The sequence below is a fragment of the Rhinatrema bivittatum genome, chromosome 19 (assembly GCF_901001135.1).
Source record: "Rhinatrema bivittatum chromosome 19, aRhiBiv1.1, whole genome shotgun sequence".
Classification (NCBI taxonomy): Eukaryota; Metazoa; Chordata; class Amphibia; order Gymnophiona; family Rhinatrematidae; genus Rhinatrema; species Rhinatrema bivittatum.
In genome coordinates this window covers 10964984-11024490 of record NC_042633.1, presented here as the reverse complement: position 1 = coordinate 11024490, position 59507 = coordinate 10964984, and the positions used below count along the sequence as shown (strand labels likewise).

Here is a 59507-nt window from a genome sequence, read left to right as displayed (position 1 = left end):
TGAAGCTTACAGGGCTCCTCCCTGTGCGCGGTACCATCTCTCACCTCAGCCCAGAGCCCACATACCTACAAATCCTACCAAACTGTAACACAAGACTTGCATACACCAAGACAAAAGAGAGAGAATCAGAGTAAAGTACAGAAACATACAACAACAGAATAATAATTTCTATTTTCTTACAATGCTTCAACAGCTAAGACAAGAACATCTGCGAAAATAGGTTCAATCAAAGAATCAGATTCTTAAATTCACTGACTATTGGCATCGTATTGTTATTCACCATCAGTCGAAAGACATGAAAATATTCCTATCTGAGAGGCAGTTTTGCAGAACCAGTTCTGATACAAAGATCCTCTTAAAGAAAAGGAAAGGAAAAAGTTGTAAAAAATTTGATTAGCATCATATTTGTGGAGTTCTATTTACAATTATTTGTCAATAATAATATAGAACTGCATGAATTGAAAATACATCTTAAAGTTTTGATGCTGAACTCTAACGACTTTAATACTCTCTTATTCCTGTTTCTGGGTTCTGCCTTACCTCTCTACCCCTGAAGGATGGGCTGAGGGGGCTCTGGGCCTGCGTTTCCTTGCAGGAGACCCAGCAGAAAGGAGAATTATTTTTCTTGCCATCACTCTGGGATACTACTCAATTAGACAGTAATGTTCAAACAGGCCATGTGCACACATGTGCGTGCATTCGTCAGCCTGCGCCCAGAGCTACAGATACGTTATAACATACACATGTATATGCGGACATGTTATAAAATAACCTGGCAGTTGTGTGTTGAATATTAAGTGGGTGAGCACAACTGCACACAAACCCAACTTCTACCACATAAGTGGGGAAATTTAAAAAGGGACAAGATTTCCAAGGAGGCAATCCCTGTTATCACAAAAGCGTATCATCTGCCACAGCAGGTTATTGGTATTCGTGAAGACCAAGAACAAGTTTCTTCTATAAATTTAATGGATTTTCTTGAGCTATCCCAAGATGCTCTTATATCTAAAAGGGGAACTTTATTTGTTACATTTGCCTTTTTGAATGATAGAAATACCATTCTCAGATGTTTCTTTCGTAACAGATTATTGCCATTCTATGGTCAGAAGATTGCAGGAGGAAATTACTTTCCATCCTGTTTGAGGTATTGTCTTTAGGTGCACAGTTTACATTGAGATAGCCTTGTAAATCTTATGTGAAATATCTTAACGTTAACTATTTATATTTTGAACCTTCTCAAATGACACCGTTCTGGGATTTGCATGCCCAGGAAGCTCCTTAATGTTATGCCCGTTGGGCGCAGACGGTTGTGACCGTGTGTACTTACTTCCTGCTCCACTCTCCTGCATGCCCTAAGTCTGCTCGCGGCACAGTCCAGCCTACACCGCCGCGTTCCCGGGACTCCTCAAGGCGGCTTGGATGCCGCCACCACCCACGAAGACTTCGGTCCTTCCTAGGTGCAGGCGCGTCACTGGCTCCACCTTGGGAACCTCGGGGTGTCCCTGGTTGATGATGTCATTGGACCTGTGTATTTAAGCTCCACCTTTGCGCCCAGCTAGCCGACTTGGCAACAAGTTCCATACGTGTCTACAACTTCTGCCTTCGTGTTTCTGAGTCGACACTGCCTACCTCTTGCTCGTGGACCCTGTATGGCACCCGCTCCTTGGGGTCAGAGTGCGCTCCTACAGGGACTCGTTCTCCTGGCCTACCCTGCTCCTCACACTGGCTCTGTGCCTCCTGGGTTCTATCCTGCAAGACCTTTCACTTCTCGGGACCTTTCCTTGAACACCGCGGCAACCTGTGACTTCTACGACAGGGCTTTTCCGCTCCTCGGGGGTTGTGCCTGCGCTCTACACAAGACTACCTGCTGATCCCCACTCTTCGGGGTCACATCTACGATTGGTTCAAGACACTTTCTGAGCACTCCCGCTCCTTCGGGTAGCTCTCTGTTAGGGTTTTGAGTTGCGGGCACCTGAGAGATGGAGGAGTTAGCAATCTGTTATGGTTCTGACTGCTGGAGTCAGCAGTCTGTAATGATCTACTCCTCAAGAGGGGAGGAGTTAGCAATCTGTTATGGAACTGGTATCTGATGGGAGGATCAATCAGATAGGAGTGCTTGGAGAGGGCACTCAGCAGTAGAGGAATATAGATATGTGAATCCTTGGGCCTATGCCAGATGACTGCGCCCCCAGGAGGATATCCTGAGAGGGACCACTGGCTAGGCTTGAGTATGGAGACAGACACAGATAGATCCTTTATTAGACAGGTTAGTAGAACCACCAGAGGTGGCAGTAGTGAGCTGATATGCCCGGCAGGGCTGAAGTCCCTCAGATACTGGAACAGCGATCCCAGGGTTGCTGAGCTGTACAGAAACTATAGAAAGTGAGTAGACAGGGTATGCTGTGTTCATAGCCAGAACTAGATAACAAAACTCACATAAGGTCTTAAGGAAGCTCAGTAGCTGGAAAGGATTAGGGCCTCAAGGAGCAAGTACCTGGTTCCAGGGAAAGCTTTGAGAAAGCGATGGTAACTCACAAATGTCTGTATCTGCGCTAGCTTCCAGGCAGTAGAGAATCTTCAGAGTGTCCTGGAACATGGGCCCTCAAGGAGCGAGTACAGGTTCCTATCTGCAATCTGAAATAAAGAAAAGAGAGCGAGGCCCCTGAGGAGTGGGTACCCCTGGTAAGTCTGAGGAGGCAGAGTAGCGGAGAGAAGTGAATCCAAATGAATCCCCGCTATCAATCCTTGCTAACTCGATTCGTTAGCAAATACTGAGACCTTTAATATTGGAAGCGGATGACGTCAACTCAGGGAGACACCCCCCAAGGTTGGCGCCCTTGCTGGTCCATCAATCGGAGCGTGTGCCCTATGTCATCAGGCAACATGGTGGATTTGCAGCGTCGACCCGGTCCGGGGATGCCGGAGGGGAGACGGCAAGAAGACGCCGCGACAGCTAACAGTCCATCAGACCCGGAGGGAGTCGCCACAGAGGTAAAGAGGGCAGAGTGAGGGCATCAAGCAGTGATGGATGCAACACTCTCTTATACTTCACTGTGACTGTTAGTGTTCCCCGCTCCTCGGGGTCACGCCTACGTACTGCCGGTATTCCGCTGCTCTCCGGGATACCGCTTACGTCACCAGTAGATCTCTGGCTTGGGCTTCCTCACTTTGCGGGTTGGCCTACATCTCTACATCTATGACCTCTACTCTGCATTAGAGATGTGCATCGTTTTTTGTGTTCGTGTCGTTCTTCGGCCGCACACTAACGGGGAGTTAGCACGCACTGACTTCCTGTCAGAAAAACGAATTTTTTGCAAAAAAACGGGAAAATCTTGATTTTTTTTGGGCTCCCTGAAACATGCCGAATTGGACAAATTTGTTGCAATTTTCCAATTCGGCAAAAACAAATGCACATCTCTACTCTGCATAGCTCCGACCCTCGGGGCTGTCCTCTGGAGAATCTCCTGGCTCTTGGGAACCTTCCATCACTGTGCCCAGACCTCCCCGCTGTGCCAGTACCTCGCCTCCCAATGGTGCGGACCTGTGGGGCTCCTCCCCTCAGGTGGCAACAACTCGCATATCAGGCCAAGGGTCCACACACCCACAAATCATTACACATAAGATGCTATGGTAATATGGAAATGATCATGTTTTGGTCTGCTTCTCTTTTTCCTTTTTCTTATTTCAGTGTGAAATTGCTCTTTTTCTTTTCTTGGTTTCCCCCTTTTCCTATAAATGTTTTGCGAAATGTGTGGAAATTATTACTTTCATTTTTATTATGTTAATATGATGCTAATTAACATATATTATATGGAACATTTCTATTTTTTTCTGGCACAACAATTCTTGTTTGATTTGTAAAATTCATAAATAATTTTTTTTTTTTTTTAAAAAGGGGACATGACCGGACACCATTGCCAGTTTTTCCATTTCCTTTCCAGTTCACGCACTCAAGTAATAGCTCTTCCAAACCCCTTGGTTAAAGAGCCTTCCTTCCCCCCTGTTAGCACCAACCCTTAAAACCCCACGATCTGCCTAGGTTTTTTCGTTTTATCACTTGCACATCATCCATAGCAAAGGTAAAGGGGCACACCAGGGCGCTTAAGTATCTAAACTCAAATTTCAGATTAAAAACACTGAACGCCAAAGTCCTGCCCCGCCCAGACCCCGCCTCTTTTTCAGAAGTTCTGAGATGTGCATGCAGCGGCGTTTATGTGCGTATCCTGGCAGCTTTTAAAATCCCGTAAGCGCACTCCAGCAAACATCGGGCTTTTAAAACTCATCTTTTAGTTTTTCTTCTTGGAAACATTAGAAATCTCATTGTACAACATAATTGCCACCTTAGCTGCCATAAAAAAGAGAGCCACTATTTTCCAGAGGGTGGGATTTAGACCTGCCTAATCCAATATATAAAACTGGGGTAGCTAGCCATTTCTTTGGAGTGGAACTCGCCACCTCGTAGTGACACCGGTTAAGTCCTGCCTTACCAAGCCATTAGATTTCTTTGAAGGTGTAGATAGATAAACGTGGAGAAGGGTGAGCAGGTCAGTATAACACACCTGGATTTTCAAAAGTCATATTAAAAAGTCTCACATTAGAGACTCCTCAGAAAATTAAAAAAAGCAACTTACTAGGAGGCAATGTTGAATTACAGATTTGAAACTGGTTAAAATATCATTTTATTTATTTATTTATTTGCTTTTATATACCGACATTCATTGGCGTACATCACATTGGTTCACAAAACAACAATTGGAATAGTATGACAAGAGGTCGTACTATTTTACATTTAACATAAACTGGTTGGAACTACATATACATAGAAACAAGAAAATAGGAACGAACTTTAATAAACGAGTGGCGGTAAGCCTTGAGGGGGCACATGTATCCAGTATATACAATTAAGCAGGAGAGACGGTGGGTGTTAAAGGGAGGGTGGGTTAGGTGGGGTGTTGGTAGGCGTTTAGGAATAACCAGGTTTTCAATTTCTTTTTGAAAGTGTGGATGGAGAGTTCCAGTCTGAGTTGGGGGGGAAGCTTGTTCCAGAGGGTGGGGCCAGCTACAGAGAAAGTGCGTTGCCTGGTGGAGGAGAGGTGTGCTAGTTTGGGGGGAGGGATGATAAGAAGGCCTGTGTTTTGAGATCGCAGATTTTTCTGGCTGTGGAGTAGTTGGGGAGGGTCGTTGGTCCACTTGATGTTTTGGTTGTTGATGGTTTTATGAATAATAAATAATAAAAATATCTAGATAAAGAGGATGTTTTTTCTAAGTATCAATATGGATTTAGGAGGCACATAGTGAGGAATTACTATTACATTCCTATTAGACATATCGTATGCTATCCTTCATTGTGATGAGGCTGAGGTGTTAGTCCAGTTGGATATATGTTCTTCCTTTGATACTATAGACCAGTGGTTCTCAACCGGTGTGTTGCCAAGAACATGCTGGTGTGTCCCCACAATTCCCGGTCCCCTGCTGACCCAGCTGCTCACTGGTCGTCCACCGCCCGGGCTTAAAATGCTGATAGCCGGGCAGAACGTGGCAGGACAGCTGGAGACAGCGGCACCAGCATGCTCTCTTCTCCTCCCCCCCCCCCCCCCCCATGGCCCGGAAGAGGAAGTGGTGAGCAGCGGGTGCATGTGCGGGAAGAAGAGACCTTCCTAATGTGGGCAGCATCGGCCCAAAGAAAAGAAGCGAGGCGCGGCCTTAAAGGATGAGCAGCGCTGCTCAGAGAAAAACGAGGAACAGCGTCAATCCCCGCAACCGATGGGACTCCTTTCTCCATGAGGGGTGAAAGTGAAGGAGGTTGTTGCTGCCGCTAGTTTGGGTGGGGGGAGGGGCGGGTGGAGTGAGTGAATGAGCAAACGTGTGTGTGAGATAGCTTGTATGTGAATGATTGAGAGCCTGTATATGTGAAAGAGAGTATGTGTGTGACTGAGAGCTGGTTTAGGTGAGAGAGCATGTGAGTATGAGATTGAGAGCCTGTGTGTAAATGAGAGAAAGAGAGAGAGCATGTGTGTCTGTGTGTGATTGAGAGCTGGTTTAGGTGAGGGAGCATGTGAGTATGAGATTGAGAGCCTGTGTGTAAATGAGTGAACAAGAGAGAGCATGTGTGTCTGTGTGTGATTGAGAGCTGGTTTAGGTGAGGGAGCATGTGAGTATGTGATTGAGAGCCTGTGTTTAAATGAGAGAGAGGGAGCATGCTTGAAAGCATGTGAATGAAAGTCTGTGTGTGAGAGAAAAAGACAGCATGTATGTGTGTGATTGAAAGCCTGTGGGTGTAAGCGTGAAAAGATAGAGTATGTGTGTAAATGTGTAATTAAGAGCCTATATAAGTGAGAGAGAAAAAGCATGTGTATATGTGAGTGATTGAGAGCCAGTGTGAGGGAGAGAGAGGAGAAAGTTGCAAGCAAACCATCCCTCCTCCTGCTAATTCAAAACAATTTCAGGTTACCTGGATATCAAACGTTCCCAGGTATGCAGAGAAAAAATGTTTCTGTATCCTTATTATTTTTCATTACTGGGTCTTTGTGTCTGCTGTTTTGAAATATAATATTGGTATCTAGACATTTTTATATGATTTTTTAATTATTGGATATTCTATTCATCAGATGTTTTGAAATAATCTGTTCTTTTTGTTTAGTATGGTTTTACTGCTACTGATTTTATATTTCTTGATTTGTTTTATAAGGACTGGTGATGTTTCTTTTTTTTCCTTTGTTACACTGCATACAGAGACTCTGGCTTGTTGCGGTTTCCAATTCAGTTTTGTCTGCATGTTTCTAGTTAAGCATTTTGATCTCTTTATTTGTTAGGTGAGGGTCAGCACATGTGATTCAGGTGAGGTTTTCTTCTGGCGTGTAGTTTCTGTGTAGGACTCTGTTGCAGCCTGACTTGGTCCGTTTTCCTAAAAGGAGATGTATTGGTGTCTTAAGGCCTGATGTAATATTTTCAGTGTTGCCTTTTCTTAGGTAACGTGGTTACTGTTTAAGTGCTGGAAATTGGTGCTGTTTTGGTGTGGGATGTTCACTATTTATGCAATTTCTGTTCAGACAGCATACGTATCTTTTCCTTGTGTCATTCTTAACAATAAATATAATACTGGACCTTTATTTTTTATTTCTGCCATGAATTGTAATGAGCAGTGTGTCACACATGTGAGCATGGTCTGTCGAGTGTGTCACGATTGGAAAAAGGTTGAGAACCACTGCTATAGACAATGACTTGCTGCTTTTTCACCTTCAGGAAATAGGTTTCTTGGGGACTGTACTATTTAGATAATTTGATTCATTTATGTCTGGGAGATATCAATAAGTATACTCTTCCAGAGTTAAAATTGAGCCCAGCGTACTTTAAGGGTCCACATTATCTGTGGTAATGTTTAATATTAGGGATGTGTAGCAGGGACGGATACGTTCAATTAGGTATTAGTATTCGTTGGGACCCAAATCCTTTAGATCCATTTTTGGGGGACCCCGATTCATCCATTAGTTACGTATGGTATTCGTTTCCCATTAAAAGTTTAAAAAAAAACAAAACAAACCATCCTAACCCTTTACATTTAACTACAACCCCCCCCCCCCCCCCAAGACTTGACAAAAGTCCATGGTGGTCCAGCGGGGGTCCTGGAGCGATCTCTTGCATTCGGGTCGTCGCCTGCCAGTATTCAAAATGGCGCCGATAGCCTTTGCCCTTACTGTGTCACAGGGGCTACCGGTGCCGTTGGTTGGCCCCTGTCACATGGTAGGAGCACAAGATGGTGCCAGCTGTCCATTGCTCCTACCATGTGACAGGGGCCAACCAACGGCACCGGTAGCCCCTGTGACACAGTAAGGGCAAAGGCTATCGGCGCCATTTTGAATACTGGCAACCGACGGCCCGAGTGCAAGAGATCACTCCAGGACCCCTGCTGGACCACCATGGACCTTTTTCAAGTCTTGGGGTGGTCAGGAGGGTGGGAGTTTATTCGTTCAGGATTCGATGCATTCGTGGGGGTTTGCCATACTTTTCGCGAACCCACAAATTCAACAAATAGGGACCTATACGTTGCGGATTGTGCCTTTGTTCACAACAAATGCACATCCCTATTTACTAGAGATGTGAGTGTGGGCCATGGCCGGCCATCCAGTGCTCCTACCATGTGACAGGGGCCGGCCAATGGCACGGATACCCTGTCACATGGTAAGGGCAAAGGGCCATCGGCGCCATTTTTATTAGTGGCAGTCGATGGCCCGAGAGCGGGAGATCACTCCCCACGCCCCCACTGGACCACAAAGTAATTTTAAAATGTTTTGGGGGGGTCGGGAGGGTGGGGGAACCTAAGGGGTCGATTTTTAAAGGGTCGGTTTTTTTTTTATCGGGCCATCGGCACCATTTTTATTAGTGGCATCAAAATGGTGCCGATGGCCCGAGAGCGGGAGATCGGTCCCAGGGCTTCCACTGGACCACCAGGTACTCGTAAAAAGTTTTGGGGGGGTTCGGGAGGGTGGGGGAAGATAAGGGTTTAGTATTTAGGGGTTGTTTTGGTGTGCCGGTTTTTCCGCCTTCCCCCCCCCAAATCCCCGATTTACGATTTTTCACAATAAATCGGAGGAATTTCTATTGTATCGCGCACTCCCTGCTGGGGCTGCACCTTGATTATCCTGAGCATCTCTGAAGGACATTTCCATAAACGTTTAGCCAGAGAGGCTTTGCTGGGGAGAGCAACATGAAACAGGCTTTTCAAATTTGGATTAGCCAGGAACTTCCAGGTGATCTGGACTGGCCAGGGCTGGGAAACAGGATGCAGGGCTTGATGGACCCTGGTTCTGACCCAACATGGCATTTCTTATCTCCTAATTCCTTAACCTGAGGAGAAGGTGCAGGTCTCCTTTGCACCCCCCTCATGCTGATTCCAGACTATGGACACTGGCAGGTCTCCTTTTAACACTGCACACTCATGAAACAGTAATGTCCCTTCAATCTACTTTTCAAAGTTTTGTTCCTTTGTTTATCAATCACATCTTCTCCCCCCAGGACCTGCGACAATCATAAAGCAATTAGCTATTATCCCATGATGGAAATTGTTCATTATGATGGGGAATAAGTGAAAGTTATAAGAGGGTAGTCAGCAGCAGCTGCATCAGACCCTGAGTGTGAGAGCTCTGGCTTTGCTCTGAAGGACGTCAGAAGGCAGTGAGTAAGATTTTAAAATATTTCTTTAAGATAACGTATGAGAATCTGTCACTAAGCTGAAAGATAGCGCAGAACAGAAAACTGCAGGATGGGATTTAAGTATTGGGATTGCAAACAAAAGGCACCAGCGAAAAACCTGGGGCAAAAGGAAACCACTGCAGGCAGAAGAACCCCAAGTTTTCTATAAATTTCATTTTGTAGATTTGTTTTCCTTACAGGCGCCGCAGTCGAGCAGAGCAAATGAAACTGACATTTTCCTGGCTTTCTTTTGCCTGGCACTAAAATTTGCTCCATAGCCTTTCAGGGGATGGGAACAACATTCCTCTTTACCAGAGATTTGAATTGTATTAGAGGTTTTCTTGGAAAATCAGATTTCAGTGTCTATTCTACTTGCTTCCCCTCTTCCTGCCCCTCTCTCCCCCAGCAGCTGCTCCTGTGTCTCCAGGTATTACCCCTGATTTTCCCCTCCTGCCCCATCCATGCGCCTTGCTGCTCCTTTTTCTCTGGTAATTGCCCCTGCTATTCACCTCCCTGCCCATCTCTCACCTCACTGTTCCTATATCTCTGGTTATTGCCCCTGCTTTTCCTCTCCCTGCCTCTCTCTCACTCCTCAGCAGTTCCTGTATCTCTGGATATTGCCCCTGCTTTTCCTCTCCCTGCCTCTCTCTCACTCCTCAGCAGTTCCTGTATCTCTGGATATTGCCCCTGCTTTTCCTCTCCCTGCCTCTCTCTCACTCCTCAGTAGTTCCTGTATCTCTGGTTATTGCCCCTGCTTTTCCTCTCCCTTCCTCTCTCTCACTCCTCAGTAGTTCCTGTATCTCTGGTTATTGCCCCTGCTTTCCCTCTCCCTGCCTCTCTCTCCCCTCAGTAGTTCCTGTATCTCTGGTTATTGCCCCTGCTTTCCCTCTCCCTGCCTCTCTCTCCCCTCAGTAGTTCCTGTATCTCTGGTTATTGCCCCTGCTTTTCCTCTCCCTGCCTCTCTCTCCCCTCAGTAGTTCCTGTATCTCTGGTTATTGCCCCTGCTTTCCCTCTCCCTGCCCGTCTCTCTCTCCCCTCAGTAGTTCCTGTATCTCTGGTTATTGCCCCTGCTTTTCCTCTCCCTGCCTCTCTCTCCCCCCTCAGTAGTTCCTGTATCTCTGGTTATTGCCCCTGCTTTCTCTCTTCCTGCCCCTCACTCCCCCCTCAGTAGTTCCTGTGTCTCTGGTTATTGCCCCTGCTTTTCCTCTTCCTGCCCCTCTCTCCCCCCTCAGTAGTTCCTGTATCTCTGGTTATTGCCCCTGCTTTCCCTCTCCCTGCCTCTCTCTCTCCCCTCAGTAGTTCCTGTATCTCTGGTTATTGCCCCTGCTTTTCCTCTCCTTGCCCCTCTCTCTCCCCTCAGTAGTTCCTGTATCTCTGGTTATTGCCCCTGCATCTCTGGTTATTGCCCCTGCTTTTCCTCTCCCTGCCTCTCTCTCCCCCCTCAGTAGTTCCTGTATCCCTGGTTATTGCCCCTGCTTTTCCTCTCCCTGCCTCTCTCTCCCCCCTCAGTAGTTCCTGTATCCCTGGTTATTGCCCCTGCTTTCCCTCTCCCTGCCTCTCTCTCCCCCCTCAGTAGTTCCTGTATCCCTGGTTATTGCCCCTGCTTTCCCTCTCCCTGCCTCTCTCTCTCTCCCCTCAGTAGTTCCTGTATCCCTGGTTATTGCCCCTGCTTTCCCTCTCCCTGCCTCTCTCTCTCCCCTCAGTAGTTCCTGTATCTCTGGTTATTGCCCCTGCTTTTCCTCTCCTTGCCCCTCTCTCTCCCCTCAGTAGTTCCTGTATCTCTGGTTATTGCCCCTGCATCTGGTTATTGCCCCTGCTTTTCCTCACCCTGCCCCTCTCTCTCCCCTCAGTAATTCCTGTATCTCTGGTTATTGCCCCTGCTTTTCCTCTCCCCCCTCCTCTCTCTCCCCCCTCAGTAGTTCCTGTATCTCTGGTTATTGCCCCTGCTTTTCCTCTCCCTGCCCCTCTCTCCCCTCAGTAGTTCCTGTATCTCTGGTTATTGCCCCTGCTTTCCCTCTCCCTGCCTCTCTCTCCCCTCAGTAGTTCCTGTATCTCTGGTTATTGCCCCTGTGTTTCCTCTCCCTGCCCCTCTCTCCTTTGTTACCTGGCACTTCCCTTTGAAACCTCCTCTCTTGGTGAGGGTCAGATGTAAAACTCTCCACCTTAGGACAAAGTCCTTGCATTCTGTTCCCCCATGGACTTTACCCTGGCTCTCAAAGAGGAAGGATGTGTGTGGGCTTTCATGCTGAACCTCGCCCTGGGTCACTGCTCCTGGGGACATTTGCACTGGCTTTTTGTGATTTATTTTCTGATCCTGCCTGAGACAAACCCCAGGATCTCCTTCTGTAAATGCCAGCAGATGAACAAGTTTACTTTCAGCTGGACTGAGGGAGGGCAGTTTCCAGAAGGCCAGTTTACCTCTAAAAATCTCTAATTACCCATATAAATTGCTTTGAACCCTGACCTTCCCGTGTTTATAGTTTTGGATGGATGGTTTTTGAAAAGCAGCTGTGGGAATGGAGTTTGTTCATTTATTAGATTTTGCATGCAGCTTTTAAGAAATTTCACTCCTGATTTTTAATCAGAGAAAAGCTTTATAAATCAGGCCCTTCAGTAAAGGAATTCTGCACAGTAACAATGACAAACCCTAACCCTAATCCTAGCCCTATCCCAAACCCTGACCCTATCCCTTACACTGTTCCATATCTTAATCCTTAATCCTGACTTTAACCTTCACTCTAACCCTAAATCTAAACCTAAACTTTTCTCGAACCACATTCCAAAATCTAACCCTAACGCTTATGCTGACCCTTAACTTATTCCTAACCTGGATCCTTACAGTAACTCTAACCCTAAACTTCTCTCTAACCCTATCCTATAATCTAACTTTAACCCTAACCCTGATTATGATCCTAACCTATCCCTAGCCTAATGCTAACTTTAACCTCTATCCATAGCCCTTTACATTCACATGTGATAATCTGGTTTATTTTTCACTCCACCCAAGGTAAAAGCTGAAGGAAAGACAGGTTGAGACCAGCACAGCTCGATGCAGGAAATTATGCTGATGTTACTAACTTATTTCCTGATACTGTCAGTCCCTGTTAATAAATCTGCTAAAGTCAACTGTGGATTGAGCAGTGTGAATGTGACAGGATACATAAAGCAGGGAGACATCATTATAGGGGGGATCATCCCTGTTCACAATGCTAAAACCTATCCCCCGATTCCTTACATTGAGGCCCCCAGCATCCAGCATTGCGACACGTAAGTGACAGATTATTTCCCCTGTGCTTTTTATTTCTCATTTCCATGCTGTTCTATATAATTTCATTATAGCATCATTGCAAAGTTACCTCTCTATATTTCTACTCCCTTATTCATAAGAATATAAGACATGCCATGCAGAGGCAGACCAATGGTCCATCAAGCCCAGCATCCTGCCTTCAACAGTGGCCAGTCTAGGTCACCTGGAAAAACCCAACAGATCCTAATAGGAAGCGCCATTGTTGCTTATTCCCAGAAGAATAAAGTGGAGACCCCCAAGTCTATCTGGCTAATATTTTTTTTAAGGATCTGTACTCTAGAAATTTGGTAAGAAATTCCCAGCCTAATCGTTCTTTGAAAGAAAAAAGAAATACCTATTAAAATGTAATTTAAATCTTCTATTTGTTGATTTTGAGGAATGTCCTCTAGAACATAAGAACAGCCGAGCTAGTTCAGACCAAAGGTGCATCGAGCCCAGAATGGCTGTTCCCCAACAAAGGCCAAGCCAGATCTCTAGGAAGTACCCAGCAGATCCCATAGAATAGAACCATTTCTTGTTCCTCACCCCTGAGGGTAACCACTGACTATTCTCAAGTCTACCTGGCTAATAATTGCTAATACTAGGAACTTTTGCAAACCCTTTTTAAAATCCGCTATGCTGAGCTCTGCTTAGACCAATCCCCTCACAACAACTGCCACAGCTTAATTGTGCAGGGGAAGTATCCTGGTGTGGTGTCACCATAGATCTATGTGGTGGCATTATGATGTTCTCATTTTATTCCTCATTCCTTTACAATCAATTCCTAACATTTGATTTTCTTTTTTGAATACCACCATGCAGTAAGCTGAGAATTTGAACATAATGTTGACAATGGCAGAGCAGGATCCTTTTCCTGGTGGTGATTCCTAACACAGAACCCAGCACTGTGTGTCTGTAGATAGAATTATTTTTCCCTAAGTGCTTCATTTTGCATTCAATTTTATCTCCATGTAGATGCCCAGTTCTTGAGTCTGGCAAGATCCTTCTCTATATCCTAAGAGTCGATGCACGAATGTTATAAAATCCGGGGTCAGCTTTCTCCGTTCTCTCTGAATTCGGAGCGGCCTTGGAGGGAACTTTTCTTCCCCCCCCCCCCCCCACCTTTCCCTCCCCCTACCGTGGTGCCGGAGGCCTCGGTCCTGGTGCTGCCCCGCCCCCAAACTGCCCCGCCCTGCCCACTCCCTGCCCCTTTTTCAAGCCCCGGGGCTTGCTCGCATCGCCGGGCTTATGTAAAATAGGCTCAGCGTGCAGGAGCGGGTTTAAAATCTGCCCCATAGTGTATTTGGATTTTCAGAAGGCATTTGACAAAGTCTCCCTTGAGAGGCTTCCAAGGAGGCAATGAACTTTTATGGATTGCAAACTGTTAGAGACAGGAAACCAAGAGTAGGATAAAATGGTCAGTTTTCTCAGTGGATCTGTGCTGAGAAAGGTGCATTTTATTATATTTATAAATGATCTGGAAAGGGGAATGATGAGTGAGGTGATCAAATTTTAAGTTGACACAAAATTATTCAGAGTAGTAAAATCACAAGCAGATAGTAATACATTGCTGGATGACCTCGAGAGGCTGGAAGATTGGGCATCCAAATGACAGATAAAATTTAATGTGGACAATAAGGTGATGCATACAGGGAAAAATAACCCATGCTGTATTCACATGATGTTATATTTCAAGTTAGGTGTTACCACCCAGGAAAAAGATCTAGGCATCCTTGCAGACAATACATTAAAATTGTTGGCTCACTGTTTTGTGAAAGTCAAAAAAGCAAACAGAATGTTAGAAAGTATTAGGAAGGTAATAATGGTGAATAAAACTGAAAATGTTATAATGCCTCTGTTTCACTCCATTTTGAGACTGCAGCTTTTGTATTTTGTTCAATTCTGGTCATTGCATTTCCAAAAAGCTATAGATGCACTGGAAAAGGAATAAAGAAAGGTGACCATAATGGTAAAGGGGATGGAACATCTCCCCTTTGAGTGACGTCTAATGAGCTTAGGGCTGTTCAGCTTGAAGAGGAGATGGCTGAGGGGGATATGATGGAGGTCTACGAAATCATGAGTGGACTAGAATGAGTACATTTGAACCAATTATTTACTTTTTCAGATAATAGAAGGACTAGGGGGCATTCCATAAAGTTAGCAAGTAGTACATTTAAAATAAATCAGAGTAAATTATTTTCCACAATTAAGCTCTGGAATTCATTACCAGAGAATGTGGTTAAGGCAGTTACCTTAGCAGGGTTTAAAAAACCTTGGACAAGTTTCTGGAGGAGAAGTGTATAATCTGCTTTAGGGAAAGGCCATTAGTTATTACTGCCATTTGTATTAGGGATGTGAATCGTTTTAGGACGATTAAAATTATCGTCCGATAATTTTAATATCGTCTTAAACCGTTATGGAACACAATACAATACAGATTCTAACGATTTATCGTTATAAATCGTTAGAATCGTGAGCCGGCACACTAAAACCCCCTAAAACCCACCCCCGACCCTTTAAATTAAATCCCCCACCCTCCCGAACCCCCCCCAAATAACTTAAATAACCTGCGGGTCCAGCGGCGGTCCGGAACGGCAGCGGTCCGGAACGGGCTCCTGCTCTGAATCTTGTCGTCTTCAGCCGGCGCCATTTTCCAAAATGGTGCCGAAAAATGGCGGCGGCCATAGACGAAAAAGATTGGACGGCAGGAGGTCCTTCCGGACCCCCGCTGGACTTTTGGCAAGTCTCGTGGGGGTCAGGAGGCCCCCCACAAGCTGGCCAAAAGTTCCTGGAGGTCCAGCGGGGGTCAGGGAGCGATTTCCCGCCGCGAATCGTTTTCGTACGGAAAATGGCGCCGGCCATACGCGTATGGCCGGCGCCATTTTCCGTACGGCGCCTCGCTGAACGACCTCCTGCAGTCGATCTCCTGCCGGCGCCATTTTCCGTACAAAAACGATTCGCGGCGGGAAATCGCTCCCTGACCCCCGCTGGACCTCCAGGAACTTTTGGCCAGCTTGTGGGGGGCCTCCTGACCCCCACGAGACTTGCCAAAAGTCCAGCGGGGGTCCGGAAGGACCTCCTGCCGTCCAATCTTTTTCGTCTATGGCCGCCGCCATTTTTCGGCGCCATTTTGGAAAATGGCGCCGGCTGAAGACGACAAGATTCAGAGCAGGAGCCCGTTCCGGACCGCCGCTGGACCCGCAGGTTATGTAAGTTATTTGGGGGGGGGGGTTCGGGAGGGTGGGGGATTTAATTTAAAGGGTCGGGGGTGGGTTTTAGGGGGTTTTAATGTGCCGGTTTTTCGATTTTTCGATTTTTTCGATTTTTAACGATTTTTCACGATATTTTACCCCCCCAAACGGCAACAATACGATTCCCTCCCCCTCCCAGCCGAAATCGATCGTTAAGACGATCGAGGACACGATTCACATCCCTAATTTGTATCATGGGATCTATTTAATTTTTGGGTACTTGCAGGAACTTGTATCCTGGATTGCCCACTGCTGGAAACAGGATGCTGGGATTGATGGACTCTCATTTTGACCCAGTATGGCAACTTATTAACCTTTATTAATGTGGAGTTGCAGAAATCCACTGCTTGTCTCTGGGAAAAGCAGAATGGAATCTGTTTACCTCGTGGGATCCAGCCAATGAATTGGCCACTTAATGATAATATATATTTTTATTTTTATAGTGTTTGCTTTACATGTATTTAATTTGCAATGTGTTCTGTTTTCATTTAACTTTATTTTATTATTGCCATATTTGTTTATGCATTATGGTAAAACACTTTAATTTACACAGTAATAAATAGTGATTAACAAGTTAATAAATGAAAGTAATACTGGGCTTAGTGGACCTTAGCTCCGACTCAGTATGGCAATTCTTATGTTCTTATATAAATTAAATACAAATTTAACAAATCTAACAACTTTGTAGTTTAGACACAATGATTATTATTCTTTTTAACCACTGTAGTGCCTTCATCTGTGTGCATTAAAAAAGAATTTGGCTCACATAATAAATGAGTTGTTAATGCCTAAAAATAACTCCCAAAATGTCAGTCTCAGAGAGGATTCAGAAATCCAGGAATAACAAATTTAAAACTCTATTCCTTGCACCATTGACTCATTCACACTTTGAGAGTTGTAGCTCAGCCTGCCTCTGGGGTCCTTGTGGGTAATTGGAACATCTCTGAATATTTCCCTGGAGGTTCTGGATTTTAATACCATACCTTAAAGTATTAATTTAGCTTTCAGATCTTCTTATCTGCACCTTCCAATGTGTTGATAACCTCACATTTTATGACAGCTTGCTCCTATCCATCACTCCTTAAAATCCTTTCTTGATGACACTTGAGTTCTGCTACTTTAACACCAGGCAGCTAAGTTACCAATTGATCTTCATGTCTACACACCACCCATCTATCTACATTCCTAATGATCAATTCTGCAATAATAATGGCAGTCCCAATCCTTCCAGCAGAACCAGGGGTCACAATTTAAAACTCCAGGGAGGAAGATTCAGAACCAATGTCAGGAAGTATTTCTTCACGGAGAGGGTGGTGGATGCCTGGAATGCCCTTCCGGAGCAAGTGGTGCAGACCAGAACTGTGAAGGACTTCAAAGGGATGTGAGATAAACACTGTGGATCCATAAAGTCTAAAGGATGTGAATGAAGAGTGGGTTTGGTTCATTTCTTTGAAGATGTGCCGTTAAACATGATATATAATCAGCGGTAGAAACGCCATCAACCCAATGATGACATGCTGAAAGATAATGAATACAGTATCTAAGAAGCAAATTTTCAAATATCAGGAGTATTAGCATAAAATACCACAGTGTTTGAACCACTGAGTTTCCCTGAGGAAGCCTGGTAATTCAGGCGAAACGAGAATCTCGTCGGAATATTGTAAATTATGTTAGTGGGTTTCTGGTGAATATTGTTTAATGAATAGGACATACAATAGATATTGATTTGGTGAAAATTTATGTATCATGTATGTGATTATGAATCAGATAATGTATAAAGTTATATGAGTATATATGTATTAGGGTTTTATGTGTGAGTGGTGTGAATGGTAGTATGTATGCATGTACAGTAGTTAAGAAATGTAATGTGTTGTCTTAACTTTTTAATTAATTATAGGCATATAAGATTTCCTCACAAAGTTGGATGTATACAATCTATGTATTAAAATGTTGTATATGTAATAAAAAAGTGGCATTTTATATTGCCGAGGTTCCTCTGTAGTTGTGATTCAATCACCCATAGAGGCACATCCTCAATGTGAGAGAATATCTCATCACAAAGAGAGCAAATCCTAGCTAAAGGATAAATTCCTGCCACAATAAGGTGATGATATTCTTTCTGGTGACCATGTTCTGTCTGAGAATCAAAGGCACTGCCATCCTGCTGCTGGATTGCTATCTGCTTCATTTTCCCTTAAATTGTTTACACAAATTTAAATTACTTAGATGTATTTGGTTAATATTTGTCTGCTCTGCCAATGACTCATTAATGACCCTCGGGATCTTAAATTTTAGTCAGGATTACATTTCTCATTTTGTGTGAGGACACCATTTGCATAGAATTGCCTTACAGTTACAATGCTTGAGGTAAAAACATTTCATGAAATCCTGGGATAAGCCCAAAGTATCCCTCACTGTAAATAAACAAGGGGAAACCAGAGATCAACTGGGGCATTGCATCAAGAAGTGTGATTGGATGGACCTTATGATACTTATCATCCATCATATTTTCTTCTATGTACAACATGGGGAAAGTTTTCAAAGACACTGGCTTCTTTTACATGGTTAAACATGGAGGTATCCCACATAAACCACCAATAACCTCCAGAGAATATGCCCTTAGTTGGATAATGTATGTACATTTATAGAAAAGAGGCACTCAGGGTGAGTTGTAGCGGCATGTTCCAAAGCTATATGCATGCACTGAATTTTCTAATCATTTAAGTGACGGTGCATAGTTTTATCCACAGAGTAAGCTGATATTTAAATTCAGTGCATGTGAATATCTTGTGTTTGTAAATCAGCTGGGTTTGTGCATTGCCAATGGAGTGACGTATTGAAAATGTAACCTATGAAGATCATTTTCAAAAGGATTTACGCACTTAAAAAATTGTTGCAAATTGCTACTTTTATGCTTGTAACGCCTTTGATAATTAACTCCATAGCACTGAATTTTCAAAAGGTTTCACACACTAAATTGCTTTTATATATGCTACTTTTACCCATTTAACCCCTTTAAAAAATACTCGCCTTGCTGTACATTTGCTTACCTTACATGGATATTTTCTGATATTTTTTAGACTACATTTAGGTTTTTACCATCATGTGAATGCCATGGCCTTTGCCTTGAATGAAATTAACAAAAGCAGCTACCTACTGCCCAACATCACCTTGGGGCTCTGGATATACGACTCCTGCAATGCCCCATCCAGGTCCCTGCAAGGTACAATGTGGCAACTCACCGGAAACAAAGACCCCATTCCGAATTATGCATGCAGGGGATCATCTCCATTTGCAGCAGTGATTGGAGATAACCAGTCTCGGATGTCCATACCCATAGCTCAGCTACTGGGAGTCTATAAACAGGCACAGGTATGGATCAGTTATAACAAATTATGGAATATCCTGCTGCTCTGGCAAGTTGTAAAGAGAATATCAATGCATTGCTTGCTACCCTTAAAAAAAACAGACTAAAAATGTGGTTGTATGGGAAGTCATTATGGTTGCTATTACTTATTGTTAAGAATGAGAATGGATGGATGTACTTGAAGAGATTGATCACCTGTGTACTTAAGGACATGGTTAAGGCAAGAAAATATTTACCGTGTCCTGAGATACCCTGTAAGAAAAGTATAAAAAATAATTTGTTATCAATCTTATAAATTCTGATCAAGGGTAAGAAAAACTAATTAATGCTGTTGGTCAAATTCTTCTAGATCAGCTATGCCTCAACTGTAGCTACTCTTAGTGATAAAAGTAAATTTCCCTCTTTCCTCCGCACTGTTCCAAGTGATGATTTGCAGTCTCTGTGCATCGCCCGGTTGATCACCTTCTTTGGTTGGACATGGGTTGGAATCCTCGCTGAGAACAATGACTATGGACTGATTGGGAGTCAGATGCTAAAAGAAGAGCTGGTCAAGGCTGGGGTCTGTGTTGCCTTCTATGAAATCATCCCCTTATTTTACTCTCAAGAGAAGACACGGCGTATTGTGGAGGTGGTGAAAAAGATCACAGCCAGGGTCATTGTGGTCTTTTCCACTTCTGAGAATCTCTATCCAGTGATGCTGGCAATTGCAAAGAGTGACATATCTGGGAAAGTCTGGATTGCTTCAGATGGCTGGGCTCCTTTTCCATTATTTAATGAAAAGGATTTCTTTAAAATTCTGAAAGGAACAATTGTAATCTCTGTTCCTACAAGCAACATTCCAAGATTCAAAGAATACCTCTATAACCTTCATCCTTTAAGAGCTACAGAAGACATCTTTGTTGGGCAATTTTGGGAAGAAGCCTTTGGCTGCAGGTGGACTGACCCCAACATGGACCAGGCCACTCTTCAAGAACTAAGCAGAGAAAGGAAGCTCTGCACAGGGAAGGAAGACTTGAGGACTATTGATGATAATTTCTTTGATAAGACAATCCGGGCGTCCACTTATAACAACTATAATGCTGTATACATGGTGGCCTGTGCCCTGCATGCCATGTACGCCTGTGAACCTGGAAAAGGACCTTTCTTCAATGGGACGTGTGGTGACATCAAACACTTTGAGCCTTGGCAGGTATGGGACACTTTTTGCTTGTGATATGTGATTATAAGTATGCATGACCTGTAGAGTTCACTAAATTTCAATGAAACGCAGTATGAAGTAAATTTTTAAAAAGGCATTTAACTGCAGAAGAATGTGTACTATAGACTTTTCAGCCTAGACAGCCTTGACTTGTCTTAAATCACCAGCTACTTGTATACATAAATGAATAATTACTTATTTATTAAAATGTATTAATCACTTTGCAGATCCATACTTGATTGCCCAAGGAGATGTAAACAATTATAAATCATTAAACAATATAATACAATTCATAGCGATTAAAGAAACTATATATAAAACATTTCTTTTTGATTATCAAAGTGGATGAAAGTTGTGCGGATTCTTAAGTGGAATTCAAAAATGATTCGGGTCGATTTTTAATGGCCCACACTGTAAAAAGTGGGTTTTACACGCATGGCCTGGCCTTGCACGCGCCGCGCGCATTTTAAAACGGGCCCGGCTATGCATGTAAACCCCGGTATGTGCACAAGTGCCAGGCCTCTTCATAGGGGTGGGCTGGAGGTGGGGTCTGGGCAGGGAGGGGCAGGTCAGGGGCCAGGCCAGCACAGCGCCATTCTACGCTGCCTTGTGGAAGCACCCGCCGGCAGCCGGCCTGCGTGTACCGAATACTTCTGCACCAGAGGAGCAGTAAGTAATGAAACAAAAAAAGGGGATAGAGGTCGGGGAGGAGAGGGGAAGAGGGAGGAAGGTGAGGTAGGGACGTTCCCTCCCAATTTGATTCTTAATTAATCAAAAATTCTTCCCCCATTTTGTGCTGCCTACGTATGCAAGTGCGGATTTTAAGATCTGCCACTCATGTGTGTGCAAATATATTATTTTATAACATGTTTGCTGATGCGCACGTGTTATAAAATAGTTGCTCCCATGTTCAAGCACCAGGAACTGCGTGCATATGGACGCCTGACCGCTACTTATACTTATATATTACCATGTCAAATTGGTGCTCTGTGCAAAATGCTGCATATATAAAATTCTATAAGAAATATATTTAAACTCCCCTATTCCCCCCCGACTGCTGCAGCCTCTGAAAAAAATGCATGAATTCATGCTGTGGGGAACAGGATTACCTTGGGGCCCCACTCCAGATACTTCAAAATACTGCAGCCAGAATACTAACGGGAAAAAAGAGGAGGGACCATATAACCGAAACTCTAGCAGACTTACATAGGTTACCCATCGAATACAGGATAAAATACAAGGCCTTATGCACCATACACAAACTAATATATGATAAAGAAGCAGACTGGCTAAACACAGCCTTACGAGTACACGTTCCACAAAGAAACCTCCGCTCAGCAAACAAAGCACTACTAACAATCCCTTCAGTAAAGTCAGCAAAATTAACCCAAGTGAGAGAAAGGGCTTTATCATTGGCTGGGCCCATACTATGGAACACGATGCCCCCTGAACTCAGATTACAGAATAATCTCAAACCTTTTAAGAAAAATTTAAAAACATGGCTCTTTAAAAAAGCCTTCACTAAAGAGTGTGGAGGGTAGAGAATGAAAGTACAGAGTAATGCAGATGAGAATGAATTTACTCAATCCTACATTTAAGAAGTAATATCTCAAAGAGATAGTAACTCAATAATATACCTGGACTTGACCAACATTACTCAAATAATGATTTTATTTATGAAATTGTAACCGAACTTTATTGGCACCTGTTAGAATGTACGATATCCTAGATTTACTTACCTTAGTCTATGTGTCTATTTGTAAACCGTTGCAATGGTATATAACTTAGCGACGGTATAGAAAAGTTTTTAAATAAATAAATAATTTATAAATGTAGTCCATACAACTTGGCATTCCACAGAAAAAAAAGCCTATTGCAAAAAGGACAAAATATTGAATATGTAAGCAATGCAGAGTTTGCAGTTCATGAGCACAAAACAGTTACTCAGTTTCTCACGTCACTTGAGTACGGTACAAATGAAGAGTTTTCCCTCTCAGGTCCTCATTAAGGCCTTTTCCCTCCTTTAGGCCCCACTGAAGAACAGAAAACTTCTCCTCCTTCACCACACAACTCACAGAGATGGATGATGAGGGATGATGTATTAGGGGATCCACTCCATCCGATTGGTCTTAAATCTTTAGCTCATACCATGGAGAGACACTTGTATTCTATCTCCACACAATATCTCTGATCTCTTCAGAAACAGATTCAGGTTCTAAAACTTCAGAAATCCTCTTAATAACTCCCCCTATGGTACAATATTATACAGCACTTCTAAAACCTATCATCTCTGGTGAAAGAACTCACCTTTCACTCACTATCTCCTTCACACCTCCCATGAACCTCCCATAATAGGAAGGTTCCTAATGATGAAACATAGTAACATATCTTGTGATACATAGGCAGTAGGGGTGTGCATTCGGATTGACCGCATTAGTAAAACGCAACTCATATTTTTTTACTTAAAAAATTGATTCGACATAAACGATCAGATTTCCCACATATCGAACATAGATATGTTCGATATGTGGGAAATCGCGATTGTTGAGCCAAAATAAAAATATAAACCCCCTCACCCTCCTTAATCCCCCCCCCCCGACTTACCACAACTCCCTGGTGATGGAGCGAGGAGTGAGGACGCCATTTCTGCAATCCTTGGCGAGAAGCATGTGACGTCGGCGGCACGTCGAGTGACGCCGGCGTCACGTGATTCCCGGCAAGTTCGCGGCGGACGGCTCGTTCGGCCCAAAAAGAACTTTTGGCCAGCTTGGGGGGGCCTCCTGACCCCCCCAAGCTGGCCAAAAGTTCTTTTTGGGCCGAACGAGCCGTCCGGCGCGAACGAGCCGGGAATCACGTGGCGCCGCGTCACTCAGACGCGACGTCACGTGATTCCCGGCAAGTTCGCGCCGGACGGCTCGTTCGGCCCAAAAAGAACTTTTGGCCAGCTTGGGGGGCCTCCTGACCCCCTCAAGCTGGCCAAAAGTTCTTTTTGGGCCGAACGAGCCGTCCGGCGCGAACGAGCCGGGAATCACGTGACGCCGACGTCACGTGATTCCCGGCAAGTTCGCGCCGGACGGCTCGTTCGGCCCAAAAAGAACTTTTGGCCAGCTTGGGGGGGGCCTCCTGACCCCCTCAAGCTGGCCAAAAGTTCTTTTTGGGCCGAACGAGCCGTCCGGCGCGAACTTGCCGGGAATCACGTGACGTCGCGTCTGAGTGACGCGGCGCCACGTGATTCCCGGCTCGTTCGCGCCGGACGGCTCGTTCGGCCCAAAAAGAACTTTTGGCCAGCTTGGGGGGGTCAGGAGGCCCCCCCAAGCTGGCCAAAAGTTCTTTTTGGGCCGAACGAGCCATCCGGCGCGAACGAGCCGGGAATCACGTGACGCCGCGTCACTCGACGTGCCACCGACGTCACATGCTTCTCGCCAAGGATTGCAGAAATGACGTCCTCACTCCTCGCTCGATCACCAGGGAGTTGTGGTAAGTCTGGGGGGGGGATTAAGGAGGGTGAGGGGGTTTAAATTTTTTTTTTGCACATATGTACATATACCCAACTCATTGGATTTTTTTTATGTCCATATTGGCCGCAAGTGGGACCCCCTTTCGGACATAAAAAATATGAACATAAAATTTTGCTCTGCACATCCCTAATAGGCAGCATATACATTAGAATATATATATATATATATATGTCAGACATAACAGTAGTCACATATTGCTTGAAACAGAGTAGGTACAGTAAGTCAATCAGCTGTATATTAAGCATCAAATAAATACGGTGCCTCCATAAATAGGTGGGCAATAAGAAGTAAATATCAACACAAGAATAGTTAAGAGCTAAGTGCATAGGGCAGGTGTTCTATCTATTCCTGGGAACTCTATAGATTTGGCCTGGAGACTCGAGGCCCCAAAATTGAAAGTTACCTGGTCCATGTCGGAAGAGAAGAGGAGGAGTGTGGGACACAGGCCATATGGCTGAAAAAAGGAATAGCATCAACCCTCAAGCAGAAGAAGGAGAAAGCTGATCAGCCAGGTCCCTAAGCAGGAGGTGGAAAGTATAAAAGAACAATTGACCCCTGCACAGAGGAAGACGAAACAGCACCAGCCTGGGCCCAATGTGGGGGAAGGAAATTCAAAGAGGATTGTTGGCACCTGTTGGGGGGGGGGGGGGATAGCAGAATATGATCTAATCCCTACCCCTTGCCGATGCAGAAGAAGCAGAAGGAGATCTGTGAGCCTGGAGGAGGAAGCTTTTTCTCTGGTGGGTTCGGGATGAGGAGAGAGAATGACTGAGCATGTGTGTGAATGAGAGAGAGAATGTTTGTGTTTGGATAAGAGAGTGAAATGAGTGAGTGAGCATGTGTGAGAAGCTGTGAGTGTGTGAAAATGAGGAGTGAGTGTGTGTGAGAATGATCATTTGTGTGTGTGAAAGAGGGAATGAGAGAGAATGTATGTGTGTGTTAGTGTGTGTATGTATGAAAGAAAATGTTTGCACATACTACTGCAGCACCCGCATGCACCCCCCCTTTCTAATTCACAGTGATCTCAGGATTAATTGAAATCAGAAGCCCCAGATATGGTTCTGCCATGTGTGTAATGTGGAAGGGAGGAGTCACTCAGTTATTAAATAATAGAGATGTGAATCGTTTTCCATATCGTCTTAACGATAGAAATCGTGTGGCAGGGCAAGAAAATTGTGTTAGGCACGATTTTTTAGTTAAAAAATCGTTAAAAATCGTTTTTTCCGATTAGTGCGCACTAACGGGAGTTAGTGCGCACTAACTGAAAATGATACAATTTGACACTTTTCAGGTCAGTTAAGGTCAGTTTAGGAATGAATATGTATTCCTATTGGCTGCCCTCTTATTTATTCATGTTACCAAGCTTCCCACTGACAGTATATGGGGGATGGGAAATGGAAACAGTTGGTAGCTTGACAAAACAAGTAATGTGATCAGTTAATGTGACTAGAACTTGTGCCCTAACCCTGATACCAGGGGTATTGTGATCTTCCTGCACACAGTGCCCTATCCCTATTAATACCAGGAGTGTTGTGATCTTCCTGCACACAGTGCCCTAACCCTGGCACCAGGGGTGTTGTGATCTTCCTGCACACAGTGCCCTATCCCTATTAATACCAGGAGTGTTGTGATCTTCCTGCACACAGTGCCCTATCCCTATTAATACCAGGAGTGTTGTGATCTTCCTGCACACAGTGCCCTATCCCTATTAATACCAGGAGTGTTGTGATCTTCCTGCACACAGTGCCCTACCCCTGGCACCAGGGGTGTTGTGATCTTCCTGCACACAGTGCCCTATCCCTATTAATACCAGGAGTGTTGTGATCTTCCTGCACACAGTGCCCTATCCCTATTAATACCAGGAGTGTTGTGATCTTCCTGCACACAGTGCCCTATCCCTATTAATACCAGGAGTGTTGTGATCTTCCTGCACACAGTGCCCTAACCCTGGCACCAGGGGTGTTGTGATCTTCCTGCACACAGTGCCCTAACCCTGGCACCAGGGGTGTTGTGATCTTCCTGCACACAGTGCCCTATCCCTATTAATACCAGGAGTGTTGTGATCTTCCTGCACACAGTGCCCTATCCCTATTAATACCAGGAGTGTTGTGATCTTCCTGCACACAGTGCCCTATCCCTATTAATACCAGGAGTGTTGTGATCTTCCTGCACACAGTGCCCTAACCCTGGCACCAGGGGTGTTGTGATCTTCCTGCACACAGTGCCCCATCCCTATTAATACCAGGATTGTTGTGATCTTCCTGCACACAGTGCCCTAACCCTGGCACCAGGGGTGTTGTGATCTTCCTGCACACAGTGCCCTATCCCTATTAATACCAGGAGTGTTGTGATCTTCCTGCACACAGTGCCCTATCCCTATTAATACCAGGAGTGTTGTGATCTTCCTGCACACAGTGCCCTAACCCTGGCACCAGGGGTGTTGTGATCTTCCTGCACACAGTGCCCTATCCCTATTAATACCAGGAGTGTTGTGATCTTCCTGCACACAGTGCCCTAACCCTGGCACCAGGGGTGTTGTGATCTTCCTGCACACAGTGCCCTATCCCTATTAATACCAGGAGTATTGTGATCTTCCTGCACACAGTGCCCTAACCCTGGCACCAGGGGTGTTGTGATCTTCCTGCACACAGTGCCCTATCCCTATTAATATCAGGAGTGTTGTGATCTTCCTGCACACAGTGCCCTAACCCTGGCACCAGGGGTGTTGTGATCTTCATGTACACAGTGCCCTATCCCTATTAATGCCAGGAGTGTTGTGATCTTCCTGCACACAGTGCCCTATCCCTATTACCAGGGGTGTTGTGATCTTCCTGCACACAGTGCCCTATTCCTGATACCGGGGGTGTTGGGATCTTCTTGCACACATCCCGGTATCAGGGATAGGGCACTGCGTGCAGGAAGATCACAACACTCCTGGTATTAATAGGGATAGGGCACTGCATGCAGGAAGATCACAACACCCCTGGTTTCAGGGATAGGCACTGTGTGCAGGAAGATCACAATACCCCGGAGGAGTGAGGGTCAGGCAGCTCCCCCCTGTCTGTGAAGCCAGCCTCTCACTAGTAATGCAGGGAGGGAGCTGTCTCAGACTTCACCATCCTCCCCCCCCCCCCCCCCCTCACCCACACACCATTCACTAGCTGGGACATGGGGGGAAGTCAGGAGTGAGGGTCAGGTAGCTCCCCCCTGTCTGTGAAGCCAGCCTCTCACTAGTAATGCAGGGAGGGAGCTGTCTCAGACTTCACCATCCCCCCCCCCCCCCCCCTCACCCACACACCATTCACTAGCTGGGACATGGGGAAAGTCAGGAGTGAGGGTCAGGCAGCTCCCCCCTGTCTGTGAAGCCAGCCTCTCACTAGTAATGCAGGGAGGGAGCTGTCTCAGACTTCACCATCCTCCCCCCCCCCCTCACCCACACACCATTCACTAGCCTGGACATGGGGGAAGTCAGGAGTGAGGGTCAGGCAGCGCCCCCCTGTCTGTGAAGCCAGCCTCTCACTAGTAATGCAGGGAGGGAGCTGTCTCAGACTTCACCATCCTCCCCCCCCCCCCCCCCTCACCCACACACCATTCACTAGCTGGGACATGGGGGAAGTCAGGAGTGAGGGTCAGGCAGCTCCCCCCTGTCTGTGAAGCCAGCCTCTCACTAGTAATGCAGGGAGGGAGCTGTCTCAGACTTCACCATCCTCTCCCCCCCCCCCCTCACCCACACACCATTCACTAGCTGGGACATGGGGAAAGTCAGGAGTGAGGGTCAGGCAGCTCCCCCCTGTCTGTGAAGCCAGCCTCTCACTAGTAATGCAGGGAGGGAGCTGTCTCAGACTTCACCATCCTCTCCCCCCCCTCACCCACACACCATTCACTAGCTGGGACATGGGGAAAGTCAGGAGTGAGGGTCAGGCAGCTCCCCCCTGTCTGTGAAGCCAGCCTCTCACTAGTAATGCAGGGAGGGAGCTGTCTCAGACTTCACCATCCTCCCCCCCCTCACCCACACACCATTCACTAGCTGGGACATGGGGGAAGTCAGGAGTGAGGGTCAGGCAGCTCCCCCCTGTCTGTGAAGCCAGCCTCTCACTAGTAATGCAGGGAGGGAGCTGTCTCAGACTTCACCATCCTCTCCCCCCCCCCCTCACCCACACACCATTCACTAGCTGGGACATGGGGAAAGTCAGGAGTGAGGGTCAGGCAGCTCCCCCCTGTTTGTGAAGCCAGCCTCTCACTAGTAATGCAGGGAGGGAGCTGTCTCAGACTGGTATCAGGGATAGGGCACTGAGTGCAGGAAGATCACAACACCCCTGGTATCAGGAATAGGGCACAGTTTCTAGTCATATTGACTGATCACATTACTTTTTTTGTCAACTACCAACAGTTTTCATTTCCCATCCCCCCAACCATCACTTCAGTTGGAACCTTGGTAACATCAATAGATAAGAGGGCAGCCAGCCAATAGGAATACATATTCATTCCTAACTGACCTTTACTGACCTGGATAGTGTCAATAATTTGTATCATTTTCTGTTAGTGTTCCTGAGTTTCCATTTCCATTTCCCATCCCCCCAACCATCACCTCAGTGGGAACCTGGTTAACATCAATAGATAAGAGGGCAGCCAGCCAATAGGAACACATATTCATTCCTAACTGACCTTTACTGACCTGGAAAGTGTCAATTTGTATCATTTTCAGTTAGTGCGCACTAACTCGAGTTAGTGCGCACCAGCTCGAGTTAGTGCGCACTAACTCCTGTTAGTGCGCACTAACACGATTTAACGATTTTTAACGATAAATCGTTAGAATTTCTATTGTATCGTGTTCTATAACGATTTAAGACGATATTACAATTATCGGACGATAATTTTAATAGTTAAAAAACGATTCACATCCCTATTAAATAATGAGAAAGCTAATCAGAAAAGCCAATCCTTGCAGTTTTTTCTCTATCCTAGGTAGTCTTCTCTGGCTCTCATGTCCTTTGTGATAGTTTAGCACAGTTTAGGGACCAGGCAATAGAAGTCCCTGTTATTAGGTTTGGTGAGCGTGGCCTGGGCAATGGATGGGATGATGAATGGAGAGTTTCATCCGGAGCACATAGAATCACCTGATTTCTATAAAGTGAGCACATTGGCAGCTTGTCTGCTATGCCTGTTCATTTTTTAATATAAAAATATACCTGTAGAATTCCGAAACACACTTCCAAAATGCTTTGTGGATAAGCTCTTTACCATGCGGCTAAAAAGATAAATGTGGTGAAAAATATGCAGACTCAGCAAATCCATCACAAGTTCTGGGCAGAGATCTGACCAGCTCTTTGAAAATGACCCCAATTATGTTTTCCAAAACTTTTCCTTCTTTTTGTTGAAATAGTGCACTGATTTTTAGGAAAATTCTAGGCTTCTCTCTCTTTGCATGTTGTGATAAATTTTATTGCATAAATATAAAGTTTATCCAAATCATTTACTATACACCAGCTTTAGAGGTACAAGAGCCTTTTCCAGTCAATCTGACAAAAGGCATCACAACCTGCATTGAATCCAGTTTGTCCAGGATATATGAGATGAGTGAGGGGTAGATTTTATAAATTTACGCGCGTGCATACTTTTGTTAGTGCACCAGGCGCGAACAAAAGTACGCTGGATTTTATAAGATACGCGCGCAAGGGGGTGCACATTTGCGCAACCTGCACGCGCCGAGCCCGGCGCGTGCTGCCTGTTCCCTCCGATGCCGCTCCAAAATCGGAGCAGCCTCGGAGGGAACTTTCCTTCCACCTCCCCTCACCTTCCCCTCCCTTCCCCTCCCTAACCCCCCCCCAGCCCTATATAAACCCCCACCCCTTACCTTTGTTGGCAGATTTAAGCCAAAGCGTCTCACACCAAGTGTGCAGTAACTGGAATGGGAAGTCTGTAGTGAGTTAAGTGGATTCAGCAATGAGGGAACGCGTTGCCAGGTCGTCCATAGGCAGGGCCAGCCGGCTTAAGTATCGTGGAGTGATGATGTCATCCGGAAGTATGACATGTTATAAAATTGGGCGTACATTTGTGCACGCTGGGTTGCGTGCACAAATGTATGCCATGCACGTACATTTTAAAATCTGCCCCTATTGTTGTAACATACTTAGTTCTGCTTGAAAGTAATTGTGCCATGATGGCCAAGCATTGAGAAGAAATGTATTAGCACTCACGCCATAGGACTGCACAGTTTGCATTTGAGCAGTATTTGGTGAATAAAATGCGAAGCTTAGGAGTGGGTGACGAGGTGGTGGCCTGGATTGCAAACTGGTTGACGGACAGAAGACAATGTGTAATGGTAAATGGAACCTACTCTGAAGAGAGAGCGGTGTTAAACGGAGTGCCACAAGGATCGGTGTTGGGACAGGTCCTGTTCAATATCTATGTGAGTGACACAGTGGATGAGATAGAAGGTAAGGTTTGTCTTTTTCAGATGACATTAAGATCTGCACCAGAGTGGACATGCCAGAAGGAGTGGAGAGAATGAGACAGGATTTAAGGAAGCTGGAAGAGTGGTCAAAGATATGGCAGCTGAGATTTAATGCCAAGAAGTGCAGAGTCATGCATATGGGGTGTGGTAATCCGAAAGAACTGTATTCGAAGGGGGGTGAAAGGCTGATGGGCATGGAGCAGGAGAGAGCCCTTGGGGTGATTGTGACTAACGATCTGAAGTCACAGAATCAATGTGACAAGGCGATAACTAAAGCCAGAAGAATGCTGGGTTGCATAGAGAGAGGAATATTGAGTAAGAAAAGGGAAGAGATTATCCCTTTCTACAGGTCTCTGGTGAGGCCTCACCTGGAGTACTGTGCTCAGTTCTGGAGACCATATCTCTGTAGGGACCGGGACAGGATGGAGGTGGTCCAGAGAAGGGCGACCAAAAATGTGGATGGTCTTCATCGAATGACTTATGAGGAGAGATTGAAGAATCTAAATATGTACATCCTGGAGGAAAGGAGGAGCAGAGATGATATGGTACAGACTTTCAGATACTTGAAGGGTTTTAATGATCCAAAGACAACGACAAACCTTTTCCGTTAGAAAAAAATCAGCAGAACCAGGGGTCACGATTTGAAGCTCCAGGGAGGAAGACTCAGAACCAATGTCAAGAAGTACTTCTTCACGGAGAGGGTGGTGAATGCCTGGAACACACTTCCGGAGGAAGTGGTGAAGACTAAATCTGTGAAGGACTTCAAAGGGGCGTGGGATAAACACTGTGGATCCATAAAGTCTAGAGGATGTGAATGAGGAGAGGGTGGCTTGTGGGAATGATGGCTAGTACCTGGAGATAATACTCTTATTCAATAAACATACACACGGTTAATGCAACTCCAACATTGCTCTATGCTTCAACGGCAAGAGGAAATGTGGAAAAAAAATGGATTTGCATTCACAAAATAGCGGGGAGTAGGTTGCTTGTTACGCCGGTTACTACCCCAAACCAAATAAGCCTGATACTTTACTTTCAGTGCATATCCATCATAGCTCTCTGCTTCAATGGCAGGGGGGAATGAATGAAAAGATGATTTATATTCAGACCACCAAGGACTGAATTTCATAGTCTGGGTAAATAAATAAGCATGAATTACATAGTCTGGGTAAACAAATAAGCATGGGTGTAGCTTGCTTGTTACAGCGATTACTACCCCAAATCAATTAAACCTGATACTTCAATGCATATTCAGCGTAGCTCTCAGCTTTAACTACAGGGGGAATGAAGAAAAGAGGATGTATATTCAGACAACAACCAACAATGACTGAATTGCACAGGCTGGGTAAACAAATAAGCGTGGGAGTAGCTTGCTTATGGAGGCAGTTACTATGCCTAACCAATTAAGCTCGATACTTCACTTAGATGCAGCTCCAGCACTGCTCTCTACATTAATGGCGGGGGTGGAAGGGAATTGGAACCAAAAGGTTACTAAGGGCCAAAGAGTAACAGTTAAGGATGAGAAAAAAACAAGTGTGAAAGCTTGTTGGGCAGACTGATGGGCTGTTTGGTCTTCTTCTGCCGTCATTTCTATGTTTCTATGTTTATTTATATAAGGGTCACATGATTGTTTGTTTGTGCCACTTTTATTAACATTAAGTTGTTTGTTTATTTTAATTTTATTTTCTGTGAATGATTAATAAAGATTTCTGTTTAATTAATACCATATCAACAACACTAGTGCTCTTTTATCTTGGGTATATTTCAACTATGCATTTAGCCTATCAAGAAGATCAGCAGCCTGAGTCAACAGCCTGGTTAGCTCAGAATGAAGTGGATTAATTGTAGTTAGTGCTACTGAAGAGATATTTTAAGCCACATTCTAGGTGTGTGGACTTCAGTGATTATCAGAATACTCTATATTTGAGTAGTAAGCCTGTTTCTCAGCTAGAAATGCATTACAAATTCTGGATATAGCTGTCAAGGCTGACAACAGCTGTAGACCCATGAAATCAGGCTGTCACTGTATAAAATCAATGCAAGCATGTCTCCTTTTCTCCACACAGCTCCTGCATTATGTATGGAAGGTGCGATTCCAGAACACTATGGGCCGGGAGATTTTCTTTGACAAAAATGGAAACCCTCCGGCTGTTTATGAGATTTATAACAGTTACCTGAGTGCAAGTGGCTCCTTTGCCAGTGTAAAAATTGGCCAATATGACTCTGGAGCTGCCAGCGGCTGGGACATCAAAATCAACACCAGTGCCATTACGTGGAGTGAAGACTATGCACAGGTTAGATGATCCCCCTGTCTTCATAAAAACTGATTAACAAGGTGCTCAGAAGTAGTGATGGGAGGAATCTTCTTTGATCTGATTAAAGTCCAATTTCAGAAACATTAATATTTGACCTGGATCTTTTCAATCAATTAAATTCAGCTTCAGATTCCCTTGTATCTGACTCTGATTTATTCCTCATTAATTAGAAGCAGACTGGGAACTTTAGCTCAGTAGCAGAGTCACCACCCCAGAATCCAGGGCTCACCAGTCTGTGTCTAGGGAAGGCTTCTATGGGAGAAACATTGCAATAATCTAAACTAATTTTTATTTATTTTCCTCTCTGCATTATACTTCAGAGTGGATTACTTTTAGGTATTGTAGATATTTCTTTAGCCCCATATGGCTTATAATTTATGGAAGTCATTTACTAAGCAACTTCCTGCTGCTTTGTAAATCCTGCAGTATTTTCCCCGGCAGTAAAATACTGTTGGGAAAAATACTTTTGTATTACTTGGTCCCAAAATGTCACACAAAGGTGTCCCCAAGAATTTGGGAGCTGGCATATCTGAAAGGGGCAGATCAGCTCATACAAACACCCTCCCAGATGTGTAAATATCTCTGGGATCTCTATACACCTCCTGTTGCCCATGAAGGCAGCCGATAAGTAATTAAAAACATATTTAAAGGTTTAATCCTCTGGGCACTAGGGATGTGCAGAGCAAAATTTTATGTTCATATTTTTTATGTCCGAAAGGGGGTCCCACTTGCGGCCAATATGGACATAAAAAAAATCCAATGAGTTGGGTATATGTACATATGTGCAAAAAAAAAATTTAAACCCCCTCACCCTCCTTAATCCCCCCCCCAGACTTACCACAACTCCCTGGTGATCGAGCGAGGAGTGAGGACGTCATTTCTGCAATCCTTGGCGAGAAGCATGTGACGTCGGTGGCACGTCGAGTGACGCGGCGTCACGTGATTCCCGGCTCGTTCGCGCCGGACGGCTCGTTCGGCCCAAAAAGAACTTTTGGCCAGCTTGGGGGGGCCTCCTGACGCGACGTCACGTGATTCCCGGCAAGTTCGCGCCGGACGGCTCGTTTGGCCCAAAAAGAACTTTTGGCCAGCTTGGGGGGGCCTCCTGACCCACTCAAGCTGGCCAAAAGTTCTTTTTGGGCCGAACGAGCCGTCCGGCGCGAAAGAGCCGGGAATCACGTGACGCCGGCGTCACTCGATGTACCGCCGACGTCACATGCTTCTCGCCAAGGATTGCAGAAATGGCGTCCTCACTCCTCGCTCCATCACCAGGGAGTTGTGGTAAGTCGGGGGGGGGGGGATTAAGGAGGGTGAGGGGGTTTATATTTTTATTTTGGCTCAACAATCGCGATTTCCCACATATCGAACATATCTATGTTCGATATGTGGGAAATCCGATCGTTTATGTCGAATCAATTTTTTAAGTAAAAAAAAAATATGAGTTGCGTTTTACTAATGCGGTCAATCCGAATGCACACCCCTACTGGGCACAAGCCCTGCCTAACCCTAACACTTTGACTTAAAAATCATCCCCTCTCCCCCCCACCCCCCCACCCCCACCCTTGGAAGCAGGCTCTCCATCCAAGCCCATCATCTGGATCTTACCTGGACTATGATAGAAGTACTGATGGTGTATTAGGTGTCCAGAGTGCCTCCTAAGCTCTGTAGACATTTTTCAAAATAGTCCGGGCTGCTCCTATCAAGTGAATTTCATAATACCGCTGATGAATACTGAACAGGATTTCCAACGGGCTCCATATTTTCAGGACAGGTTCATCCAGTCCTGGTTTTACTCCCCTGCACGCAGGTATTTACCTGAAGACTGGAGGATAGCAAATGTAACCCCAATATTTAAAAAGGGCTCCAGGGGCGATCCGGGAAACTACAGACCGGTTAGCCTGACTTCAGTGCCAGGAAAAATAGTGGAAAGTGTTTCTAAACATCAAAATCAAGGAACATATAGAAAGACATGGTTTAATGGAACAAAGTCAGCATGGCTTTACCCAGGGCAAGTCTTGCCTCACAAATCTGCTTCACTTTTTTGAAGGAGTTAATAAACATATGGATAAAGGTGAACCGGTAGATGTAGTATACTTGGATTTTCAGAAGGCGTTTGACAAAGTTCCTCATGAGAGGCTTCTAGGAAAAGTAAAAAGTCATGGTGTAGATGGCGATGTCCTTTCGTGGATTGCAAACTGGCTAAAAGACAGGAAACAGAGAGTAGGATTAAATGAACAATTTTCTCAGTGGAAGGGAGTGGGCAGTGGAGTGCCTCAGGGATCAGTATTGGGACCCTTACTTTTCAATATATTTATAAATGATCTGGAAAGAAATATGATGAGTGAGATAATCAAATTTGCAGATGATACAAACTTGTTTAGAGTAGTTAAATCACAAGCAGATTGTGATAAATTGCAGGAAGACCTTGTGTGACTGGAAAATTGGGCATCAAAATGGCAGATGAAATTTAATGTGGATAAGTGCAAGGTGATGCATATAGGGAAAAATAACCCATGCTATAGTTACACAATGCTAGGTTCCATATTAGGTGCTACAACCCAAGAAAGAGATCTAGGCGTCATAGTGGATAACACATTGAAATTGTCGGTTCATTGTGCTGCAGCAGCCAAAAAAGCAAACAGAATGTTGGGAATTATTAGAAAGGGAAGGGTGAATAAAACGGAAAATGTCATACTGCCTCTGTGTATCGCTCCATGGTGAGACCGCACCTTGAATACTGTTTATAATTCTGGTCGCCACATCTCAAAAAAGATATAATTGCGATGGAGAAGGTACAGAGAAGGGCTACCAAAATAATAAGGGGAAAAGAACAGCTCCCCTATGAGGAAAGACTAAAGTGGTTAGAACTTTTCAGCTTGGAGAAGAGACGGCTGAGGGGGGATATGATAGAGGTGTTTAAAATCATGTGAGGTCTAGAATGGGTAGATGTGAATTGCTTATTTACTCTTTCGGATAATAGAAAGACTATGGGGCACACCATGAAGTTAGCATGTGGCACATTTAAAACTAATCGGAGAAAGTTATTTTTTACTCAACGCACAATTAAACTCTGGAATTTGTTGCCAGAGGATGTTATTAGTGCAGTTAGTGTAGCTGTGTTTAAAAAAGGATTGGATAAGTTCTTGGAGGAGAAGTCCATTACCTGCTATTAATTAAGTTGACTTAGAAAATAGCCACTGCTATTACTAGCAACAGTAACATGGAATAGACTTAGTTTTTTGGTGCTTGCCAGGTTCTTATGGCCTGGATTGGCCACTGTTGGAAACAGGATGCTGGGCTTGATGGACCCTTGGTCTTAGCCAGTATGGCATGTTCTTATGTTCTTATCTTTGCTCCTTGCAGTCTGTCAGATAGTTTGGAAATAAGAGGCAAAGAATAACGGTCCTTTATGGTAATCTCGTTCAGGCCTCTGTAATCATGGAATAATAATAACAATATTATTATTATATATTATAATATTATATATATTATATTATAATATTATATATTATAATTATATATTATATAATATTATATAATATAATATATAATATTATATAATATAATATAATATTATAATATTATATATTATAATATAATAATAATAATAATAATAATAATAATCATGGAATAATAATAACAATAAATAATAACAATAATGGAATGTAAACACGAATCAACCAACCTCAAACCCTCTCTCACTAATTCCTGCTGAATATTTATCATACTATTACCATTCACAACTGTGTCATATTTATTCATTTGATTACCTATGTACCGTTTCATAGTCTTATTTTTTCACTTGCTATTCTAATGTATCAATAGGCTGAAATGTAAATATTGTGCTGTTCAATTTCTCCCCTTCCATCCCAAGTTTATTTTCCTTGTTTTTTGTAACTTTCCCTCTCCCTTTTTCTGATTCACTGTATTTAAAGTTTAAGGTTCTTATTGAAAATATTGTTTTTTACGTTACGTTATGCTTTACACTCCTTGTTATTTGTAAACCGGGTTGATGTGATGCCTATCATGAAACTCGGTATAACAAAAACAATAAATAAATAAATAAATAATAAATAATCAGTACATGGTTGTAGCGTCCCATCTTTCTTTTCCACAAAGAAGAAATCGGTGCGAGCTGGGTACTTGGAGGGTCTTATGAATCCTTTCTGGAGATTCTCTTGAATGTATTCCGACATAGCTTTATTCTCGGTAATTGAGAGAGGCGAAACCTTCATTTTGGTGGTTCCATATTCAGCTTTAAATTAATGGTGCATTCAAAAGTTCTGTGTGGTTTAAGACATCTGCTGCTTTCTTTGAAAATACATCCTGGAATGATGCATATTGAGGCGGTAAACCAGGCAGTGAAGGAGTGGTTGGCATGCAGGATTACTGAGGGTGCCGTCATTTTTGGCCACAAAGAAAAAGCCGGCTCCTGCAGCTGACATTGACGGGTGAATGAACTCCCTCTCCAAGTTCTCCTAAATGTATTTGGCCATGGCCTTGGTCTCGGGAAGAGATAGGGGGTACACCCTTCCCCGCGGAGGGATGGTCCCAGGGAGCAAGTTGATAGCGCAGTCAATCTGGCAATGTTCTGGCAAGATTTCCACGTACTTCTTGGAGAATTCATCGGCGTAGCTGGCATACTGTGAAGGTAAACACAAGGAAGCGGAAGCAAGAGGCACAGAGAAAGAGCATGTAACTGGGAGAAGGCACTGTTTGCGGCATTGAGGGCCCCATTTGGTCAGCTGAAGCATCTCCCAATTGATCGTGGGAGAATGCCGTTGAAGACATGGCAACCCGAGGACAATCAGTTGGACGGCCCTTTCAATCACATGAAACGTTAGTTCTTCGACATGCCTCCATACAATGTTTCAAAAAATTGATTAATCACTCCAAAGATAAAGACAAAAGAGAGTTTTTTTCACCATTGGTGTATGTTATACACATAAAGAAAAGGATGGAGGAGGATCGTTTATGATTATAACACGGTACATCACCCAGATGGGGGTATGATAAGAATATATGAAACTTTCCTTCTTTACATAAAAAAAATTTTTGCTTGGAAAAATATCCTATTTGGAGTGATTAAACAATTTTTTGAAACACTGTATGGGGTCACCCGATATTGGGGTATATATTTGATAACCTATTGTGTAAAAAAAGGTTTTTGAAGTTACAAGAGGTGATTGTTTTTGGATTTCATAGTTGTCATATCCACAAATGCCAGACATAGGGATAAGATAGATGTCAACAAAGGACTGGGGCTATGGAGAAGAAAGGGGTGAGCTTAACCAGAAGTAAACATTGATTGACTGAGATGGGAGTTCAAAAAGGAAAAATAAAGTTATATGTTTACATACCAGCCTAAAAAGAAGACAGGCCTGTTTATTAGAGACAAGAGAGGGAACACATCGAGGTAGATTTTAAAAAAGTACACTCGTGCGTATTTTTGTTCACACACCCGGTGCAAACAAGAGTACGCCGGATTTTAATAGATATGCGCGTAGCCGCGCAAATCTTTTAAAATCCAGGGTCGGCGCGCGCAAGCCTGCGCAAAATCGGCAGCCTGAGCACGCCGAGCCGCGCAGCTTGCCTCTGTTCCCTCCACCCCCCCCCCGCACCTTCCCCTTCCTTCTCCTACCTAATCCACCCCCCCGAGGCAGGCGTAACTCGCGCACACCGGTGGGCTGCTGTCGCGCCATCACCCGACCTGGGGGCTTGTCCGGAGGCCTTGGCCACATCCATGGAACAGCCCTGGGCCGGCACCAAGCCCCCTGACAAGCTCCCCGGAATGCCCCCGAACGTATCGCCGCTCCCAACATACCCCCCTAGCAAAGCCCCGGGACTTACTCGCGTCCCGGGGCTTGCGCGCACCGCTGAGCCTATTCAATATAGGCTCTGCACGTGCAGGGGGAGCTTGGGGCAGATTTTCAGGGGGCTTGTCAGGGTGGGTTTTAATCACTTTTAGTTCTGGTTAGATGCCCCAACTGGAAGGAGGGTGTTCCTCTTTACTGCCCCTCCCCCTTGTGAGAAACATTCCATGGTACCCGAGTATAAACATCCTAAAACATCAGATTGCAATACTCAGCCAATGAAAGCGGGAGGGTTGCCACACACAAAGTAGGGAGATTAATCTTGAAGCTCTTTTTCTATGCAACATTTCACCATCCTGTACTATTGAAGCCTGACAAATATTTGATGTTTCTAGCATAAGCCCTCTTTCCTCCAGCACATCCATTTTGCATGTCTTAAGCCCCTCGTTGTAGAGTTTATCATTTTAGTAGTCCTTTTCTCTGCTGCTTCCATCCCCTCAGATCTCTTTTCCAGTCTTTTTATTTTCACACTTTCTAGTGTGTGTCTAATCTTATACACCACTCTTATCTGAAATAGAGAGACTCTTAGTACATTATTAATAGACAAATTTGCTCTGTCCCCCTCCACATTTCTCTCTGTTAAGGCTCCTGTCTCTATCTGCAGTGAGAGCTGTGGTCCTGGGTTCCGGAAGGCCATTCTGGAAGGGCAACCTGCCTGCTGCTTTGACTGCATCCCCTGCTCCAAAGAAGAGTTTAGTAACCAAACCGGTGAGTGCTATGACGGCCACTCAGTAGTGAGCATATTTAGAAGGATGGAAGGTTGGTATTAGAGGATACAATGGCTCTGTGTAGGTCAGTTTAATGGACAAAAGCATTACAGGGTACACAGTTAGTTCTGAGCAAATGTTTAGAGACAAACATGTTCCAGCATATATATTAAAATCTTAAAAAGTAGATTTCCTAGTGAAGAATTGCCTTCTGTTTTATTTATTTGAAAAAAATAGTAATTACATTTGCAAGCCAACATTAATGGCCGGGTACAAGAAACATACATAATAAAAACAAAGATATCTTCTAATTGATATCAATAAGTCAAAAGATTGTATCACATACAAACATTGGCCTTACTCAAACTTAGTTAAAGCACCAACTTAGTAGAAGCATAGACAACATTATCAAAAGACTTCATGTATAAAAACCCTGATGTTAAATGGAAGTCTGAAGGAAGGTGTTATTCCTTAATTACTAACCGGAAATTAATCCCTCTTCATCACCAAAAGCTTGCCTGAAGAATAAGGTTTACACTATCTTTCTGTAATTTGAAAGCATTAAAACATACTTATATCCCCTGTGATGTTTTCCTGAGTTGAAGTCCCTCAGTGGTTCGTAGATCTTAAGTAATTCATGGTGTGACATCTTCAAGAAGAGACCTATGATGACCTGGAAGCTAACAATCTATATCTAACATATGCATGGGGTTATCTTTCTGTTGGAGGGGGGCTGACTGGTGTGCATGGATACACTGGTAGCCACCAGGGAGCAATATCTATCATCTGACGCACATACGATGCAAAACAGCACATCCCTAGGAAACACAGTGACAGTGACCAACAGAGTAAAGGGGCCTGGAAGGGTACATGAGAGAGTACGTCAGCAGACTTGCAAATATGTGCTGGGTTCAATCGTAATTATTACCTATTGAATTTTCAATGGGTGTCAGCAGGTAACCATAATAACAGTTTTTTTAAAATGGTTGAACAGAAGATAACACAACCTTGAAAGTATTCTGACTTTCATGAGACTGGTGAGGGAAGAAATATTTCAAGCCATATTTATATGAAACGCTATGGTAAAAAGTCTCATGTTCAAGAATAATGTGTTCATTTAGACTTTATTGTATGGATGTCACCAGGCTGGAAAATAAGGCTTTTTTATTTGCCAAGGTTTAATTTAATTTTTTGATTTACAAACTCCATTTCAATTTCGAAATGACTACTGAAGGCAGGATTCAAAATAGCAAAGCCTCCACAAGCAAGTTATATTGAAAACACTACAGCATCAATACAATCATAAAAAATTATACAGAAAACAATAATGACTCTAAAATCACGGTACATCGATATGTCTTGCAGTTCAACAAGATGATAGATATATAGAAAATGGGAAAAGTTAAAGAATCTCTAAAGGTGAATGATACCCCCATTCTGATTTCCCTCAAAGCCACATCTGGAATTTCTTCTTCCTGCAGATGCCACAGAGTGCATGAAGTGCCCCGATGACCAATGGCCCACTAAGAGACAAGATGGATGCCAGAAGAAGTCCATCGAATTTCTGTCCTATCAAGAACCCTTGGGTACGGTTCTGGCTGTTATCTCTGTGCTTGGTGCCCTGATGCCATCTGCTATCCTTGTTGTTTTCATCCAAAACCGCCACACCCCAGTTGTAAAAGCAAACAACCGTGAACTCAGCTACCTCCTGTTATTAGCCCTCATTCTGTCCTTTGGGTGCTCATTAGTGTTCATAGGCCATCCCACAACTCTGACCTGCATGGTGCGACACATGACATTTGGCATTGCATTTGCGATCTGCATCTCTTGCCTGCTGGCCAAGACCATCATGGTGGTCATAGCCTTCAAGGCTACCAAGCCAACCAGCAACCTAAAGTTATGGGTGGGACCACGACTGCCCAACATCCTAGTATTAGCCTGCAGTCTGGTCCAGGTCCTCATCTGTGTTTCTTGGCAGGTCGTAGCTCCCCCATTTTACCAAATGAGTATGAAATCCCAAATGGGAAAGATAGTCCTTGAATGCAATGAAGGGTCATTGGTTGCATTCTGCCTCATGCTGGGATACATGGGCTTGTTGTCTACTATCAGCTTCATTGTAGCGTTTTTAGCTAGAAAGTTGCCCGACAGCTTTAATGAGTCTAAGTTCATCACCTTTAGCATGCTTATATTCATTGCTGTCTGGCTCTCTTTCATTCCTGCTTATCTTAGCACAACAGGGAAATACACAGTGGCTGTGGAAATATTTGCAATTTTGTCCTCCAGTGCTGGGTTGCTGGGTTGTATATTCTTCCCCAAATGTTATATCATCCTAATCAGACCAGACATGAACACCAAGGAATTCCTAATGGGAAAAGCCACAGGGAGCCTCAAGAAAATAATGTAATTGCCTTGTAACATATTGGTTAATAAATATCAGAATTTAAATGATGTAATCCTTTTTCTGAAAATACTTTTGCTTGAAGCAGTAGCCCTAGAAAATAAGAAAAGAACTTGGTTGACAGCAGATCTAAAAAAATCACCCCTCGTAAAGTTGAACATTAGAACTTACAATTAATATCATCTCCTCCAATCTAGTGCTGCCAGAGATTGCAAACACTTCACTGAAAATTTATAAGCATGATGGCATCTCTGAAAGATAAATCTTATCCAAACCCTGTGTGCGCTGGATTACATCCTGATGATCATTTGATCCATCTTCACATCCAGTTCTCTCTCTGATCCTGTAAACCAGAGTTTACCAAACCTCTCATGGTGACCCTGCAGCCCGTTGGGGTTTCAAAATATCCGCCAGGACCAGCGAAGAGGGAACCGGCCGCATCACTAACTCCCGGCCGCAGCACAGACTCCACGCCGCGGCGAGAGTGAGCCAACCAGACGGCCCCAAACCACCAGGACGACGCCGAGAGCGACCGACCACCGAAGGACGCCGTGAACTCACTGGGCGAGCTGAGAAGGATCGATGGAGGGACCCGTGGCCTCGCGATCAGCGCCCTCCCATTGGGGGTAAGGCCTCAAGCGTCCCGTTCCTGCTGAACAGCGCTAGCCGCCGATCCGCCCCCCTCTCTAGCTCCGCCCCCGTGAGGCTGAGAGCAGGGAAAGGCCTTTAAAGCCTCCTGCTAGGCACAGGCGCCCTCCCTTTGATCGCCATCGCGGGCCATCTCGCCGGTCACTGACCTCCGCCCCAGACGCCGCCAGGACAAGCGAAGAGGGAACCGGCCGCATCGCTAACTCCCGGCCGCAGCACAGACTCCACACCGCGGCGAGAGTGAGCCAACCAGACGGCCCCAAACCACCCGGACGACGCCGAGACCGCCCAACCACCGAAGGACACTGTGAACTCACCGGGCGAGCAGAGAAGGATCGACGGAGGGACCCGTGGCCGCGCGATCGGCGCCATCCCGTCGGGGGTAAGGCCTCAAGCGTCCCGCTCCCGCTGAACCGCGCTAGCCGCTGATCCGCACCCCTCTCTAGCTCCGCCCCCGTGAGGCGGAGAGCAGGGAAAGGCCTTTAAAGCCTCCTGCTAGGCACAGGCGCCATGCGCCGAAGGAGCGCGACTAAGGGGCCTGCCCCTAAGTGCGCCTCTTCGTGCCGCCCCATTGTACCAACCTCACCCACCCTCCTGGCCCAAAGCTATAACCAACCAGGCTATCATCTGCCCACCGCATCATCAAGCAATGGAGACACTTCACCACATCCCCTATCTCCCCCACCGCCTCCACCAACACCCCTCCACCCAAAAAAACTACCCCATCAGACGCCTCACTAACATCCCCAGCAAAACCAACATCCTGAGATCTACTCTCACCATACTCACCCTACTCCTCATTAATGCCCAATCCATCACCAAAAAAATTCCCATCATACATGACCTGCTCCTTGACTCACTACCTGACATCTTCTGCATCACAGAATCCTGGCTGAAAAACACAGACTCTGTTCTCCTAAACCAACTTCCCAAAACCACCTACAATATTTTCTCCATCCCCAGACCCAAACGAAAAGGAGGCGGCCTACTTTTCATAGCTCACAAAAAACACAAATTCACATCCCACACCCTAAACCTTCCTTCCCCATTCGAGACTAACCTATTTAAATCTAAAAACCTCCAAATACTCCTCCTCTATGCACCCCCAGGTCTCCTACAACACAACCTCTCCCCCTTAATTGAAACCATAACCACACACATCAATCTACAGGAACCAACCATCATCCAAGGGGATTTCAACCTCCACATAGACACCAACCCCCCATCCGCAACCAGCGCACTCCTCCTATCAACCATGTCCGCCTTGGGATTTTCCCAAATCATCCACACTCCCACCCAAAAATCAGGTCACACTCTTGACTTACTCTTCATCAACAACAAAATCTCCTCCTTAGACTCCCCCACCTCGACCTCTGTCCCATGGTCAGACCACAGTCTCATACAAGCCAAGCTACAATTCCAGCGCACCCCTATAATACCAAACAAACGCATCATCGAATTCACCAAGCCTTGCTCCAGCGATGACCTGGCCAAGCTATTACCGGAAGCCTTAAAGAGCCTCAACAAAAATGACGCCAACTCCGCCGCAAATGCCTGGATCTCCATAAACGAAGAAATAGGCAAATCTCTATGCCCAACAGTAAGAAAAGAAATCAAGACCTCAACAAAGCACAAATCCCCATGGTACACCCCAGAACTAAAAATCTCAAAGCAAATCCTACGACAATCAGAAAAACAATGGAGAAAATCACCAACCCCAGAGCTGAAGGACAAATACAGAACCCTGCTCCACAAATACACAGCAGATATCAACACAGCAAAGCGAAACTTCTATTCATCAAAAATTCACGAATACCAGTTCAACCCCAGGACACTCTTCTCCTACATCAAAGACCTAACCGACAACTCAAAACGACTCAGCCATGGACATCACCACCATCTCCAGCGAAAAGCTAGCTCAATACTTCAAAGACAAGGTCGACACAATCATCGCCAAGATTCCACCACCTCAAGCCCACCCTGAAGAATCACAACATCACCCACCTAACTCTACGTGGTCAGAATTCACTCCGGTGGCATCAACTGAAATTGAATCCATTATTAAAAAAACCAACCCTGCATCCCACCCCATAGATACCATTCCCATTAAAACCCTAAAACTCATCAGCTCAACAATCACCAAGCCTATTACTGATATCATCAACCTATCACTCGAACAAGGAATATTCCCGGACAATCTCAAAAACGCTATAGTCAAGCCAATCATCAAAAAAACACAACTCGACAAATCTGATCCGGCCAACTACAGACCTGTATCCAATCTCCCGTTCTTAGCCAAAATACTAGAAAAAACAGTTAACAATCAACTGACAGAACACATCGAAACCTTCAATATACTACAACCTGCACAGCATGGCTTCAGAAAACTCTTCAGCACGGAAACCCTCCTTCTTTCACTGACCGACTCCATCCTCAGAGGACTTGACCAGGGTCAATCTTACCTACTGATACTCCTCGACATATCCGCCGCTTTCGACACCATTAACCACAGAACCCTAATCGTCAGACTCAAAGAAATTGGACTACAAAACACTACAATCAAATGGTTCGAATCCTACCTCACAAATAGATCATACAATGTAAAAATAAACACCTCGAAATCATCCAAAATACCCATCACTCACGGTGTCCCGCAAGGATCTTCCCTATCATCCACCCTGTTCAACCTATACCTCCTTCCACTCTGCAAATTCCTTACAGGATTACACCTCACATATTTTGTATACGCAGAAGACATCCAAATATTACTCCTGATAAACAAATCCATTCAAAGCACCCTAGACGGATGGAACCAAATTAGCAAAACAATAACGCTTCTGCTATCTCAACTATCCCTCTGCCTCAACCAAAACAAGACTGAATTCCTACTCATCTCCAATGAGCACCCTGCCACCCCACTGAAAATCAACACATCCATAATGGACATTGGTATACAACTCACACCTTCTTCAAAAAACCTGGGAGTGACCATCGACAAGGAACTCAATTTCAAACATCACATCTCCAACTTAATCAAAGATGGATTCTTCAAGCTGCTATCCCTAAAAAAGCTCAAACCCCTTCTACACGCGCACGATTTCAGAACAGTCCTGCAAACAATAATCTTCTCGAAAATTGACTACTGCAACACAATACTGCTTGGTCTCCCCGAAGCCACCATCAGACCCCTTCAGCTATTACAAAACGCAGCCGCAAGGGCACTAACAAACATAAAAAAATGCAACCACATTTCGCTCACGCTAAAAGAGCTTCACTGGCTTACCATCAACCAAAGAATCCAATACAAAACCCTCACCCTCTTACACAAGAAAATAAACAACATTGAGATGAATTGGCTAAATAACGCCATTCTCCCTCACTCCACACAAAGAAACCTCAGGTCCTCAGATACCGGACTCCTAGCCGTCCCAAACTCCAAAACAGCACACCGCTCATCAACCCGCAAACGTGCAATATCAGTGGCAGGCCCCACACTCTGGAACACCCTCCCGACCCCCATTAGAAATGAGCCTTCCTCGCACATTTTCAAAAAACAACTCAAAACCTGGCTCTTCAGAAAAGCCTTCCCACCAGATACTTAACTCACATATAACCCTCCCTGAACCAACTCCTTTGAACCAACTCCCTTGAACCATCTCCCCCCCACAGCCACCCTCAGCCACCTCCTCCCCCTGCTTCACCCCCCTCCCTCCTTTTCTTCACTTTTTCCCCCGATAATGTAAATAACCAAACCTTATTATTTAATTAGCCATATGTACAGTCATCTGTCCATTCTTTTCAATTATCATGTATAGTCATTTACTCGTTTCTCCCTGTTAACATGTTACAAACTGTTATCTTGCTACAAACTAGTATCTTGTTACAATCTGTTATCTTGTTACAATGTACAATAAGCATGTTATGTCTTATTTTTTTAGTTATATGTAAACCGATGTGATATCTCGATCGAATGTCGGTATATAAAAACAATAAATAATAATAATAACAATGAATATGCATGAGACAAATTTGTATATGCTGGATCTGCAAAGTATGTAAATTTACATTCATTGTGAGTATTGCACACAGGTCAGCCAACATATCTTTCTGATCTGAAATGCATTATTCTTCTTCCAAACAGGTTTTAAGTCAATTTTCACCTACAGAGATTTGTTTAGAGACCACTCAACAAACCACTTTTAGTTATCAAGTATCACTGTTGTATAACTCACTTCCCTTAAATTTTTTAAAACTCAGGAAGAATGTTAGGGATTGTCTTTTCTATCACTTACTGAAATCATTGGGTGATTTGGACCTGTGTTTCTCAATAATAAGAAGGTAACTTTCAAACTGACATGTGGGCTCTCCTTGGGGTGTGTGCATCATCATGCACTAGATACGCCTCCATTTTATATCTTGTACATGTTGTGAAGGTTCTCTACTCCCAGGAAGATCCACAGCTGCTCTGGACCACCAATGCTTCTTTTCCCAACGGATCCCTTCTGAAAACTCAGCAGCAATTAGCTCCTTCGACCCCAACGTGGGCCACCGGTACCTTTACAGGGCTTGCACGAGTGCTCCAAAGTCCCCTGCAGCAGGTCCATACCAGCTCTCAGCAAAGAAAAGCGCAAAGCACAGTTTGTATCACCAAACAGTCCTTTTTATAACTCCAACTGGAACTCCACCATAAGTTCCCAACTCGCAGTTCATAGGGGTAAACACCTCTGCCTGGCTTCCTCAGCCAGCAAAACACTGCCCTGCCCTGCCCGGAAGTAGCACAACTCTCCCCAACTCCCCTCTGTTGTGCTGCTGGTCATGGTCTTTCTAGTCCTTAAACACAAAAACCACCACCTGAGCACAGCTTAAACAAAAAACAGAAAAACCTGAGTAATCCTTTACTTAATCTGTCTCTGTGTCCTGAGCTTCCTCTGCAGACACTTCCAACTCCATGACCTCCTCTTTGTTGTCTGAAGAGCTGAGCTTTTCTTCTAGCTCCCTCTCATCTGTAATCACTGGGGAAGGTGTGTGCCTTTCCCTGGTGCCCTGCTCAGCTATCCCCATTAGTTCATAGAACCTAGGAAGAGTAATTTTTATTTGGCTTGTAGGCAGTTTCTGTGAGAGGGAAGGAGAGGGAGCCTCTGAGAGTATCACCATGGTAAGCAGCTATTTATGCTACTATAGGAGGCCCACCTATAACTCAAGGTGAGGTTTAGGTAGTATTGTAGGGCTTAGGGGTCACTTTTACATGCAGAGTGAGACATATGAACAGAACAGTGCACTCTTGTGAAGATTTGATGACCTTCAGAGTGAGGAAACTCAAAGATGAGATGTGTACAATGTTCTCTCAACCTAGCTTGATGTTACCCAGGTAGAGAGTCCATCAAGCTAGGTTGAGAGAACATTGTACAAATGTCATCGTTGTGTGAGTTTCCTCATTCCAAAGGACATCTAATCTTAAAAAGAGTGCACAGTTCTGTTCATACATCTCACTCTGTATGTAAAAGTGGCCCCTAAGCCCTACACTACTACCTAAAGCTCACCTCGAGTTACTAGGTAGGCCTCCTGTAGTAGCATAAATAGTTAACTACTAAACTTGTCTTGTAGGTAGGCTTTCTCCCCCTCCCCCATGGTGGTGAAATAAGCAACTTAAAGGTAGGAAAATGTAATTATGCAGGTACATTGTGATAACTAGGCTATTACCATAAACGATGCTCCTTTTCTTATCGCATGCGATATTTAGTGCAGTTTGATAAATCTAGGCCATAGGTTTTTTTATTTGTATGTTGAATATGATATTATAAATATTATGGGTATGTTTTTATTTTAAACTGAATTGATTTTAATTATGATTGGCTGTGGGTTCACCAAGAGATGATAAATCTTTTCTTCCAACCCTTGTCTGTCCCTGATAGGTAAATTGAAAAGGTTTAGGTAGCATTAACATTATCAGCATGAAAATCCAGAATACACATGCCACACATACATACATGCCTGTTGCAGTTGGGTACTGCAGGCAGGGTAGTGCACCCTTGGGCCGGCCCACCTAGGATGACAGGGTAGGCCGGGAGGCGGAGCCACAGGCTGGCGGTGTTCACCCGGGAACCAGGAACCCCCCAGGAGGAGCCCGTAGGGTCCTGGAACCTTGGGACTTGGGGTATATGCTCAAAGTCCAATAGGAGGTAAGCCTGGGCTGGGAGTGTAGTATGGAAAGTCCAGAGTGAAAGATAGTCCGTGTACCGGCAGTACAGGTCGAGGGCCAGCTGATGACAGGGCAGCGGGTGGCAGCGATACCTGTAGCAAACCGGACAGTGAGGCAGGGTCTGTAGAATGCTGGGCCTGGAGCAAGCTGAAGACGTAGATGGAATCGATAGCAGACTGTGGACTGGAACAGGCTGTAGACTGGAACGGAGTCTGCCGCTGGCTGTGGATGGAAGCAGGCTGTGGACTGAAGCAGGCTGTAGACTGGAATGGAGTCTGTAGCAGGCTGTAGCGAAGTCGGGAACGGACCAAGGTCTGAGGCAGGCGGCAGGCTGAAGCGAAGTCAGGAACGGACCAAGGTCTGAGGCAGGCGGCAGGCTGAAGCGAAGTCAAAGGTAATCCAAAGGTCAAGTCAGGAACGAGGAACAGACGAAGTGCAACTCAGAACTACTAGGCAGTAGTGAACCTCGTTGCAAGGCAAGGCGAAGGAGTCCGGACGCCGGTTATATCAAGCTTAGGGTGTGGCGTCATTAGCACAGGCGGAGCCAGACTTCCGGGAGCTGTGCGCACAAAGCGGGCGTCCTCACGCGCGTGCGAGGCAGCGGGGAGACGGGCAAGCAATGGCGGCCGCCACGTGGAACTGGCAGAGTTGTCGGCGTCCCGGCACCGCGAGACGCGGCGTCTCCAGCAGCGGAGGTAGGCACTGTTCAGGGCTAGAGAAGGGGAAGCGGCAGAGACCGCAACAATGCCCACAGATTTCATCCCTCAACCAATCAGAAGCTTGAGACAGATTCAGCAAATAGAGGAGAGAGAGAGGGGCAGAATAAAGAAATGGAGGGATCTGGGTTCAGTTTATCTACGGAAATTCATATGACCAATACCTGGAATGGCAGAGGGACACAAAGTGAAGGAAAGGAAATCATAAAGCACAGAATGGCACTACAGCCTAGAATAGGAAAAGGGATGATGTGGCTTTACTTCCCAGTTAATGGCAAAACTCAAGAAGGGACCTCCTGTGGGCAGTCAAGCTGCTACAGCTGGAAATTAGGAGACTTCCTTAGCTCAGAGGGCAGTGATAGGAGCAATGGTGATGACCATAACAAAAGTAGCATAGACAGAAGCAACAGGACAGCCTCGATGCCTAAATGGTTGTTATCTGCTGATATCTCACAGGTACCAATGCGTATGTCTGATGTCAGTGACTCATTTTAAACATGGTTATTAACAAGAATGTAGTAGAGTTGCATCTAAAACCCTGCAAAGTTGACTACAATTGATTGATACCTCATGACATGGAATGTGTCCTGTTGAAATGCTGTATACAATACATAGCAAAAGGAGTGTGCACCTTACTACTGAATACTCCACATAATTAGGCTAACATTTTTTTAATATTACGCTTTTTGGTACTTCAAAGCAAATTGTATTCAGGTACTGAGGATATTGCCCTATTCCCATAGGGACTTACAATCTAATAGGATCATTCATCAAAATGTTAGGGCCTCATAGCACGATAAATGGTGGCTAATGCTTGATAGCCATGTGATGCACATCACATCAATTGTTAGTATGTAAATATTATAATGAGAATGCAAAAGCTGGATGATTATGCAAAAGAGGGACTCCTAACGCATTTCACGGAAAAATAAAGCACAATAAAGTGGGTTTTAACATGGGAAATAACAATACCTTTTTGATTTGTTGTAGAGTGGAGAAAATTATTTTATCACACTATAGCGGCCATTATCACCTATCGAGGCTATAATCACACACTTTGAAATGAAGCCTTCTCTCAGATACACCTATACAGCCCTGGTGGGCCAATAATAGCAGCTTTTCTTACCCTCCCTGTTATGGGAGAGTCTGTTTAGTGAACCCTTGGCCCGGCTGTCTGAACGATGGGGTCCAGACGGTGGCAAAAGAGCCGGGAGGCGGTATGGATCAGGCGTGGAGTAGAGAGTCTTCGCCCTGGAAACCCGAGACCCCCCCAGGAGGAGCCCGTAGGGGTCCGGGTCGCTGGGACTTAGGAGAACCGGTGTACAAGGCTGGCCGAGGACGAGAAGAGTCGAGCAGAAGTCTGAGGGTCAAGGCTGGTGGCAGACGAGAAGAGTCAAGCAGAAATCCGAGGGTCGAGGCTGGCGGCAGACGAGAAGAGTCAAGCAGGAATCCGAGGGTCAAGGCTGGCGGCAGACGAGAAGAGTCAAGCAGGAGTGGATTCAACGGAGCGGGAACTGGAACAAGCAGGAACGGAACAAGGCAAGGATCACAGGAGCAATCACAAGAACAAGCAGGAACAAGCAGTGGAACAAGCAAGCTGAATCCAGGAACGCAACTAAGCACTCAAAAAGAGCGACCTCGTTGCAAGGCAGGGAACCAGAAACTGAGGCTGCCTTAAATAGCCAGCTGAGCTCCGACGTCAGAAAGGGGGCGGTTCAGCACTTCCGGGTGCTGGACCTTCAAGAGCCACCCCTTCGCGCGCGCGCGTACCCGGCAGAGGGGAGGAGTCAGAATCGGGCTCGACGGCGTCTCCACGAGGGAGACGCCGCTGCCACGCGGCCGACCAGGCCCGAAACTGCAGCGGAGCGCGGCGGACCCGGGACCCCCGGCATGGAGGTAAGGGCCCGGTCGCTAGCCTGGCGACCGGGATCGCAACACTCCCTATCTTCTGAAAGGTACAGTGTTAGGGGGAAGTGTACTAGTAGTGGAATATTGGCTGCTTCAGGCTGCTCAACTACAACCAACAATAAGAACATTACAAGCAAAGGAAGTTCAAACGCCTCCTAGAAACGTACCAAACTCGAGTCAGAGCTGCAATCCTTGCCAGTGGAGTGGGCTCGCGCAAGTGAGGGTTTACCACACAGGAGGGCATACTGGTTTTACAGGGAGTGAATATTTCATCCCTGCACCATATTGCAAGGGATACCAGAGGACCACTTTGGTTATAAGGTATTGCCTCAGCTCTCACGCTACATTGGAAATATATCAAGAACTCAGATAGGATATGGATCCAGTCCCAGAAAGATCCCACAGCAAGGCCTCACCAAACTAGTATACACCCTGCATTTTATGGCATCTGGCTCATTCCAAACAACAGTCAGGATTGTTGAGAGAATATCCTGAACATCTTTTTCCCATGCTCTGAGCCAGGTCATAACAGCTGTACATAGCCACATCAATCATTACATCTGGCTCCCTCATGAAATGCAGGTCTTTCTGTACATGAATAGAAGTTTTTATGCCATTGTGAACTTTCAAAATATCCTGGGAGCTATTGACTTCACCCAAAAAGCCATCGTTCCACCCTGTTGCAGAGATGTGATCTATCACAGCATAAAGCTCTTCCACTAAATCAATGTGCAAGTGGTCTGTGATGCTCGGCTGTGCATCCTCAAAGTGGTCACCAGGTACCGAGTAGTTGTGCATGATTCCTTTATACTTGGGCAATCTAACCTGTTTAAAATTTGAAGACAGCATCTATGGTGATGGTTGGCTCATAGGTAAGAGTGGTGCTTCTTTCTATGATTTCTCTTCAGCTATGAGATTACAGCAAACAGCACTGACACAGGGGACTCTCGGAGATGTGATTACATCAGTTATATGACAAGTGGCTTGCACAGTTTGGTCAATAAGCCATTGTGCCAGGGTCAATATTTCTCTCACCATCCTGTAGAGCAGTGGTTCTCAACCTTTCTAATGCCGTGACCCCGCAATACAGTTCCTCATGTTGTGGTGACCCCAAACCAAAAAATAATTTTGGTGGCTACTTCAAAACTGTAATTTTGCTACAGTTATGATTCGGAATGTAAATACCTGATATGTATTATGTATTCTCATTGCTACAAATCAAACATAATTATACATTGGGGAACAGTGTGAACTACATCTTATAGTGGTCTCTTATAGTATAAGACCGATGTAGTTCACATTTTTAAATGTATGGTGCTTTGTGTATGTGTAAGCTGCTTTTTGTACTGTGTAATGATTACACACAAAGCACCTTACACTTACACAGTATTGTGTGTATGGTGTGTGTACTGTTTTTACATTATTAACCTTTTTTACACCAGTAGGCTGTCTCGCAGGCTCTCTTGGCTCTCCGCCTCTTGCCTCTCCGCCTCCTAGGCTTCTGTCCTCCAGCACTTGCTGTGTCCACCCACTGATGACGTCAGCAAGCGCCGGACACATGTAATGCGCTGCTATGGACTGTGGAGCGTTCCCCCCGCTTCCCCCGCCCCTTAGGCCCCGGAAGGATGATGCAATCACGTCTGCGCATGCGCGCAGGCATTCAGTTTGGAACGCGCATCCATAACGGCGTGCGTTCCAGTTGAATAGCGCTGCTGCAGATGGTAGCGCGACTTCTCAGCGGCTAAAGCCATCAGAAATATGTATTTTCCGATGGCTTTAGGCGACCCCGGTGTTTTATTTATTTTTTATTTTTATTTATTTAAGGTCTCTTTTATACCGACATCCGTTGACACATCACATTGGTTTACAAAAAACAAAAACATTTGGGCGGAGCCCTTACATATAACAGCGGAACAAGATTAACTTTTGGGCGGGGCCCTTACGTATAACCAATAGAGTACATTAAACAGGGGGGTGAAAACTAGATATAAATATAAATCAATATGAGTAAACCAACTATATACACAGATAGGAGAGTTCAAAGTAAAAAACAGCAGGCAAATTCTTAGTCCTAAATCGAAGGCATTCATAGTCATAGCTCGAAGAGTATATATTATAGAGGAATTCTCTAATGGGGGAAATTCTAAGTGGTGGGGGGGGATATGGAGTAGGCTTGCTGGAAAAGCCAGGTTTTCAGTTTTTTTTTGAATTTGGGTGTATGTGTCTCTAGGCGTATATCATGGGGTAGGGAGTTCCATAAGGTGGGGCTGGCGAGGGAGAAAGCTCTGCTAATAGTAGAGGAGAGTTTGAAAGTTTTGATGGGTGTTTTGGTCGTTCGACCCCCGCCGGGGTCGCGACCCACAGGTTGAGAACCGCTGCTGTAGAGGATTACTAATATTATATGTCACTACAAAGCCCTTTCCACTAAGGTCAGTGTGTGACTGAACACTACAGACTTTCAACTGATCGACTTAAAACAATGGCAGTTCAAATCCTCTCTCTTGGAGCTGTTGAAAATTCACTTGTCTACCCAATCTTTTTTGGTTACATAGTGCAGGTACTCCCAGGTCAGGTGTGCCCTTTCAGTGCTTAATCAGCTAACGGTGCCCATATCTGTATCCTGTCTGCAGTACTCCACGCTGACAGCCAGGATGTCAGCCACAGTTATCTTCACCATCACAGGGGTATACGGGTTCAATGGAAGCTCTGGTAGTAGCCTTTTGGGACAAAACTATTCAGTTGTCATGTATAACAAATGTGTATTTCTGGAGGACATGCTGCTGAATATCCAGGGACATGAACAATCAAGCCACGAAGTTGATGACTTTCTGCAATGACATATGTGGCAGCTGCGATGTACCACTTCGATGTTACAGGAGTGCTAGAACTAGGTAGAGATTGCTTACTTTTGAGTGACCTGTACACATTTTGCATGCACCCCAGATGCATGTTTCTATTCCTGAAAATCAGATAAGCATAACAAAGGGCTATAATGTACATGTAGTGTTACAGTAAAAGGTGACATGGAGCACGGTTTCAGAAATAGTTTTATATACCACATGTCAAGATAGAGCTTCATTTCTAGTGTCTTATAGCATGTCCTGGTTTGGCAGTGAGATAACTAAGTCACGTGGTACAAGTTACTCTACTGTTCTCTCTTTGGCACAGAAGGTTCTGGCTATGGTTGCAGGACCTAGATTCTCACACCGATCATTCTTACAAACATGACAAAAGAGATGTGGTACAATGAGGCCTTATGTTCTACCCACTGTGTCATAAAATTCAACTTTGGAGATCAAAAACATAGATTTCACTGTTTGGACAAAATGGGGGCAGCTTTAATGGATGCCCCACCCAGAGTAGCTAAGATAGTGCTCATGTTCTGTGTAATAAATAATTTGGCTCTATGGTATGACATCCCAGTAGACATCATTCTAGTTTTACCTGTGGATCCCATGTGTCCCCCTGCAAAAGCTGGGGAGACCTCACGGACTGGCAGCAAGTTTTTGCAAAGCATTATATAATGCTAATTTGCTTGTTATTTGTCATGTGGTCCTTCCCCTTTTGTGGAAGATGTTGCGATCCCGGGCTGAGGGGTTCCCGGCTGGGATCTCCTACCAGGCCAGACAGGTCCCTCGACGGCGGCCGCGGCGCGTCTCTCCCCACATCCGTAAAGCAGCATCGGGGAGAGCGTGGCAGGACCCGCCCCCTTAAAGGGGCCAAGGCAGGAAAGTCGTCTCGGCCCCGGAGGTGACGTCAGACACCCGGGAATTTTAAACCTCTCCCCGGGAAAGCTCTCTGCCTTTGCAACAAGGTTCTCCTGGTGCTGCTAGTGTTTTGTTTTGTCTTCGCCTACCTTGACCCTGCCTGGATTGGATTTGCCTTGCCTGCCGCCTGCCCTGACCTTTGCCTGGAACTGGACTTTGCTTTGCCTGGCGCCTGCCCTGACCTTTGCCTGGAACTGGACTTTGCTTTGCCTGGCGCCTGCCCTGACCTTTGCCTGGAACTGGACTTGCCTTGCCTGCCGCCTGCTCGGACCTTTGCCTGGAACTGGACTTTGCCTTGTCTGCCGCCTGCCTCGACCTTGCCTGAAACTGGACTCTGTCGTGCCTGGCGCCTGTATCGAGTTACTGCTCCACCTTCCGGAAGGGAATTCATCTGGACATCTCCCCGGTGAGTGCCCTCCGGACCAAGGGTCCACAACTGATTGAGTTTGGAACAGAAGAGAGGCCAGAAGAGTGGTTTTAGCTGGTGGCATCTCTATTTTTTTTTACTCACAGGTCCTCTGTCTGGGTCAGTGAGTAATAATAACTAGTTAGTCCTAGTGAGGGAACATCTTGATAATGGAGCAATAGACGCAATAAACCACGGGTCTGCCAGTGGATTCCATCCCGCTGGTGGCTGAGAAGAGGAGCAGGACTAGGAGGCTGGTTGTCAAAGAGAAACTCAATAGAAGGTGGCCGTTCTCCTTCTCTTCCACTTGTGCCGGCCCTGTGCCATTCAAAACACGTGCAGACTAGGGATGTGAATCGTTTTTTGACGATTTAAAAAAATCGTCAGATATTTTTTAAATCATCAAAAATTGTTAGGAGTCGCGATACAATAGAAATTCCCCCAATTTATCGTGAAAAATCGTAAATCGGGCGAGGGAGAGGGCGGGGAAAACCGGCACACCAAAACAACCGGCACACCAAAACAACCCCCTAAACCCCTAAACCCCGACCCTATAAAATTAATCCCTTACCTTCCCCCACCCTCCCGAACCCCCCCAAAACTTTTTACGAGTACCTGGTGGTCCAGTGGGGGCGCGGGGACCGATCTCCCGCTCTCGGTCCATCGGCGCCATTTTGGCTGCCACTCAAAAATGGCGCCGATGGCCCGATAGAAAAAAACCCACCCGACCCTTTAAAAATGACCCCTTAGATTCCCCCACCCTCCTGATCCCCCCAAAACATTTTTAAATTACCTGGTGGTCTAGTAGTGGTCCCAGGAGCAATCTCCCGTTCTCAGGCAGTTGGCTGCCACTCATAAAGATGGTGCCAATGGCCCTTTGCCCTTACCATATCACAGGGTATCTGTGCCATTGGCCGGCCCCTGTCACATGGTAGTAGCACTGGCTGGCCGGCGCCATCTATTAAGTTAAGAGGGCTCAGAGTCAGTAGGCTAGTCCATGGATGGACATGATGTGATTGGACTGGAGGGGTGTGAAAAGACTTTAGAGTAGTCCTTAGGAGGGACCAGAGGGATTATCCCTCCAAAAAGGCCTGGCTGAAAAGCCATGTTTTCAGTTTCTTTTTGAAAACCAAAGGGCAGGGTTCTTGTCGTAGGTCCGGAGGGAGCGAGTTCCACAAGGGAGGACCAGCTGTGGACAGGGCACGCTTCCTTAATGAGGTTTTAGCGGGTGGGGTATACAAAGTGTCTTTGTAAGCATTTCTTATAGGTCTGTTCGAAATGTGCGGCTGTAGTTGGAAGCTGAGCTTGAGGGGGGAGATATTATGCAAGGCCTTGTGGATCAACAAGAGAGCTTTAAAGAGAGCTTTTCTCATTTTTTTCATTTCTCACATGCAAGACGACATGGCCTAATCCATAAAACAGAAAGCTCATTGTATGCTCCCAAGGAAGACAGCCACAGGAAATAGGAAACAATAGCAAATAATAGATTGGAAATGTTGAGCGGTATACTAAGTGATAATAACCAAAAATAAAAGTGGTATAGCGCTAAACATTCATGGATCCTTGTAATTAATAAATCAATACAGTGGAAAGAAATGTGTGGCAAACAATATACACTAATCAATATAAATAAATATAGTAACTTAAGTGGTATGTGTTTGTAAAGACACAATCAAATATGGTATGAAAACAAGGGCCTCGACACAGCCGTGTTTCGCATCAGGGCTGCATCAGGGGGACCACAACTTCTGTAAATCTATAATACAAACAAAATATTGAGCAGGCAGGCGAACACATTAATAAAAGAAAAGTTAAACCATTCCACAAGGGAGAGGCTCAGGAGAGAATACATGTAAAGATGAAACAACAAAGCAGGTAAGACTAAGGGTAAAAAAAAAAAAAGCACATACCATAGAAGTAAATAAATATCAAAATTAACCGTATAAACTAGGACGTCATAATGCAGGACACCATGGGTTGATTGTATGTAGTCTAGGCAAAACAGACAAAAAGAAACAATAAAACTAAAAGCTTAACAATAGTCTAAACCGAAAAGAACAGATTAAAACTTACTGAAGGGATCAACTGAAACTCTTAACGTCAGAGTCAGAATGTCCTGAAAGGTGAGAGAGAAAATACATGGGGCTGTAATAAGAACCAGATCACAAAAGGCCGAAGAAGACATCTAATGATGAGTGGTTTCAAAAGAAATGTTTGAAAAGATTACCAAAACTCCAATTCATATTGCAGGAAATGTCTGTAAGGGGTGGACATGCAGCAGTTAAGGATCCAAAGCCGCGGGTCAGCGATGCCATCCATGGTTTTTTACAGGAAAGAGAATTCTGAAACATAAAACCAAAAAAGGTCAAATAAATAAAAGAAAAGAAAATGTATCCGGAACGAACACCGGATCTTGGCCGCAAAAGCATATTAAACAAAGTATATCAACTGTGATCCATCATTTTAAGCACAGTCCCAGGAGCGGTGTCAACAAAATGAGAACCCACTGTATATGATATCGTGAATGAATAAATCAATACATGAAGAGAAGAATAATTTAACCGTTTCCACCTTGTATTCCGAAATTGTTGGAAGAAGGTTTCGGTCTCCCGACATGGATCACATTTCACTACATGGGCTACGTTGGGAGGGTCAGAGGCCCAGAAAATCAACTGTCAACGAAACAAGGCAAAGGTCAGAAAAGTGAACCCAGATCCACAAAAAATAAAAAAGTAACAAAAATAGGAAGAAACCAAGCAGCAGACAATGCTGCTTAGAACTGATGATGGTATATCAGAATGCTTTCAATGAATGGAAGTGCAGTCAAATCCATATACTCACAGGAGAAGTGTGGTATCGAGCAAAGGAGCATTGCGGGTCCTTATCCAAAAAAGAATTAGAAGAAGGGTAAAAAGGCACAGTAAACAGCAGTCTGCAACCATTGATGTGATCACCATAGGCAGCTGGGCAAAGCAGATCTTTTTATCAAGATATTCAAAAAAGGGGGTTCAACATGAACAATAAGCAATGAGTGAATTCTGAAACATAAAGTAAACTCCTTCTCCACAAGGCATTCTGATATACCATTATCAGGTCTAAGCAGCATTGTCTGCTAGTTGGTCTCTTCCTGTTTTTGTTACTTTTTTGTTTTTTGTGGATCCTGGCTCACTTTTCTGACCTTTGCCTTGTTTCGTTGACAGTTGGTTTTCTAGGCCTCTGTCCCTCCAGATGCAGCCCATGTAGTATTAATCTATATATACCATGGTCTCTGTCGGGGGAACGAAACCTTCTTCCAACAATTTGTGAATAAAAGGTGGAAACACTTAAATTATTCTTCTCTTCTCTTCATGTACTGATTTATTCATTACAAGGATCCATGAATGTTTAGTGCTATACCACTTTTATAGCTATGCTAATGCCATAGTGTAATTATAACAAACTATTGCCATGTTTGATTGTGAAGATTTATCACCTCTGACCAAACAATGGGCCCTCTCACTGGGGCCGATGCAATATTTTTCATGGAAAGCGGGCGCTGACTTCTCAGTGCCAGCTTTCTCAACACACGCATGACGCCTGCAAGGGGAGGTACCATGCAATACTCAAATTAGGGGGTCACGCTAGCAAGGAGGCGCTAGGGTTGCTTGCGCGACCTTAGCACCTCCTTGCTAACGTGACCTCGCTGCGGCTGCCGGTAATGAAGACCGACGCCGATAAACTCGGCGTCTGTTTTTATAAGTGGCCATCTGCCAATAATGAAAATGGCTGCCGATAAACTCGTCAGTCTTCATAACTCGACGGTCTGCCGAGTTTTGTTTTTCTTTTTACTTAAAAAAAAAGTACAGAAAAGCATTTTTTCTGCTTTTCTGTACCTCTTTTACCTGCATTCAGCTATTAACGCCTGCTCCAGGCAGGTGTTAATAGCTAAGCGATAAATGCGTGTCTGAGACGCACATTTATTTTATTGCATACAGAGTGAATGAGTAATAGGCCCATTCACATGCATTTGCATGTGATGAGCACTATTACAGTCACTCCACGTCAGATGTGTGTAAAATAGGCATTAATCCACCTATTGCATTAGGGGATGGATTAGCGCCTATTTAACCCGCGTGGGAGTGCGGGATATACATTGTGCTCGGCTGAGTGTGCTGTATTGCATCGGCCCCACTGGGTCTAGCACTGAATGCTGTCATCACATAAGTCTTTAGTCAGAAACCTACTTGAAAAGTACTTAAAGCACTAGATCTTGTTCATCTCTAGGGAACAGAAATGTGTACCTGCAGGTTCTAGTTCCAGAGAGAACCAAG

General features: G+C 44.9%; 1 protein-coding gene across 1 annotated transcript; it reads left to right on the top strand.

Moving 5' to 3' along the window:
* Positions 1–18840: 18840 nt before the first annotated feature.
* On the top strand, positions 18841–41559 carry LOC115081141 (extracellular calcium-sensing receptor-like). Its single transcript, XM_029585648.1, has 5 exons — positions 18841–19098; positions 19443–20282; positions 32330–32557; positions 39033–39156; positions 40637–41559. Exons 1-5 carry the CDS (start codon positions 18841–18843, stop codon positions 41557–41559), a joined length of 2373 nt encoding a protein of 790 aa, XP_029441508.1.
* The last annotated feature ends 17948 nt before the right edge of the window (positions 41560–59507 follow it).

What these genes read in the sequence shown, in the direction of transcription:
- LOC115081141 (XM_029585648.1), top strand. Translation starts at nt 18,841, where the DNA reads ATGGCCTTTGCCTTGAATGAAATTAACAAAAGCAGCTACCTACTGCCC. An exon ending in GAGTCTATAAACAGGCACAG is followed by an intron (nt 19,099 to 19,442) that starts GTATGGATCAGT and finishes AAATTCTTCTAG; the next exon opens with ATCAGCTATGCCTCAACTGT. An exon ending in AACACTTTGAGCCTTGGCAG is followed by an intron (nt 20,283 to 32,329) that starts GTATGGGACACT and finishes TTCTCCACACAG; the next exon opens with CTCCTGCATTATGTATGGAA.